Here is a 72,089-nt window from a genome sequence, read left to right as displayed (position 1 = left end):
TGGACAACACATGATAGATTGGCATTCTGTTTAATTTATGGGTAAAACCTGCAAAGATGACTGCAAGTGTCCAACAAAAGATGACTGCAAGTCTCCAACAAATGTAATGAGCTTCTGAAAATACTGTAATCCTGTCCTTTTATTACAAATACTGTCATATGCATTTCAGTACCCAAGGCTTATACATTATCTAGTTATGTAAATATTCTCTGCATGGCAACAACGAAAAGGCTTCCAATGCTGGTAATTCTTTAACAGTATGCTTATTAAAGCTTACTTGCATCTTACAATCTCCAACAAGCTTACCTGATGGTCATTAAGTCACTGCAACTTAAACAGAGCAACAGGACACTGTGACAGCATGCATTTCCTGAATAATAAGAAGCATAAATCAACAGTATAAAAATATGACAGAAAACCAGAACATTCTGCAAAATCAAGGTCAGATGAAAAGCAACGGTCATACTTGTGGTCTACCTTGGATGGGGGAATGCTCTGCACACTTACACTGCATAACTGCTCCTTGCCTTCGTTGGACACATCCAGAGCCACTACAATGGGGAGTGGGGTGCAACAAGTATGTCACAATTTGAAATGTCTCTGGCCAACGGTGATGGCTCTGACACTCATACCTCTCAAATTCAGAGTAAGAAATCTGGACAAAGCCATACATAGAACTAGAAGTGGGACACAGGCCCAAAAATAAGGACAATTTTTAAATATTGGCTCTTAGGTTCTTAGGTTAGTACTAAGCTAACTTCCCTTACGAGCCATTTTAAGCCTAGCCAATTATACCTTGTGAGACTCAAACCCTGCACCTTGTGTTTGTAAGGCAAACACCTTAACCATTAGGCCACCCTCCCAGCTATAACTTAGATAATAGAACAGTAGTAGGTCTTGCATTAGTACGAATTTTCTGAAGGGTATGAAATCTGAAACTCAAATGTCTGCCATTATTTTCTAACTTCAGTCTTTAATGACTTGCCATTAATCTGCCAGAAAACCACAATTTTATGAAAAACAGACCAAAAATGTGATGCAAAAATATAAAGTTGCCACACAATACAGCTGGGAACCTGTCAAAAAGGGACAACTTTTTAATATTAACACTGTTAACTTGAGCAGCTAACAAAATAAGAGCATCTACATGCATTTCTGAAATAAAAGTAATCTATAACTCTGATCATAACAGTTATATATAATTGTAAACCCTCCACGTTTTCTTCCAAAATTGCCATTTTGAGGAGGGATTATTAGGGGAGAGCAACATTTTGAGCCAAAATTGGGGACAATTGAGAGATTTGGATATTCCTAATTCTACAAAGCGATTTGCATGTACCTCTCAACCTCTTAATGCAGGAAATCTGGACAAGGCCATATATATTGGGGGACATACAAATATTACTAAAAATTTCTCTTGTATAAACTTAAGACAGTTGATAGAATAACAGGTCTTGCATTAGCAAGCATTTTTCTGAAGGTTATGACGTCTGAAACTCAATGTCTGTCATTTAGTAACTTCATTCCTAAATGGTTTACTAGAAAACCACAAATTTTATGAGGAACAAACCAAAAATAAGAAACCAATATCTATTCATTCTGCAAAATATGGACAACTGAGAGGTATAGTTCAACCGGGGCTGTCTGAGTTTGCTACCCTTCCCGTCCTCACAAAATCATGGTGGAATGGAACCTCCCCACTGCAGCCATTCCAATTTCCCATTCCTTGGTTATTTTGCCCCATTTACCATAAACATTGTAATGTGCATACTGCTTTACTTCTGCGATGATTTAGATTTCATTTGAAAGTTTTATTTTGCATTTTACAGCACAAACCCTAATAGATATCTGTTAAACAAAGCAATGCAGTCTCACAATGAAAATAGACTTAGCATTAAAACGTCTCTGCCCTTGAAACTCACATGCATTGAAACAGCATTGAAACCCACATTCAAAGAAAATACATTTTGCCAGTGGCAGATAAAGATTAACTTTGGGCTGTTTTCAAAATCATAGGCCCCTTGAGCATGAAACATACACATGCTCTTTGATACACCTTCCTGACTGTATTACATTATATTCCTTGTACAATACAGTTGTTAGATGGCATTTTAAATGTATTAAAGCCAGTTAAAATACGAAATTCAAAGAAGAGCAACAGCAAAGTAAACATATACACCAGTCTTTCCAGTTCTGTCTTATAAATCCCAAACTGTTTATTGTTGATAAGCGCTTTCGCTAACAGGTAGCTTCATCAGATCATACACATATTATAAAAAACGTATCACTTAAATAGTATACATCATTAAGCAATTCATTCAAAAGGACCGATCATGACAATGTATAAGACATTTAACTATTTAAAGTTAACTACTCTATAATAAATCTAACTATACTTAGATTTAAAACATATATATATATATATATATATATATATAACATTGCTACTGTTATTCATATAAACCTTTGAAATTTCATAGGTATATCTAAAAAACAGTCTAAATTTCTATATGTGTGAAAATCTATATGTATAAAAATGCATCTAGAAAGCAATCTAAAAATATATATAAAAAAAAATATATATATATATATATATATATATATATATATATATATATATATAAACAATCATAGAAATATATATTCATACACATATATGTATAAAAAAGAAGAGATAACATATGTAGATAGAAATATAAAAAATATAATAAAAGTATGTATATATATAAAAAAAATTTATTTTATTATGCATTAATATCATTTTATATATCTTTGTTGTTTTAATGTAGGCTTTATTGATATCTTGTCATTTAAGCCTAAGCCCTTATCTGCCCTTAATCTAATTATCCAGCCATTTTCCTTTTCTTCTGTTCTTAACATAACATTTCCATCTCTAATATTATGTGCAATCACTTCTAGAACGCTAAATTTAAATTTATGTTCAATACCCTTTAATTTTACATGTTTTGCTAAAGCGTTCTGCATGTTGTTTTTCTTAATGTTGTAAATGTGTTCCCTTATTCTATCACGTAAAGGGCGATTTGTCTTTCCCACATAGAATGAGGAACAGATTACACATACCGCTAAATAAACGACATTAGCAGTCATGCAGTCAGCATCTACTTCAAAGTGAAATATTTTTCCACTGTCTGGATGATAAAAGTCTGTATCACTGTCAATAAAGCTGCAAAACTTACAGTGTCCGCATTGTTTAGTACAACCAGAGTTGGTACAATTACTACCATTCATTTTAGGATAGCATAATAACCTCTTCAAATTACTTTTATTTCTATATAGAAATGAGGGTGTTTCACCAACTATCTGGTGAATTTGTTCATCTGCTTTCAATATATTCCAATGTCTACTAATAATTTTCTTAACTTCAAATAAATCTGTTGTATAATGTGTTGAAAACTTCACATTTGAGTGTGCTGATGTATCTTTTATCTTAATTTTATCAGAAGGAGGGCCAAAATAGGGTGAACCTTTTGTCTCATGTAGATCGTGTATATCTGTAAAATGTTGGTTAACTTCAGTTGTCCCATAACCCCTATCTAAGAATCGAGTTTTTAAACTAGATAAATCATTTTCTAAACCGCTTTCCAGTGGATTTAGCCTCGAGCATCTCAATGTTTGCCCTTTTATAATATTTCTAAAAACATGAGGAGGGTGCATACTCGATCTATGTAGTAGCATGTTGCAGTGACAGGGCTTTCGAAAGACACCGGTATTAATAATGCCATTGTGTAGTCTTTCTACGTAAACATCCAAGAAATTTACTTTTTCAAAAGAAAAGTTCATTGTGAACTTCAAACATCTAGTTAAACTATTCATTGTTTCATAAAAAGCTTCTAGTTCATTCACAGTACCATTCCATATAATAAAAAGATCATCTACGAATATGCGATATAAAATGACATGTTTCTTATACTGGGGTTCACAAAACAATACTGACTCCTCCCAAAATGCTAAAAACATGTTGGCGTAACTATTCGCACATGGAGTGCCCATAGCCACGCCTTCATGTTGTCTATAAAATTGATCACTGAATATAAAAATATTATTATATAGTACCAACTCCAAAAAATGGACAATCAAATCAACTAGTACTTCAGAATAATCACTGTGTTGTTTAAGATAAGCTGAAACATAGGATAAACCTAACTCATTAGGTATCACTGTAAAAAGAGATTGTATATCTAAAGTGACGAAAAGACTTGCATCAATAGATTCATTTTGTGTAACACATTCATAAAGATCAATCAAAAAGTGCTTAGAGTCACGTAATACATATTTATTGTTGTTCAAAATGCATCTTAGATGTTTTTCTATGAATACTGAGAGATGCTCAGTAACCTAGCCCCTTCCAGATACAGTTGGCCTCATAGGCGGATCATTTGGATTTTTATGTATCTTGGGGAGCCCATATATTATGGGTACAGATGGTTTATCAATAAATAGATATTCAAATAAATTTTTCTCAATCAGCTTACTCATAAAAATATCTGACAAAGTGCAATGCACATAATTACATGTATCAAAAACTTCTTGTTTGTTAATAGAAATGTAATATTTATCTTCCAACATAGACAGCATAGCTTTTACGTAGTGTGTATTGTCCATTACAACGACCCCAGAGCCTTTATCTGCTGGTCTAATAATAATACTAGTGTTTGCTTGTAATTTATTCATGCTTGCCCGTTCATTATACGTGAGATTATCTAATTTCCTATATTTCCTATTTTTCCTTGTATCATAGTATTTATGTAAGTCTTCTTCAGTTACTTTCATAAACGCCTCAACTAAAGGGTGATTAGTTGGGATAAAGTCACTAAGATTTTTGAAAATAAATTCTGTTTTAGCTTCATTGGTATTAGTGTTATCTTTATAAATATATTTAAGCATAACGGATCTGCAAAAAATCTTTAAGTCAGTTACAGTATCAACTAAACAGCCAACTCTCTTTGGAATAAAGTTTAGACCTTTACATAATAGAGAAATATCATATTGAGTTAACTCTGTACTAGATAGATTGTGTACTAGTTTCTCTTTGTCCACATTTTTTTTAGGGTAGCGTGTTGATAAGTTTCCCCTGAGAATTTTCTTTTTTGTCTTCCCCTGCTCATAGAACGTGATCTCTTCGGACCTTTGTCTATGCGTACAGGTAGGGGAAAAGACAAATTAGCATCAAGTGCAGGTTCATTAATGTCTTTTCTTACTTTCGGTCTAACTATAGGTTCATCATTATTAGTTGTTGGTTTATTTTTAATGATACTAACTTCAGGATACAAACAACTATCTGTCTGCATACTTGGATGTACTATTCTAATCACATCTGTTGAATCATTACATGGAGCATCATTTAATACATTATTTGTGCTTTGTTCAACTATAATATCGGATACATTCTCAACACTACAATTGTGTATTGAAATGACATTGTTATTTGTAGTGTTAAACTTAGTACTAGTTACATCACTAGGAACATTCAAACCATGTATTGAGGTAACTTTGTTATTGGATTTGGTACTAGTTATATCACTAGGTAAACTCAAAACAGGCAGCACATCAATATCAACACTTTTAATTTTTAGTAGTTCTTCATTATTGACGGTGCCAACATGTAAAGTATTTCAAATAGTAGCTCTAGCTACTTGTTCTTCATTAACAGTAACTCCGAGGCTATTTTGGTTATGCCTCGGCCAAGTGAAGACGTTACCAGTTTTAAAATCTTTCAAATCACGTAGAACTTTACTTTTCTTTTGCTGTAACAATTTACAGTCATATGCTGACACACAATCAAGTAGACTCTCAAATAATGAGTATGTCACAGAGTCAGGAAAGTCATTGAATAACTGTTTTTGTTTTAGATTAATTGAATTGACAAGTTCCATTTCTTTAGGAATAAAAAAGTCAATTAAGAGATTAAGGTACTTACGACTGGTTTCAAGATTTATGCGCTGCCAACGCGCAAGCAGTTCTGGAAATTCCTGCCCTTGACTAGGTATTGAAAATACCCTTAATTCACGCGGTATAATGTTATGGTCCAAGCAGTATTGAAAATGCACGCGTTGTGCTTGTAAGCGTTTCAGCTTACAAAAATCCCTTTCGATCTCATCCAGTGTTTGCTGCAAACTCTGCTTGTTGATAGTCGCTCCGTTGACATCATTCAGAGTGGTTTCCTCAAGCAAAAACCAGGAAGGATTTGAGACCTCATTAAGATATTTACGAAATCTCACTTCTAACGCTTCTTTGCCCCGGTGTTCACTTCTGGGCATGTAGTCAAGTTCTATGTTGGACATCTTAAATCGCTCTGTTATTTAAACACTTTGCTTCCGTTAAGCAGCTGGATATTGGAAAATAATCAGAAATAAATTGTAGGGGCTGCTTACACTGGTTAATGCTCCTGTTTTTAAAGTTTTTTTAAAACTTTGATAGAAACTAAATTATTCACCCGTAAATTAAATTTATCTATCATGTTTCAGAACAACAAGAAATACAAACCCAGTTTAGAGGGGGATAGTTATTTGTTAAAACCTAAAAGCACTTTTGTCCCACACATGAACACTGTTGTCGAACTTTTTGAAAAACAGGTACAAAGAGATATTTATAAGTTAACGGATACAGTGAAAAATATTAAAGTGAGAGACAATTTGTCTAAAGAAGAGAGAAAGGAGTTATACAATTTGAGGGAAAACAAAAATATACGTATCATGAAGCCTGACAAGGGGGGTGGGATAGTTATATACGATCAATTGGAATATTTGTCCAAAATTCATGCCATTTTGACGGAAACAGGCAACTATACTACGATTTCTTTGAATGAAATAAATATTGCCTACCAGAGGATTAGTTCATATTTGGAAGAGTTCTGGATTGATAATCGAATTAACAATGATTTATATAACTTTTTAAAGGTGTCATACCCAATTACTGCGACCTTGGTAGGCATACCCAAAATACATAAAGACCACATCAACCCTCCATTTAGACCTATTGTGTCAGGCACAAAATCTAAAACATTTCCATTAGGCAAACTTGTAGATGTATGGTTAAAAGACATATACAAAAGTATCCCCCATTTATTGAAAGATTCCTGGGACTTTTTAAGAAAATACCCAATAGACAATATTACAAGTGATTTGATTTATGTGACTATAGACGTCATTGATTTGTTTTCGTGTATACCCAGTGAGGACGGTTTGCAAATGTTTTGTGAAAGTATTAGAAAATACACTAAATTTGATTGGGACAAAATTTGCCTTATTATGGATTGCATGTCCTTAGTTTTGGAAAACAATTTTATATCGTTTGAGGGAGAGTATTACAAACAAAGCAAGGGAGTGGCAATGGGGTCGGCCAGTGCCCCGATTTATGCAAACCTAGTTATGTTGTATTGGGAAGAAGAAATTTTATTCAAGAGTAAATATTTCACCCACATTTCCCATTACACAAGATTTTTGGACGACATCTATATCTTGTGGAAAGGAAACAGGGATGAACTAAACGACTTCTTCACTTTCATTAACAACAGTAGTGAATTTTTGAAATTTACCTACGAATTCAACAAGGAAGGTTTGCCATATTTAGACACAATTGTTTCGAAAGATGCTAAAGGTTTTAAATCAAAAATACATAGGAAGAATACATTCTCAAACGATTATTTACAATATGATAGCAATCACCCTAAAAAGATGTTGAGAAATATTTTCAAGGGGCAACTCATTAGAGCAGCCAGAATGACATCCAGACAAGAGGACATGATTTTGGAGTTTGAGTACATTACTAGAATGTTTACAGACAGGAAATATAGCAAAATCATGTTACAGGATGTTAGACAATATGTGACATCCCAGAGGGAGACTAAATATTTTCCGATATTAGGAACAATACTGCAAGCAACTAATGAGACAGAAGGTAACCATACAGACAGATACAAAATGGCTTACATTTTACCATACACACCATATGCTAGTATGGTGAAAGAAATTTTGTATAAACATTGGGGTATTTTCACAACAAATCTTGAGATTTCACGAATATTAGGGGACAAACCACTGTTTGTTCACAGAATGTCACACAATTTGAAAAGAATTCTTGAAAGTGGGAATACTTCAAACAATAAGGGTTGGAATGTCGATGGCAAAAAAGGAATAAATACATCTAATGTAAAAGATATATTCACTGGTAAATGTGGCAATTGCAATCAGTGTAGATACATTATGAGTCACACTGAAGTCACTCTAGATAATATTAATAAGACAACAATCAGGTGTGAGAAGGGGAATTGTAACACTACGTTTGTGGTCTATATTGCTAGATGTGAAATGTGCCCTGCATATTACGTTGGGAAGACCGAGAGGGCCTTCAAAAAAAGAATATACGATCACTTATACTGTATTCGAAAAAAAGATCGCAACAACGCTTTATATAGACACATCGAGAGTGAAGGAGACCTACACAATTTCAAATTTGCCATCATTGAACACATTAAATCTGATTGGAAGGGGGGTAATATAAAAGGACGATTAAGTTACAGAGAAATTTGGTGGCAATTATATACAGATGCTGCGACAATACCAGGATTAAATGATACTATTGCCATCAAACCTTTATTGGGTTAGTGTGTATGCGTAACTTCAAAATTTACACAAATATTGGCACTAATTTTCTAAATATATTACAACCCATTAATAATTTTTATACACAAATCAAATAAATTTTGTATATACAAACAAAAAATACTTTTTTGTGTATAAACACATATTATTGTATACATAAATAAATATTTATGACAACACATACCAATAAATAAGAAATAAAAAATATTTTTTAAAAATAATAAGATCAAATAATATTTAAAACATTTATTAACACATTTTAAAACAGCAGTTTAAAATATTTTTAAAATATTATTAATATATTTATTATAATTTTAATACAATTTATTTATATGGCAGCATACAATTTTGCACATTTAATAACAGAAAATTAACAGTAAGTTATGAACTTAATATATTTTGAGTTTTACAAAGAGTTCTTTACCAATAGAGTCCAATTAGTTTTTAATTTTTAATATATAAAAGCATTGAATTGTTAGATCACTAATATTATTTCAAACAAGCATTCACTAATATTATATGAAAACATTATCATTCATTAGTAAAATGTGTATAGTACATTAGTCTTTTTACATCATTTTCTATTATTATTAGGCAGACGGTGTGCTTTTGTTAGTACTGTTAACATCAGGAGAATGTATTATGATACACTTTGGAAAGGAAGGGCAATTATAAAGTATTAATTATAAGGAATATCAAGCATTTATTTATGTTTACATTTGTAGAACAGTGTATTTTTTATGGAGGTATAGCTGTAAGAATTTGTTCAGTAGTTCACTGAAAATGAACTAAAAGGACAGAGGCACTTTAAATTTGAATGCACTCAGTCAAATTGGCGCCAAAAAGTCTATTTATAATGGCGCATTTCAATGTGTGATTGAGTTCTGAAGAAGCCTATGATGTATTAGGTGAAAGCGCTTAACTCAATATTTTAAACATTTCATGTATATTTTCATTTCTAGCACTTTTGTTTTTAATTAAAGTTCTGGTGGTCGCACAATACTGTGTTTCCTTATCTTAAACAACACAGTGATTATTCTGAAGTACTAGTAGATTTGATTGTCCATTTTTTGGAGTTGGTACTACATAATAATATTTTATATTCAGTGACCAATTTTATAAACAACATGAAGGCGTGGCTATGGGCACTCCATGTGCGAATAGTTACGCCAACATGTTTTTAGCATTTTGGGAGGAGTCAGTATTGTTTTGTGAACCCCAGTATAAGAAACATGTCATTTTATATCGCATATTCGTAGATGATCTTTTTATTATATGGAATGGTACTGTGAATGAACTAGAAGCTTTTTATGAAACAATGAATAGTTTAACTAGTTGTTTGAAGTTCACGATGAACTTTTCTTTTGAAAAAGTAAATTTCTTGGATGTTTACGTAGAAAGACTAAACAATGGCATTATTAATACCGGTGTCTTTCGAAAGCCCTGTCACTGTAACATGCTACTACATAGATCGAGTATGCACCCTCCTCATGTTTTTAGAAATATTATAAAAGGGCAAACATTGAGATGCTCAAGGCTATATCCACTGGAAAGTGGTTTAGAAAATGATTTATCTAGTTTAAAAACTCGATTCTTAGATAGGGGTTATGGGACAACTGAAGTTAACCAACATTTTACAGATATACACGATCTACGTGAGACAAAAGGTTCACCCTATTTTGGCCCTCCTTCTGATAAAATTAAGATAAAAGATACATCAGCACACTCAAATGTGAAGTTTTCAACACATTATACAACAGATTTATTTGAAGTTAAGAAAATTATTAGTAGACATTGGAATATATTGAAAGCAGATGAACAAATTCACCAGATAGTTGGTGAAACACCCTCATTTCTATATAGAAATAAAAGTAATTTGAAGAGGTTATTATGCTATCCTAAAATGAATGGTAGTAATTGTACCAACTCTGGTTGTACTAAACAATGCGGACACTGTAATTTTTGCAGCTTTATTGACAGTGATACAGACTTTTATCATCCAGACAGTGGAAAAATATTTCACTTTGAAGTAGATGCTGACTGCATGACTGCTAATGTTGTTTATTTAGCGGTATGTGTAATCTGTTCCTCATTCTATGTGGGAAAGACAAACCGCCCTTTACGTGATAGAATAAGGGAACACATTTACAACATTAAGAAAAACAACATGCAGAACGCTTTAGCAAAACCTGTAAAATTAAAGGGTATTGAACATAAATTTAAATTTAGAGTTCTAGAAGTGATTGCACATAATATTAGAGGTGGAAATGTTATGTTACGAACAAAAGAAAAGGAAAATGGCTGGATAATTAGATTAAGGGCAGATAAGGGCTTAGGCTTAAATGACAAGATATCAATAAAGCCTACATTAAAACAACGAAGATATATAAAATGATATTAATGCATAATAAAATAAAATGTTTTTACATATATACATACTTTTATTATATTTTTTATATTTCTATCTACATATGTTATCTCTTCTTTTTTATACATATATGTGTATAAATATATATTTCTATGATTGTTTCTATATATATATATATATATATATATATATATATTTTTTTTTTTTTTATATATATATTTTTAGATTGTTTTCTAGATGCATTTTTATACATATAGATTTTCACACATATAGAAATTTAGACTGTTTTTTAGATATACCTATGAAATTTCAAAGGTTTATATGAATAACAGTAGCAATGTTATATATATATATATATATATATATATATATGTTTTAAATCTAAGTATAGTTAGATTTATTATAGAGTAGTTAACTTTAAATAGTTAAATGTCTTATACATTGTCATGATTGGTCCTTTTGAATGAATTGCTTAATGATGTATACTATTTAAGTGATACGTTTTTTATAATATGTGTATGATCTGATGAAGCTACCTGTTAGCGAAAGCGCTTATCAACAATAAACAGTTTGGGATTTATAAGACAGAACTGGAAAGACTGGTGTATATGTTTACTTTGCTGTTGCTCTTGTTTGAATTTCGTACTTTAACTGGCTTTAAACTTTAAAAACAGGAGCATTAACCAGTGTAAGCAGCCCCTACAATTTATTTCTGATTATTTTAAATGTATTGTTTTGAACATTTTTCCAGTAAACCATGAAACAAAATGCATGCATCAATGACAAAACTGCCCAATTCAGAACATTTCCATCATAAAAAGTCTACTCAACCTTCTATAGTCCACCAGTATCAGTAAATATGCACAATGTCTGAAGTAGTAAAATCCACATTAAAGAAATCTGTAGCTAATAAAGAGGTTGATGCTAGCAAACAACTTTATATGTCATTGTTTCATCTACAAATAAAGTGCCTGTTGCCCTTGAAGAATAAATTGCCTATGTTGCATGCGTTAAAAAATGATAAGCTAGTAATACCGCAACAGGGAATGGATGGCAAACTGATAACAGGTTCATAGTTACTAGGTATCTTTGCCAAAAAGGACTGCAGCATCCACCCCCTTTACAACACAGTACAGTATCAACAATGCATCTACCTATTGTGGGAGTAGAACCCACAGCCTTCTGCATCAAAAGCAAGTACACTACCTGTTGTGCTATTAACAATGCAAGCAGACTTAGCATAAGCAGCACCAAACTTTTGTTCCCCTGCAGCTCTCAGCCCCTTGTAAAATCTACTCGACACTCAGCTGTATCTCTGAACTTTGCAGCACAAGAAATCTGGAAAAATCCAAAACTTATTGGGGGGGGGACAAAAGGCCAAACACCGGGGACACATTTTAAACATTGCTTGTATAATGTTGGAAAGTTGCTAGAATAAAATGCTGTGTTACCACCATACATTTCACTGCCATGTCTTGAACCCAGGGGACCTTGTGCAAAACAGTCAGAGAAACATACCACTATGCCACAGAGGAAGACAAACTTAAATGGCTACCATTTAGTGAATTCAGTTCTCACCATAGCTGTCAACCTCTTAGAAAAAAACACCTGAAAAAAGCCAATAATGTGGAAATCCAAACATATTCAGGGAATTCAGTTCTCACCATAGCTCTCAACCTCTTAGCAAAAAACATGTGGACAAAGCCAGTAATGGGGGTAATACAGCCCAAGTAGACGAAAATTGCCAGCACCAAGTTAAGTGTAAAGCATCAAAAAACCATCCAAAGGCTGATATGTAAAGTATATAAACTTTAATAATTAGTAAAAAACACCAAGACCGGTTTGAGCCAGTAGGCTTTCCTCAGTGGGATAAAAATGCATTAGCTGTAAAGTGACACACATATATATAGAATAAGTCATCCAATAGGATTCTTCCCAATGTGTTCTTCCCACATTCAAATTGTTTCCTATATGGGAGATAACGAGACAATGAAAAGTTATACAATAAAATGAATCGAAATAACACATGGTCATTAAAGTAAAACACATAATTTTATAAATGATCATTCAAACCTGGTGAGAACAAATCTCCTGGTTTAATGATCCAATACTTCTCTTTTTTTAGTGAGAATAGAATGCCATCCCTGTTTATTGGATCTGTCCCCAAGGATTCTGTCAATGATGGTAAACTGGAACCTGGCTGAATTATGTTGTGTACTGTGTCGAAATAAGGCGTTGGTCTCCCTCCTACTTTGTATGTCACTACGATTTTCAGACATACGTAGTTAAAGTGGTCATGAAGTCTGTCCAACATAGAATAAACCACATGTACATGTAGCAAGGTATACCACCCAATCACTGTTACAATTGCCCAAAAATTTGATATCAAAAATTCTGTTGGTATTTTTGCTGGTAAAATGTTTTGATCTGAAAATGAAAGGACATGATGAGCAATGACTACAATGGTGTGTACCCCATAGTTTGTCACCTGTCATGGTTAATTGGTGGTGTATGGCTCCGGCCAAACTGACCCTTTTGTAATGTGAAAAAAATGATCCCAATGTCCTACCTCTTCTATATCCATACCTGCATACATCACCAATCCACGGTTTGATCTCCTCATTGGCAGTGAGAATATTCAAGTGCTTGGATATAACATTCCTCATAAGGTTAATGTTACGTCCAAATGTGGTGATGAACTGGATAGGGTCATCCTGTTCAGTATGAATTTTATCAGACTATTGGAGAAGAGAGGTTCTGTGTTGAGCACCCCGGATATCAAGCTCCTGGTAGCCCCTGGCTCTAAATCTGTTAGCTAAATCCTGTTCAGATATATCATAGTCATTATCTGAGGAACAGATTCTATGAATCCTGAGAAACTTGGGTATGTTTTGGATAATGTGGTTGGGATGCATACTAGTTGCATGTAATAGACTGTTATACTGAGGGTATTTTCGAAATGTTTTACTACGTAAAGTGTCATCAGAATTCCTGGTTATAGTTGCATCCAGGAAATTGATCTCATTTTTATCACAAGTAGATGAAAACTCAATACCCCATTTGTTATGATTAAGATATTGGACAAATTCTGCTAAATATTGTTCATCAGAACGCTAAACCAACCAAGTTTATATACTTTACATATCAGCCTTTGGATGTTTTTTTGATGCTTTACACTGAACTTGGTGCTGGCAATTTTTGTCTACTTGGATTGTATTCTGCCTTGCATTTGGGTCTTACTTGCAGAGTATCTCTTCTTGGTAATACAGCCCCCCAAACATTCAGTGAATTCAGTTCTCACCATACCTCTCAACCTTAGCACAAAATACGTGGACGAGGCCATTAATGGGGGAATACAGTCCCAACAATATGGGCAAATTTCAAATGTCCATGTTATAAACTTAAGACAATTGCTAGAATAAAAGGTTGTTTTACCATGTACTTTCTGAAGAATATGAAGTCTGAAATTCAAATGCCTGTTATTTTTAAACAGTTGTTAACCAGGAAACTAGTCTGACTTGGAACAAAACAAAGCCTGTTTTCAGCAGAGCAGGGAGAAGCACTCCAGAAAAATCTTTGTAAGGGATGGGAGCACATGCAGACTCCACACAGAAGGCACCCCAGCCAAGAATCAAACCAGAGAACCTGTAGCTGTTAGGCAACAATGCTACCAGTGCACCACTGCACTACAAACCTTTGCAAGGAAAACTGAAGATGCAGAAACCACATATTTTATGAGGAACAGAACTAATATGAGGCAAAAATCTGCAATATTTTACAAATAGTGGTGGGCAGGGAATTCAGGTCCTTGCCACCTGCATCCAAGGTACAGGGTTCAAGCCAGAGTATCCCTACCCACCTCTATGTGTTAACAGGGGCATTTCACACACACACACACACACACACACACACACACACACACACACACACACACACACACACACACACACACACACACACACACACACACACCACCCTTATCTCTCTCCTGATTGAAGCAGCAAAAACACCCTTACCTCTCTCCTGATTGAAGCAGCAAAGCTCCATTGTCCGGAACACGCTTGACCGACTTCAACGCTTCTATGCAAGCCACTCCACCATTGTCTGGAAACCTGTGCTCGACTGCAATGCTTCAAAGTCAACTTACCTGTCCCCTGATTGGTCCCGCGCTCCCTGCGAGAGCTTCGATTGGTCCTGTCTGCGGATAAAGCAGTCCGGAGCTCCTCTGTTCTGTGCGGTCATCTACCGCACAGATTCCTGGTCATCTGCGGGGCAGAAAATACCTTCCCTGTATCTGGACTGCTGACTCAGGCAGTCAGAGTTCGCACAGATTCCTGGGAATCTGTGGGGCAGTCTGTGTGTGTCTGCGCATGCGTGGAAGTCTGGTACTCGTAAAAAAATATATATATTTTTTAATTTTATGTTTCACAATTTATATTTTATTTGTTTCTAGGTGGGAGGGCTGCAGTCCGATAGCACGAGCCGCCCCTGTATAGTTATAGTATGAAATTCTACCTAGAGCAGTATCGGGGAAATTTCATGGGTAATTAGAAAGTATACAAATATGATATGGGATGACTTGCAAGTCTTCATTCTTTTTTGGAATGAGTCAAGTGAGGACAAGTAAGCTGCTGTCAAGTTAGATTTAGATCACTAAATTTCAGAGAGGGTCTTTTTCTTTAGAGAATCATACTTTAGCATGTTGAGTGACAGAATCTGCAACAGAACATTTAGTCTTGAAATTATAGGTAAGCTGAATTTTAGTTTTAGATAGTCATTAGCATGTCTATACCAGATTTTTAATGGTAATATATTGACTTGTTTATAGGCTAAGTGAACTGGTCATCATAGATCTTTTCAGCCACAGCCTAGGACAGAAGGGCAGGGAATAAATGTAATATACATGAGCACTTTATAATAGCCAGTTATCAGTCATGTTTTTAGGAGCTGGGAGAAAACAGGAGCACATAGAGAAAACCAGCTCAGACAGTTGAAGTGTATGCAGACTCAGTAAACTCCACTCAACTGGTGTTCTGAAGCAGTGATCTTAACTAGTGAGCCAAGATGCTGCCATTCAGTAGTAGAAATTATTCTATCTAAACACAGAATGTGTTTCAAATGAGAAAGCAAGTATGTAGGTCAGTTATCCAGATATTACATACTACAGTCCCTGGGAGATTTCAGGTTGATCAGATGGTTGTCCAGGTTCAGGTTCAGGTGGTGCTTTTTTACAGTGCATTTTATGTACAAACATGGAGAACCTTTCTACTGACTCACAACTCAAGTATCAAACTCAGAAAACATTTTTGCAACAAGTATTTTATAAATGCATATAATTTACTAAATAGCAGAGTTAAATTTCTGGATGTGATGTGGCTACCAATTGTGTCATTAAATGCAATTTACATGTTATACAAATTACAGTTTTCTAAACATAATTGTTTAGTACATGTTTTTGCTTTGTTTTTCCCCCACTACTTTTAACTTTTTTTTTTTTGCGTGCCTTGCAGCTGAGCATTGGCTGCCTCCAGGAATTCTCTGCATTAAGTGGGCTACCCTTTCTTATCAAGACTAACTTTGACCCATGCTTGGGGCTGCTGAGGAGCATGAGGCACCTATGACAGCAACATATTGCTGCAAAGGATTGTATTTGCAGTGTCCTACTTTCTACTTTCCTTTGCATGCACTGATACATCCATGGCTATCTGTGCAATGTACTGTGTATCACCTTGCCTTTGCAGTGAATCAGATAATATCACTAGCCCCTTATCGACAACTCCATCAGCAGGTCCCCAGCCTCCACTAGGGGTCAATTGCAAGGTATATGTAAGTGAACAGCCTCTCCCTAGAAAGGGCACCCCCCCCTTCTTTGCCAGTGTCCCAGATCCCAAAAGCTGCTAATTGAAATTGGGTTCCCTGAGCCATAGTTTGGGTTTTGTTCCCCTGTGCCACAGTGCAGGCTAATATTTTAGTGAGATGTGTTTCAAATAATGCCTTTGCTTGTTACGCTGTCTAAACCTGGAACAATATTCCGTGAAATTGTTATGGAGTGTGCCTTTATAAAGACATATTGGTTGAATCAAGGAATTGCAACAAAACACAGAGCAGAATGTTTGTTCTGCAATTCCATATTGTGTTTAACATAGACCACATATCCTGAAGGTCTGAATTAGAAAGGTGTGATTACTTCAGAATATTGAGGACTCATGGATGTACTTCTTGGACCAGGTTAATGAATTAAAAGGAAGTTATTTTCTTTGATATGTGGTATGTTGTTGGGAAAATGCATAAACTAATTATTTCCTTGTTCACAGAGTACCATAAGGATATGATACTGCATCTGAGATTTACTAAGCAGTAGTAACTTCTGTGACATAGTTATTGTCTAGTGTTTTGAGAGCTCTGAAGTTAACATCATTCAGTATTCTATTGCATGTAATACAAGATCAACCACCTGACATATGGGCCTGATTTTACTATTTCAAAGGTTCCTAGCAAGTCTAGAAAAATCACTTCTCTCACATCTCATGATTTTCCTCCACTATGACCACTGAAATTATTAAATCATTTTCCTTTACTGATTAATTGATTTCTACTTGCTGACTTCAGACCATTTTTCTTTTAGTTTTATACACACCCACACATTTATATATATATATATATATATATATATATATATATATATATATATATATATGTGTATATATATATATATATATATATATATATATGTATATATATATATATATATATATATATATATTTATAAATATGTTTTTCTTTTAGTATGTTGAAAGGTAATTAATGGACAACTATGTCCTAGGCACAATAATTCTTTTCCACCATAGGTTAATAGGTTCATAGGTGTGTACAAGGCTAATGGCCCTGGAGCCTTTACAAGCCTAGCCCATAGGATTACCCTGGCATAGTGCCACCCAACCTTAGTTCCCAGTGCCTGTGTCAAGTAGAGCCACTGGAGTGATTCCCGGGGTGAATTTTCCATTTCCCATCCACTCATCAAGATTTCTCTTGAAGAGGGCCAGTGAGGTGCTTTGTTTGACATGTATGAGACGTCTATTCCATAGCATGGGCAATCTCTGGGTTATGAACCTGTCCCTCCAGCAGTTTCTGTTGACTGTGGTAATGAGGTTGAGGTCTCTGGAGCATGTGGTGTGGAAGTATTGGGATTTCTTTAGATGAAGCATTTCTAACAGTGCTGGGTCAGACATGGCTTTGTAACTCAAGCAGAGATCACCTCCAAGTAGGCGATATGAGACAGATAATAGTTGGAGTTTTTTTAATCTGTCCATATATGACAAATGTTTAAGGCCTAGGATCCTCTTTGTGAGGTACTTTTATGGCCTCTCCAGTTGTTGCAGGTATCTAGTGAGGTACATGCCAAATGGGGCATTGTACACAATGATTGGCCTAATGACGGAAGAGTAGAAGGAGACAATGACCTCTTTTTTTCTGGATGCAAAACCCTTAGTAATGAGATGTCCCACATAGAAGGACTTTCTGACCGCAGCGGCAATGTGGTGGTCAAAAGAGAGGCTGCTGTCAACCTGTGTTCCCAGATCTCTTATAATGCCTTCTGTGTTCAGTGGACTACCATTGATGTGGTAATTCATGGGAACTGAGTTTTTTCCAAAGGGGATGATGGCACATTTTTTGGCATTGAGCTTAAGGCCATGGTCGTTGGTCTCAGTGAGGCCTTTCTGTAGGATGTCAACGTCACTTGGGCAGTTAATAATGGCTCCCAACTTGCAATCCTCTGCAAACTTTGTCAGTCAGAGTCCCTTCGTGTTGGCCTGGACTTCTGAGAAGTAGATACCAAACAGGAGAGGACCCAGGACCAATCCCTGTGAGACTCCACTCATGACTGGTCGGCAGTCTGACTTGGAGTCAGCTACTTTCACACTGTGAGTTCTATCTGCGAGCCAGTTTGCAACCCACCTAGTGATATAAGGGTTGATGCCTAGCTTAGTGAGTTTTTCTATGATTCCTGAGTGGGGAATGGTATTAAAGGCCTTGGCCAGATCAAGGTAGGCTGTATGAACCAACTTGGCTTCATCCACAGCTCTGGTGAATGACTCAAAGAAGTTAACCAAGTTGAGCAGGCATGATCTACCCTTCACAAAACCAAACTGTGTGGAATCCAGAGTTTGGAGATTCCCTGTATCCTTGTTTATTAGGTCCATGATGATGCATTCCATAGCTTTGCATATCAGACTTGTCATGGTAATGGGGCGATAGTTCCCAGGGTCTGTAGTCATTCCTCCTTTGTGAAGAGGGATGACTATAGCAGTGCACCTTTCAGTAGGGACAAAGCCTGAGGCGAGGCTGTGATTGAACAGAGCAAACAGGAGAAGTCCCAGTTTACTCTGTAGTTCATGTAGAACACAGTCAGGGATATTGACAGCTTCCATAGAAGCTGTATTCATAGCCTTGGACAGTGCTGTTTTAACCTGTGCAGCAGTAATACTGGGTGCCTGGCAATCTACTGGTATTGTGATTTGTCCTTTGGGGGGGGGTAAAGTTGGCACTGAATATGTCGGTCAGTATATTAGCAATATCTGTTGGCTTAGTATAGGAGGTACCATTGTGTAGTAGCCAGAGCAAATCTGGGTATTGCCGTGGAGATTCTTTACATGACTATAGAAGGCCTTCTGGTTGTCTTTACTATCTGCTGCAATTCTGTTTTCATATCTAGCTTTAGAGGATTTGATGAGGGATCTCAACTTTTTGTGAAGGCTGATAAAGGAGTTTTTCCGGTCTTGGGACTTCACCTTATTTTGCATCAGTTTTCTCCTTCTGTTGTAGAGTTTGTTTATGGTAGGGGACCACCATATTGTCTTCTTTTTTTCGTAGGAGAGCATCTTGGTTCTGTTGGGTTTGGTGAGATCCATGCATTTGTGTACGTGTTTGTACAGTGCATTGGTTTATGATTTGGCAGTCATGCACCTATTCTACATTTGCATGGGTGCTGTGAAGTTAGCCACCTCTGTTTTAGGAGCCCAGAGTTAGCTTTGGAGAAGTTTTTCATGGTGGCTACCTTTGCGGGAGTGGGGGGGGTGGGAGGGATGTGGATTTCCCAAGTGATTAGTTTGTGGTCGGATCTAACCAGGGAGGAGTTGGCTATTGGTGTACAGCAATGGTCGCCCATGTTAGTAATGACCAGGTCAAGGATGTTGCTGCCTATAGTGGGGGGTAAGAACGAGCTGGTCCAGGGCATTGGAATTAAGGAATTCCAGGAAACGTTGGGCAAGTGTATCGATACATGAGTAGTTTTCCCAGTTAATGGAGGGGTAGTTGAAGTCGCCCAGTATAAGAGTATTAGGTTGGACCCTAATATTCTCCAGGGTGCTTAGGAGTGTGGAGTGTAAGTCTTGAGGCATGGTTGGGGACCTATAACAGGCTATGACCTGAACTACCCTTTGATTATCAGGATTTTCCTTTACCTCGACGCTCCAAAAGGATAGTGAGTCGCAAGCAGGTGACTTACAACAAGGCAGTGCAGAAATATACGGATGCCCTAAGGTGGTAGTGACCTCTGGTTTGAATGAAAAACTTTCCAACAAGCCTATACAATACACTTTGAATGGTTTTAATATTTACAACTATACAGATAGAGAAATTTTGCCAGAATATTTTTCCCTTTTTTCAAAAGGTTTCAAGTATGTACCTACTAAAATCCCAGATATTGCTGACACTTTAATTGATATTCAACTTTATATGAGAAAATTGAACTTACAATTATTGCATTCTAAGGTTATGAAAGTTGATACAGACTCACCCAAAGAAGTGTGTAAAAAAAGAAGTATGTTCAATCCCCCTTTAGATCCATTAATTAACACTTTTGAGAAGGTTGTTAAGGATGATATTTACAAAATTTGGGGTAAACACAAGAAAACGTTCTATAATCTTAGTAATATAGAGAGAACACTGTTGCAGAATTTAAGAAATGACAAGAGTATACGAATAATGGCGCCAGATAAAGGGGGTGGTATTGTTCTATTTAACAGCACTGATTATACTGTTATTATGCAGGGAATTTTATTTAATGTCAACAACTATTCAATATGCTCCAGAAACCAAATCCATATAGCATATCAGAGAATTGATAGTTTTCTATATGAATACCTTATGGATCAGAGAATTACAGAAGCAGTATATGATTTTTTATCCAATATCCATCCAAGAATTCCTGGCATATTTGGTATACCCAAGGTACACAAAAATTTAGAGCATCCACCCTTTAGACCAATTGTAGCAGCAACTGGGTCTAAGACTCATAATTTATCTGTATATGTGGACAGGAAAGTTAAACATGTTGTGGACAAGTGTCCACATTTAGTCAAGGACTTATGGGAGTTTCTTGGCCAACTTAAGAGCCATTTATGGAGTGCTGAAGGTTATCTTGTTACTATTGATGTTATGGACTTATTTATTTGCATTCCCAAATAAGAAGGTCTAAGATATTTTGAGGAGACCTTATATAATTTGTCTACTATGGATTGTGATGAAATAAAGTTAATTTGTGAAATGATGGAACTAATTTTAGACAATAACTACATCTTTTTTGAGGGAGAATATTTCCAGCAAGTTAGAGGTGTGGCAATGTGTGCCGCCTGCGCCCCTACCTATGCAAACATTGTATTATTAGGATGGGAGAGAGAACATGTGTTTGGAAGTGAATATTATGATTATATAAATTATTATTGTAGGTTTTTGGATGACATTTTTATTTTTTGGAAAGGAACTACTGAATCCATTCCTTTGTTCATCCAATACCTCAACAGTACAACTATTTTTTTAAATTCACTTTTCAGTATGATGCTTATGAAATTAGTTACCTAGATACACTTATTAATAAGGATAAGGACCAATTTACATCTAAAATATATTGTAAGAAAACCTTTTGCAACAATTATTTACATTTTAACAGTCATCACCCTTTTTGGCAAAAGAAAAGTATCATAAAGGGTCAAGCAATTAGAGTAGCTAGAATTACTTCCTCGGTGGAAGACCTTCTACCTGAGTTTAAATTTTTAAAAAACATGTTTTTGGAAAGGGGTTACCCTATAGGTTTGGTGGAAAAAACTCTTAATGAAGTATACAAAGAATGGGGAAAGAAATACACCCCATTATTAGGTAAGGGATTAAACAAAAATCAATATTTTGGTGAGATTGACAAAAAATCTAATGAAACCAACTTTGAACATAATTGTATTGTACAGTATAGCTCCCTATATCAACAAGTTAAAGATGTTTTGCATAAGAACTGGAGCATATTCAGAGTTGATCATGAAAAATACCAAGTTTTGGGTGAAAAACCAGTGTTTACTACAAAAATTGGGTTTAATTTGAAAAGGATTTTGGAAAGTAGACCAAAATGCCTTGTAAAAGATGAAACCAATAATAATGGCACTAGACGTTGTGGGAGGTGCAAATACTGTCCTTATGTTTCCCAGGAAACCAAGATTTGTTTGAAAAATCAGAACAACAGTACAGTGTACCCTAGGAGAGGCAATTGTTTCTCTAGCAAGTTAGTCTATATTGCCATGTGTAACACCTGCAGTTCTTATTATATTGGGAAGACTGAGAGGCTTCTCAAGACAAGAATTTATGAGCATTTGTACGATATAAAAAATAAAAAAATTACAAATGCACTGTACAAACATAGTATAACATGCAACAATTATACAGGTTTTCATTTTGCTATCCTAGATTTTGTACATTTTGAAGCTAGAGGTGGGGACTGGCAAAACATATTATTGAAAAAGGAATTGATGTGGCAACTCAGGCTTGCAGCAAATTTTCCCCCTGGCTTGAATGAACACCTAAACTTGGCACCAATTTTGAAAGAAAGGGCTGAACATGTTTAACTAAACAAAGAAGGAAAAAACATGTACATACCTTATATGTATTTATTTTTGAAATTCATGTCTTTTCTTTCTATACATTTTATATGGCATTCATTGTTTCCAAGAAACATAAAATTTTAATTTAAATTTTAACTTTTGTTATGGTGCAAATACTAATTCCTGACATTTTAAATTACAATTGGTTTATTTGACTTGTTAATTGTGAAAACATTGAACCAATCATTGAACAGTACTGTGTATATTTAAACAGTATTTTTCAGTTTTCTAGTGAATTCTGATGAAGTCAAGTTTTAACTGATGAAAGCGCTCAATTTTGATATTATAATAAAGAAGGTTTGGACTCACAACAAATAGTGCTTTTAATTGGTTTAACTGAATTGCTGTTCTACCCAATGTTAGCTGCACCTGAAGTATCTCTGATGCGTTATTTTGGGCTATCAATCTGGAGGTGTGTGCATCCTTTATGAATATGGAAACACCACCGCCTTTGGAGCTTCGGTCCAAGTTCTGGGGCCGAAAGGTGTGGAATGAGTTATAGCCTGGTAGTGCAGGAATGTTTTCTGCTGCCTTGAACCAGGTCTCTCTTACAGCACAAATGTCGATGTTCTCCATTTTAAGGAGTGCTTCAAGCTAGTGCATTTTGAGATTTAGACTTCTAGCATTGAGCAGCATGACCCTCAGATTGCAATTGTTTTTAGCTGTTATGTTGGTAATTTGGTCTTTGGAACACTGCCTAAAAAGGCACTATAGGGGTGGCAAGAGCCTTGGCCAGTATCCGGAAGCCCAGGGGTGACAGTGCAGGCCATCTCTGGCAAAGCATCGAGGTCTGTCAGTCATGTCATCCTAGGCAGACAGGTACTGAATCCCCTTAGAATGACACCAGAAACTTAGCCAGTTGTTGAAATCAATCATTTTCTGCTTGTACTGTGGTATCATTCCGGTTGATGGTAGGATGATGCTCAGGGCTAGGGTTGTACCCACCTGGGCTACATAATCCGAGAGCTCCTCCATGTCTCTTTTCATGTAGTCAAGGGAGGTATGTCTCAGGTCATTCACACCCACATGTGCAATGACAGAGCCATATTTGTACCTGTTGTTGAGGGACCTGAGTGCATATGTTATGTGGTGGATCCTGGCACCTGACAGGCAGCTGACTGTTACTTTCTCCTTATTCAACCTAGTGAGAGTGGGACATCAGTGTGCCTCACTATCGAGTCACCTATGACTAGTGTGCTGGGTATGCAGTTTTGCCTTAGGGGCTTTGGTTGAGTGGCACACTGTTTAGGAGAGTTATGTGTCTCGTGATTAGTGTTGTGTTATGGTGGTCAAGTGCATTTCTGCCTTGAAGGTCTCTGCTGTTCGGGTAGATTTTTATTGAGAGCCTCCGCGAAGGTGGGTGTGTGGTTTGTCTTTTTATGTGAAGGCAGTGCTGGTGTGTGTTCTGGAGCGCTATGTGTTCCATGTGGTGTGGAGCAAGTGTTGACCTTCTCCTCTTGACCAACTATTCCGGACTTGGCTGGAGAGTGCGTGGCTTCCAATTTGGATATATAAGTGCATCTCTCAAAGGCTAAGATTTGGGAGGTAAGAGGAGAGGGTTGTCGGTGTACATGAGGCAGTTGCTACATTGCCTCAGGATGCCCAAGTTCACCATGTTAATAGGAGAAAGCACAGGGAACTGACCTTTAGCCATGCCTGGAGGAGTGGGCATTAATAGTGAGTACTGGAACTGTTTCCTTGTAGAATGCTTAGTGCTGGTAGCACTTTTGTGTGCTACAATAATTGCTACAAGAAGGCTGGTATGGTAAAGTGCTAGACTAATAAGCTAGTAAAAGTACAGGAGAGGAGAGAACTAGCAGATATAAGGGAAAATTTGAAGAACAGACTTTGGCACCTCTCAGAAGCTTACAAACAGTCCTGGATACAGCAAATCTGTATCTGGACTAGACTAGTTACAGGAAAGGTGGGAAACAAGCGCAAAAGCAGGTTTTTAGACCAGAAAGTTGAAAGAGATGGAAAAAGCTGCCCAAACAGCCAATAAACTACAATTTCTAGGCCAGAAGCCACTCCTCTTGTGGTAGATAGGCTACCTAGTGCTTAATACTCCCACTGATAAGCTAGAAGGCTTCCCTCCTACACAGAAAGGCTTGTGGGGCTCAGAAGCTTACAAACAGTTCTGGATACAGCAAATCTGTATCTGGACTAGACTAGTTACAGGAAAGGCAGGAAACAGGCTTAGAATTTTTTTTTACAAAAAAGCAGCTAAAACAGCACTAAAAACAATTCAAGTGCAGTGCAAGCTAGCAAGCCATAATGCATTTCCTGCCTACATAATTATCCCCATACTTCCACATATAAATATATGACTTGGTAGTTTCTTCCCTTCTGTGACATTCCCATCATAGTTTCCTCACTGTACACTTGGGGCTGAATGAAATCTTAGGATACTTTCTTTACAAATTTGCCTCCCTTGCTATTATGCTATTTTTCCTGTCACATCTGAAAGGTCCTTGCTAGGGAAAAACACAAGACAGTAAGGGTAGGTGCAGTTCTCTTTTTGGTATTTGCAATCACTGGAGTCAAAAAGCTACCAGATTCTAATGATTCATTGCTCCATTATCATTTATAGGTGCATTATTTCCAGGGCTGTAAACCTAGTGAGCCTGTACTTAGCTACAAATATTATGTGTTAGCCCAACATAGTGTAAACATTTGGGAATAGGTAAATGAAAAGCAATGGTTAAGTAGTAGATAAAAGCTTTTATAATGTACAATTCTACATGAAATTTATTTATTTATTTATTTATTAATTTTACAATTGTTTACCGGGGATGTCTGACTGCACCAGTAACCCTTTTTCAGTGGATGCCCGGGGAGAAAAGCTCCATTACAAAAACACATTACAAACAATACAAGAAATCAATAGCAATCAAGAATACATAACTTTGGTAAATATACGTTGTTAGTAAATAGTTTATGTATAAACGATAAAAACAGAAAGAATAATATAAAGTGTGGAAAAAAGAAAGCTAACAAATAAACTAGCATGAAATAGGTTGTGCCATCATAGAGAAATGACCGATCAGTAGATCAATATCATGGTTTGGTAGTAAATAGTTATGAGATACAGGTATGCTCTATGAACAAGAATATGGCTCACTGTTGCTATGCTAGTGTTACTTATTCTAAACAGTGATAGCTAAGGCAATATTGAGATGAAGTACAAGAAGGAGAGACTATGATAAAACTGTAGGAAGCTTGAGATAGGTAGATAAAAATAGGAGCAGTAGTGAGCTTGAGATGGGTAGATAAAAATAGGAGCAGTACTGAGCTTGAGATGGCTAGAGAGAAATTGGAATTCCATGAGAGGAGGAATAGTTTGGATGTTAGACTTTAATAATTATGGAAGAGATATTTTGGTTGTAAGAACAAGGAAGGACAGAATGATCTGGATTAGTGCAGGAGCAAATAAGAGGAGAAATAAGACAGTCCTATATGAAATAAGACAGTCCACTTGATGCTATATGACTGATTGTGGCAAGATATTTGAGACAGTAGCAAGTATGTATTGCAAATTTTAGTATTTTACTGGACACATTCATAGGGATACTTTGATCTATGTATACTCAGGATTCTTATATGCATTGTCTAATTTGCAGTGAAACTGCTTCAAGAAAATGAGACTATGGATTATCAGTTTCACTGCCAGGACCAAGCACAATGATCTTTTTGATGTGTGTTGCCATTTACAGTTGGTTAATTATCTGAGGTTTTCTATGGCAGGAATAACCATGGCCAATTGAGAAATTTAAGGTCTAGGAGTGCTGAGACAGGACCTGAAACTCACTTTGCATTTTTTTACAAAAATTTGTTATTTCAGCTGTTTGCTGTCACCTCAACAATACCTTCTTAATGAAAGTGTACTACATACATAGGAAAATAAATCTGTACAAGTCATACAAGTCACAGGAAATCATTCACTGGCACTTCTACTCAGAATTATCAGACTCAGTAGTATTTCTCACTATTTCCATTCTAAAGGAATGGAAGTATTGTCTGACAGCAGTAACTAGGGTATTGTAAACACGTCAGCTCAAACAAATGCATGAAGTGCCCCCCCCACCCCTTCCTGCCCCAGCCATTTATGTCCCATTTCTGTGCCTTGCCCTGGTCATCCTTCCTCATTGCACATATAACTGTATTTATGGGGGGGGGGGAGTTGTTTTTAAACTGTACCACACTGCTTGCTACAAATATAGCAAACAGTTGCTACAGTTTATTCCATGCCCACACAGAGCACTATGGCACTCATGTATTAGTTTAAAAAATGTTTTCTTTTAAACTGTAGCAAACTGCTTGCTATAAATGTAGCAAACAGTTGCTACAGTTTATAGCCTGCCAGCACGGAGTGCTATGGCATTATGTCTTAGTTAAAAAAAAAAAAAATTCTGTGAAACTGTTGCAAACTGCTTGCTACAAATGTAGCCAACAGTTACTACAGTTTCGATCACACATGGAGAGCTGCAGAGCTCAGATTTCACCACAAATGCAATACCAGTTTTTAAAATCCAGTATTGCACTAAAGAGAGAGAACATTATGAAGAATGGCTGATTGTGCCCCTCAACCCTTTCCACCCTCTTACCCTGTCCTAGCTATGCTTTTGGTGTTGAAATTCATGATTTTCTTTTTGTTTTAAGTTTCTGTCTGTAGTGATCTTTTAAAGAAGGTGGAGTGGACATCTTGGCCTATTTTGAGCCATGAACTATTACTGAAAAATTGTAGTTCACAGCTATAAAAAAGATAAATATATAGTATTTACCCACAAAAGAGTCACTATAGTAGTAAAACAGTTTAAAGTGGAAAGAATATAACACAATAACAGAAGGACATGAGATAATTACAGTCAATGTAGGATGAAAACAATCAAGCACGAGAGGTTAGAGTGTCCATGTAGAGGATGAAATACAAATTATAGTTTTAACTTGAGATTTTAGTGGAATTTTTATGAGTTAAACTCCTCAACAGGTTTACCTTTTACTAGTGTTAAACATACTGTTAAGTTATGATACTTCAGAAATCATCAAGCAGGAAGATCCATGATTTTGGGCCAGCAATGGGAAAGGGTTTAGCATAACACTCCTGAGTACTACAGGGTAATAAGAAAGTGGGTAGCTGATGTGGGGCAGTAAAGGGGTTTAATGGAGACTTTAACATCTTTGGTTTGGGCTGTAAGGTAAAAGTGGTAATTGTGAATTAATTTCAACATTAATGTACAGGTCTGTATGAGAGCATTGTGGATGACTGAAGACATTCGGTGTTAGAGAAAAAGTAGTAGTGATACTTACTTCTGTGAAAGTAGGCCATGCATTTCTAATGTTTTTTTTTTTTTTTTTTTTGCTAATAATCCAAAATCTTTATTAAAACATCTAATAAACATTAAAAAAGCACAGTATGTTTTAGGAACACCAGTGATGATACCAAGGCTATGATAACAGCCTATGCTGCAGGAAGCCAGTGAAAGAGGAACATGCTACCACAAAGGTGTGAGTATTTTCGTCACAGTAACAGCATGTCAATGGGAGGTAGAGTTTAATAGAAAAGACCAATCATAGCCCTGATTTATCTGCTCCTTTGCCCTAGTCATAGGGGTGTTCCTAGCTTTATGGCTGTAATGTCTTCCTGTCTTGAGAGACAAGACCCATGCAACAATGGAACATGTCTATGGTACTCCTCAAGGTGCTGATTCCTAGATATCAAGCCTGTAGGTAGTGATTCATCCAGTTTCTGCTTACAGGTTCTGTAACAGTCAGCTAACCCATATGCCATATATTTTGGGCTTAGAAACTAGTGATCATAAAACTGAACAATGGGGTACTCCCTGGAGTTTTGAAACTCTGTTTGTGGTGTTGGTGGGCATCCAGTCTAGTAGAGTTCTTGAAAGTAAAGCATTCTGGCCTGGTGGAACATATATAATAGGAGTAAAGGAGTGCTTCATCAGCTAGTCATCAGGAGAGGAGGCTATAGTGATTGCCCAGTAAATACTTAAAAATCTAGTAACATAAGGAAATTTAGATGTCCCATGAAGGATGACATAGTTCCAAACATTGAAGTGAGTTTGGCACTTGCACATCAGTCAGTTTGGATCATGATCCATAAGATTTGGTGAGGCTGCGATAAGCTTACAAGAAATCTCCTTTGAGAATGATCATTAAACATATGTCTGGCATGATTAGGGAGCAACTTAATTATTGTGGTAAACAACACCCTTGTCTTTAAGCCAGGATTCCTTAAATGGGTAAAATGTCAGAGTTTTGAATTCTTAGTCAATATTCAATGATATAAATTTGTTATAGCTACTGTCTGCAGTGAGGGGTGCAATTTCAAGTCCCTTAATGTTTACAAAGGCAGCAGAAGGGTGGCTAGGATTTAATTCCACACCTCCTGCAAGTATTAGTAGGGGGTCTTCTAGAACAGTGATGAATTGTGACTTCAAAGTTTAATGCTGGCCATTGTGGTAAGTGAGGAAAGTTGCAGAGAAATGTAATATGCCTCTTAATGGTAAAATATGAACTCCATGTAGCATACATCTGTTGTGTATAGAGACATGAATGGAAAAAAATTGTGATGAATTGTATACCAATAAGGTACCTGCATCTTTTGGTGACTACAAGTAGTTGGGATATTTTATAAAATGTAGATAGCTGGGCTGTTTAATAAGGTACAAGTGGTATGAAGAGATGGCATTCATAGGTGTGCATTTAATAAAACTTGCCTACAGTGCAGGATGATGGATTGTGAAGTATGTTGCCATGTGATAAAATGAGGTAAGAAACACCTTTATTTAAATGTTTCAAACCTAGAGGTAGGCAGATGTGGGATGGACAGTGTTGACCCCACCCTTCAGTTCAGATGAAGTCATGCAACATTCTGTAGTAGCAGAGAAGCACAGCCTTATAACAACTGGATTAAGAGCCTACCTATAATGAGGAGACCAGAAAATGTTGTATGTCCTCCTTATCATACTGTTCAGACATTCACAGGGTTAATGTTTCAGATTCAGTCCTCAAACAGATGAATATACACATTCCAGCAGATAATTAAATGTATCACAGTAAAATGCAGTCACTTTGTTCAGTCTTTTTATAGTTCAAACACCAAACAGCTCACCACACAAAAACTATATACAAAAAGTACAATACCACTGTCAAATAGACAAATAAATGCATTTCCAATATGTAGTACAATACTTTGCCAGTCAGAATAGATATGCTCATATCAGTGGTAGGAGCACACATTGCAAGTACTAAAATCATTATATAGCCCTATAGTAGCTTCCATTCTTAAAGAAAATTAGTTTCCAAAGTATCCAGTACAAGTCCAGTGTAAACTGAATCTCAAGATGGTTGAGCAGTCTTTTAAAGTGTTTACCAAATGTAAGTAGTAAATAGTAAATGGGAACTGCTTTATGCAAGGGTGACACAGTGGCACAGCAGATAGCATTGTCGCCTCACAGCAAGAGGTTATCCAATTCGATTCTTGATGGGAGTGCCTTCCATGTGGAGTCTGCTTGTCTTCCCTGTGCTTGTGTGGATTTCCTCTGGGTGATCCAGTTTCTTCCCACATTCCAAAGGCATGCATTAGGTGGATTGGACTCTCTAAACTGGCTGTAGCTGTGAGCGTGCACATGAGTGTGTGGTGTGGAAGAACTACAGTGGCAGGGCTAGCCACACAGCAGTGTAAACCTTGCCTCTAGATGATTGTCACTGTTGAAGTGGCACCCAGACCCCCTGTGCAAAAATGGGAAAAAGGGGTTGTGTGGATGGATGGAAGCATTGAGGGATAATTAATAGCAGCCTATAATAGTCTAATTAAATTAATCTGAAACAGTGGTCTTAGATTCAAATGGTTCTAATTCAGATGAGTCTGAGTACACCAAGCCAAGACCCGGACAACTGGCAAGCAAAGTAAATTAAATAAATAAAGTTGGAGAAGTGGGCCAGATTGGAACAAATGTTCATGGGCCAGGGGGAGCATACCACTGGGACACATCTGTATGACAGGCTGAAAGTCAGAGACCCATGATCTAAAACAAAAAAATGCAGGTCTCCCTTGAAAAGAATCCACTAGCCTTGTGGGATTAACATAGTCAGCTAAGGATAAATAAATAAACAATGTGGTCTGGGAATGAAACAATACTGAAGGATTTTCAAGAATATATCAATAAGACCACCATTTTTATTTTCATTTTTGTTGGAACAAATATAGGTAATTGTTTCTTGACATTAAGTTACAAAAAAGTATGGACAGTGAAAGGATTTTTACTTCAGAGGCTAGAAAGGAGGTAGCAAACAATAGCTTTTTTGAATTTAGTAGTATGCACCCACTTATCTAGAGGAGAACATCATAAGGGGCAAATGATTAGAGCTAATAGATTGTGTTGTATACAGCATGATTTTGAACATGAAATATCCTTACTAGAAAGTAGATTTTTAGAAAGAGGATCCTCATTTCAAAATGATCAATGAGATAAATGAAGAAATAAAAATAGTAGAAAAACATTTACAGATTTTTAACAGATAATGTTAATTTTAAATGTGTTGATATGAAAAAGTACAGGTACACTTTGAGAATGGTTTTAAATTTTACTTTGGACACCCCTGATCAAAAATATAGTCAATTACAACTGGTATATATTTGAGAGTCATCCTAGAATCAAACAAATAGTTGGCGAGGAACCAGTTTTAATCAACAAGAGAAGGAGAAGTCTAAAGGATAGTTCTGAAAATACTAAAAAAGTCTGTTGAGGCCAATATAGGAGATGGAAGGGAGGCTATGCTTGTAATAAATGCACCCAGTGTAGATTTATAGCAAACTGTCTGTCTTTTTACTGCATTAACACAAAAAAGAAACTTATATGGCACCCAGTATTGTAATTAAAGAACTAATAACCTTATGTACATGTCCAAATGTTTGACATGTCAGTGTTTTTATATTGGGAGAACTACTCAGAAGCTAAATCCAAGAATTTACAAACACTGCCATCCCATTTAAAACAGAAATGTTAAGAATGCTTTATTTAGACATGTTTTAAGGTGCAAGGAATTTAAGGGATTTTTATTTTATTATTAATACCATAGAACCAGATACTAGAAGTGGAGACACTAAGACTTTGCTGGCTAAAAGAATATGAGTGCCAAGCAGAGCTAAATGCATTCCATGTAAGAAGTTTAATTCATCTATCCAGCCTCTGCCCCTTTTCACATTTATGCACATGGGGTTGGGGTGTCACTTCAACAGAGACAATCATCTCGGGCCAAGGTTTACACCGCCGGGTGGCTAGCCCTGCCAGTGTAGGAAGTTTAATTGATCATATTAATTTCAAATATATTCTGAAAAAAACAAAAGTTAAAGAAAAATGCAAGTAGTTTTTTTTTTTATGTATCGTATTTAATTATTCCTTTTGGTGAGATCTGATTGGTTGATTATGCATTTAAGTATGGTGGTTTTAATGTAGAGTTCAGAGTCTGATGAAGTCAATGAATTATGACTGATGAAAGCGCTTACTCTTGTGTTTTATTTTGTTTTAATAAATAAAGGGCCAGATTCTGTAAAGTTCATGGAATCTGGAGCATTCTGCTGATATCAGCACAAAAGTTGCAGATAAGCACGTGAAATGTAAATATGCCTCAGTGAACTTAGAATATCTTGGGGCATAACAAGAGTTTTTTGTTAGCAACAGCTCACCATATATGTGTCATAGCTACTCCAAAAGTTATGAAAGCTGTCTCAGAAAGTGTGATGTACATTAACAAATTTATAGAAATATATCACTGTCTAAGCTGCCTGACATTTTTAAATACATATCTACAAGAAAATCCCTCCAGTAAACTTAGAGACAGCTATGGAAGTCATTTATTACTAAAATAATTTTGCTCTCATAGATTCCGACGGAATACATAAAATTTGTAATAAAAAAAATTAATAAAGGTGAAGGGCAACCATGGCCATATAGTCACAGCTAACAGTAGCTAACAGTGAGTGTGGGACATGTGTTGGGAACATAGGTAACGCACACACCCAAGGAAATAGGGAAATAGAAAAGCAGATATGGGGTATAGGTGAAAAAGAGGGACACATGAGGTATGTTGGAAAAAGAAAATCTGAGGGACAGTCAGAAGGGCATGGGCATTTTTTTTTGCAGTAATAGGCCCCATTTTTTTAAGAATAAAATGAAGGGTGAAGACATGGAAAGAGGAGGAAAAGGCCATCCTAGCAGGTATACCTATATAACAAATATCGCAACATGACAGGCAAAGGTTAGAAATAAACAATAAGGAGAGGTAAGTTACACATACAGCACACTGCACAACATGGGCAATGGAAAGTTGACAGACAGGGTGGAGATGAGTGAAATGCAGAAGTACGTATGTACTATTACATTATAACATGTTGCAAACTGTGTGGCAGTCATACCTGGATGTGTATGACCAAAGGCAGTTGTGTGTTGTAGGGTGAAATGCAGAAATACGTATGTACTATTACATTATACTACATTATATTACATTATTTTTATTAATTATGTTTTGTCTATCTACCACACAGATCTTATTTATTTATTTATTTATTTAAAATCACCAAGTTCGCCACAGGGGCTTCCTACCGTAGTCACCACTGTCTCTCACTTGCTGAACTGGGCTGGCTTGAACTCCCTCACCTCCTTCAGTGGTATCAACTCTCACTCACCCACAAACTAGTAAACCATCCACTAAATGTCCCATCCCTCCAGAATCTACTCCAACCCTATCGCACCACCAGACCACTAAGATCCAGCAACAAAAATCACTTGCAGATCACTAAAGCCAATAACTCTGCTGGTGAAGCACTATTCCATTGCGCCATAGCCAAATTATGGAACTCACTCCCACCCACAATTACCTCCGTACCATCATGCACCAACTTCAAAACTTTATTAAAAGCATACCTAAAAACATGCTGGCTATGCCCTTGCAACTCCCACTCTAATATCATCCACCCCATCCAACTACTGCCTTTCTTTCACCTCCACTAACTACCTTGATGATAGCAAGCTCAGATGCTCATAAGCCTAGTACTTATTATACAGCAGGAACTTCTCATTGTTACATTTGTTAATGCCTGTTATGTACTTCACATATAAAGATTCTAGTTGTCTACTGATGTACTATGTTCTTCATATGTAAATATGTTGTAAGTAATTTCTATGTTAAATTGTTAATCGCTATGTAATCCATTGTAACTACTGTCTGTTTATTTTACTGTGGAACTTTTCTCCCCGGGCCTCCGCTGAAAATGGACCCACGTCCAGTCAAACACTCCCGGTCAACAAATTTAAATAAATAAATAAATAAATAAAATTATAACATGTTACAAACTGTGTGGCAGTCATACCTGGATGTGTATGACCAAAGGGAGTTGTGTGTTGTAGGGTACTAAATATGGATCACATTACATAGTGGATAAATAATCCAGTATCTAAGTAGTCTGTCAGCAGTGCAAGTGTAAGCAAAGCAACATCACAGATGAGTGAAGGTAGCCCCTGGAATCCCTGAGAATACCAGCAGAGAACAGAACAGAAGCTCTGACCATGCATGTGAACAGCAAATAACTCACCACAGCACCAAACAACATTACTGTAGCAAAGCAGCAAACTGGCTGCTACTTATACAAGAAGGTGTACACAACCCAAACTGACATGCACTGGAATGCATATGTCACACACATATGCCATGTCAAAGGTAACACTCAGGTGGAGGCATATCTGTATGACCTTTATTAGCCTGAGAAGAAATCATTTGAAAGTGAAAGTAAACTTTATCATCATTCAGAAATCACACAAATGCAAAAACTGAATGAAATTCCATATCTCCAGACTCAATGTGCAGACAACATATAGACTATTTTCACAGACATTTACACTTGTAATACCCAGCTATTATATCACAGACATGCAGGCAGATAGACTAATATTGCACATAATTAGAAACACATTTTAACACTTTTTGAACTGAACACTTACTTGCATGAGACTTTAGTATTGCACAGGTACTTGGTTAAGACATTGCATTGATCCTTGGACACATACATTTAAGTATTGCACTGTGAACATTAGAGGATTACACTATGGACCTTAGAGTATTGCACTGTGATTAATTTATGAATTTGCATGTATTGCACTGAAAGAAGAGATATTTTGTTGCATTGCTACTGCCCTAGATGGCCTATAAGTTACAGTCATGGTGAATATTGCACTAAGTATTAGGTGAGGGATATCATCAGAATTAATGACAGACTCATGGCAATCAGACTCCAGTGTAATGATAGGGCAGTATTCATAATATCAGCATATGCCCCACAGCAGGATTGTGATAGTGAGGAAAATAATGCATTCAGACAGCAGTTGCAGTACCTACTAGATAAAGCAGGACAATATGAATTGGTGTTGATAATGGGTGACTTGAATGCACACATCGGGACAGACAAAACAGTATATGAGGACTGCCTGGATCCACGTGGGTGAGTTAAAAGGAATAAAGAAGGAGAAGCCATGCTAGACTTCTCACTGGCAAATGGCTTGATAGTAGCCAACACATGGTTCAGAAAGAGAAACAGTCACAAGATCACATACAAGAGTAGCCAACATGCCACTCTGGTAGACTTCCTCCTAGTAAGGAAAAGGGACTGGGGTAGAATCCATGATTGCAAAGTCATCCCCAGTGAAACAGTTGGCCCACAGCATAAACTATCATTTGCCACAATCAGCTGCAAGCAGTGATCAGAGAAGGCTCTAAGGTCAACAGAGACCAGGCTGAAGACCTGGAAGTTGACTGGAGAGAAAGTACAGCAGTTCAAGGAATTACTCAGGGCTCTAGCACCCCAAGAAGAGGAGGAAATAGATGGAGTTGAAGAGAAGTGGCAGTGCCTAAAAACAGCATGTGTTAGGACTACAGAAAAGATATGTGGCCGAGCCAGGTATGGAAATAAGGTACATAAGGAAAGCTGGTGGCGGAATGCAGAAGTCCAGGAAGTCATCAAAAGAAAGAAGGAGTGCAGGAAGAAATGGGAGATAGAAAAGACTGACCAGGCTAGAAAGGACTACTGGTTGCCTAACAAATAAGCTAAGAAAGAAGTTGCAATAGCAAAGAATAGGGCATCAGAGGCACTCTACCAACTTCTAGAAAGTGACTGGGGCACAAAGAATCTATATCAGGTTGCAGGGCAAAGACAGAAAGATAAAGAAGATAGTCAGACACCCTTCATAAGGGATGCCAGCAACAACCTGCTTACCAGTCCACGGGACATCAAAGGCAGATGGAAGGAGTATTCCCAGCAGCTTCTGAATGAAGAAAACCCCACAGAAGCTGTGCTGCCCCAGAAACAGCCTACAATGAGAGATGAAGAGGAGCCCATCTTAGAAGAAGTAAGAACAGCACTAAAGAAGATGAAGTCAGGGAAAGCAGCAGACTCAGATGAGGTGACATCAGATATGAACAAGATGCTGGGTGAGATCGGGGAGAAATGGCTGATGAGGGTACTAATAGCAGTGTGGAGAGAGAGGCGCATCCCAGATGACTGGAGAATAAGCACACTTGTGCCAGTGTACAAAAACAAAGGGGACATCCACAACTCTGGGCAGTACAGAGGGATCAAACTCCTACCACACTGCATGAAAGATCTGGAGAGAGTGATTGATAAACGGATACGCAGAGTAGTAGAATGTAAGATGGGAGATGAATAGTTTGGGTTCCGATCAGGATGCAGCACAACTGATCTGATGTTTGCATTCAGACAGATACTTGAAAAGGTAGAAATGAGGAGAGAGTCCAACTGGGCATTCCTAGACTTGGAGAAAGCATATGACAAGGTCCCAAGAAAGCTAATCTGGGCAGTACTGCGGTGGTTTGAAGTCCCGGAAACGTTGATAGAATTAGTGCAGGCTATGTACAAGGACCCAGTGACTCAAGTACAGACAGTGTTCGGCCTCACAGAGAGGATCCCAGTGGGAGTGGGTGTACATCAGGGTTCAGTTCTGAGCCTACTGTTGTTCATACTGGTGATGGACTACATTTGCAAACAGGTTGGAGGGGACAGATCAACAAAGCTGCTGTATGCAGACTATGTGGCAGTAAAGGAGACTTTGAGCTAGAACATCAGCAAAGGATAGGAGAATGGAATGCAAATCTGAAGGCACATGGGATGAACCAAGCACAGATAAGATGGTGGTAATGGCAGCAAATTGGGAAATCAGAAGAAGCTGAGAATAGAGATAGAAGGGAAGATAGTGGAACAGGTAAACAACTTCAAGTATCTGGGAGGGGTGGTTGAGGAGAAGGGTAGTCTGAATGAAGAGGTCAAAGCTAGAATCAGAGGGGCTGCAGCCAACTGGCATAGAGTATCAGGTGTAGTCTATGACAGAAGAATTCCAAAGAAGCTGAAAAGCAAGGTGTACAAGACAGTGGTGCAACCAGTACTACTGTATGGTACAGAAACCTGGGCAGTAAAGGCAGAACAGTTGAAGAAGCTAGAGGTGATGGAAATGAAGTGCCTGAGAAAGGTGGTAGGATGGACACTGTGGGACAGATGAAGAAATGAGGACATAAGAGCAGAAGCCAAAGTAGCTCCAATTGCAGAAAATATTAAAGGAACAGATTACGGTGGTTTGGGCACATGTGTAGAAAAGCAGAAGACGATATGGTGAGGAAGGTTTAGGACAGACAGAAAGAAGGTAAGAGGAAGCAAGGACGTCCAGCAAAGAGGTGGATGGATTGTGTGAAAGAAGATCTGCGACAGTCAGGCAGGAGTGTGGCACTAAATCGAGAGAGTTGGCAACACTTAACACGATACTCCGACCCCATGTGGAAAAAATGGGAAAAAGGGGGCTGATGATGATGATATTAGGTGAGACTGGTAACCAGGTTCTTGCACAAATTGAGACAGTTTCTACTGACCAGTTGGACATCATGGAGTGTAGTGGTTATTAGAGTTTAGCAGCCTGATGACATTAAGGAAGAAGCTGTTCTTGAATCCTGTAGTTTTGCAACGTATGCTTAGGAAGCACTTTCCAGATGATAGATGCAGTAACAGTTTGTAAGCAGGGTGAGTGCAGTCTTTAATTATTTCTCTGGACCTGCTGAGACATCTGGGTAAGTACAAGTCATGGATAGGTGGTAGGGTGATCTTAATGATCCTCTCAGCTGTCTTCACCACTCTCTGGAGGGATTTGCACTCGGAGGTAGAGCAGCTTCCATACCATACTACAAGGTTGTTCATCAGGATGCTTTCTATCATACTTCTGTAGAAGGTAGTGAGAACTGCTGATGGGAGATTCGCTGTCCTCAGCCTTCTTAAAAAGTGCAGCCTCTGGTGGATTTTCTTGACTATCACATTTGTATTTGTGTTCCAAGACAAGTCCTCATCGATGTGCCCTCCCAGAAACTTTGTGCTTCTCACTCTTTCAACTGTTTCCCCATTGATGGTGAGGGGAGAATGTTCCTTGCGATGAAAATCATGATTTCATAATGATGAAAGCAATGTTAATACACACACGTGACATATAATAATAATGGGTCTACTTCATAAGATCGACAGACCATTTGATCAGCATTCATTTGGTCGACAGCTCATTTGGTTGACAACCAGTATTCAAGGCACTTAACAGGGATTTTTCCCCCCTCCCCAATGTTGTGTGACCCTGGAGTTATATATAGGTAGGGTGTGTGGGGGGTGAAGCCCCCCACCTAATTTCATTTAAAATGTGTAGTTTTTCTTGTATTTTCATGCTTTTAAACGAAAATAGGTGGGGGGCTTCACCCCCCACACCCCCCTACCTATATATAACAACTTCAGAATCTCACAACATTGGGGAGGGGGGCAAATCTGTTAGGTGCCTTGAATACTGGTTGTCGACCAAATGAATATCGATCAAATGGTCTGTCGATCTTATGAAGTAGACCCAATAATAATATATGGGCACAAATCTATGATTAATGCTATATAGCCAATATCAGGTTGTGCACATAAATTTCAACAATGTACACTGGTTAATATGCAACACACAATTATAGTAATAGTAAGCAGTAGTCATCAACTTGTGTGTATATGTCCTGCATCTGTATAATGGCCAGATGGTTTTCACATGTTGACCTTGTAACAGAAAATCTACATAAAAATGGATGAGAATTCCAACAAAGGTGAACGTGTACCATGCATATCTGCAAGATAAATGACATAACTACAAAGGTGGAAGGGAGTGGAACAACATGGGCCCACATCAAGGAAGACTTGGCATCAAAGCTCCATAGGCATACAATAAAGCAGGACAACAATATGTAAGGTGACACATCCCTATTGTATGTGTACACCACACAGGGTAGTGTTGAAGTTAACCTAAATTACATTGAAGCAAATGGCCAATGTCTGTCACATGGGCAGACTGCATTGCTGGTGTCAACAGAAATGGGCATGGGTTGCCCTAAAGTCAGTTTTCCCCTTAATAACAAATAGACTGGGGAAAAAAACAGTAGTCATGAGTTGTACTGAAGTGGGTTTACCTGCTTATCAAATAGATTGAAGAAAAAAAGATGGAGCATAACTATTATGAAACTTTAATTACTGGCCTTATTAACTTTAATTCAAGTCCAAGTTTCTCTGATTAACAAATAGATTGAAGAAAAAAAGGACAGGGCAAAAATATCACGAAAGTCTATTGACAGGCCTTATTGGCTGACTGATTTACATTTAATCCATGTCCGAATTTATCTGATTAGAAAATAGACTGAAAGGGGAAAAGGTTAGGGCATAAATATTATGAAACTCTACTGACTAGCCTTATTGAGTGAGGTCTGACATGATGTTGTTTGCAATCTCTGCAATGGCTTTGCAAGTGGTCGATGTTTGAGTTAGAACTGCAATCCCTACAAGAGGTCGGTTTATGGATGGAGGTCCCAAGCGGTCCATTTAGGTCCCTCACATGCAGACACACACACACACTACTGTGCAATCCCATAACAGCAACATACATAGTTAAGAATGCTAAGAATTTGTATCACATCCATATCTACACTGCCATAGCAATGTAAAACAACATGTGGAAGAAAACACCTGCGGTTACATGTCACTGACTCTGGTTATAACTGAGCAAAGGACAGTCCTGTGAGCAACATTACAGCACATTAACATGAAGTCAGTGACTGCTCACAGTCCCAATGTACTATGGTGTTTCTTTTTCTATTAATCAGAATATGTACAGAGAAATGTGCATAAATCATGTGCCAAAATGTGTAAATTTATGTGAATAAAGACTGGATGTGGAAATATAACATAGGCCAAGGAAGGCATACTGTACTGTTACTGAATAAATTATCATTACCATGGTGTATACATGAACGCTACATTGGTGATATATGCATTCAGTAAAGGAGGGCTGCCCATATGTATCAGATACATACATATGGCACAACATGGCATCAGCATTGCTAACATATGCCACACAAGATGCCAGTATGACAGCATGACAAATGTCATCCAAAACACAGGGGCAAAGACTGTGAATGTTAAATGAACGTTTAATGTGGTAATATGTGTCATGCACCATTGAAACATAATTCTAAATATCACATGACATCTGCAGTGTACATTTGGCCATGTGTCATATAAGCATGGCAGTAAAATGCTATGCATGCACAAGTACAGTCCAATCACTTATATGGCAAACAGCATGGTAACAACATTACACAAGTGGGTCACACAGACAGTACTTATGTTGCTGAGGAACTGCCCTAATGGAGATGAACATCATGAATGATCTCCCAGGCTATTTCCTTGAATGAGTCTCACATAGCCTGTGCCATATCTTGAAGGAAATTCCTTATTATGACCCTCATCTGTGTCCAAAAGGCATCAGTCACCACCTCCTGGATCTGCTTCTGATAATCATCTTGTTGGTGCACCTGGCACTGTCTCTTCCAGGGTGCAACAGCAATCATGGCATGTGCATGTCCAGCTTCCTTGTCATCATCCTCATCTCTGCTGAGATCTTCTTCATCATCAGAAGACTTTGGGAGTCATCTGGTATGAGCTAATCTCTGATGTCTGATGGGTGAGCATCCAGAGGTCCCATGCTCTTCAAGGTGAATCACAACACAAGACAGAAAATGCATATGGATACCTGGTACTGCATGACTACATAACATATCCAATGTGACACAATGAACAGGCAGAAAACAGTCAGTATGAAACCTCGGAATACATTGTAGCCATAGTCAAATTTAGCACTATATGCAATATATGTCACTAATCAAAACCATAACACTGAAAAGTAGATGTCTATCAAGCCTCACATTGCTGTGAAAATAATAGCTAACATTAAACTGAAAATGATGTGTACATCTGCAAAGTAACAGATTCTGTTGACATATTATGTCTGCATATGACAATAAAAGTATATCAGCAAACATTACCATCGTCAATAAAAATGCATTCTGAAATGAAATGGCCTAAAATTGGTATGTAGGATAAGTATAATAAACAGATTTGCTGCTAGTGAATGGTTCTTCATGCACACAACACATTCTTTATATTTCAGTATCTATTAATTAAGGATGTTTTCAATAACTGAACATGTCAGAACTATTGTATCCATCACACAAAATGAGCAGATTACTCAAGGCCATGTCATGGCATGCATAACACAACATACCAGTAGAAATCCTGACATTACTTGAAAACTTGATCTGATGCTGTTAATCTTCTTTCCATTCATCAGTGATGGGTTCAGTTCTGAGCCCTCAGAATTGAGTCAGCCTTTTTACCAAGCTCGCTCCAGCCAAAAAAACTCTCGAGCTAAGTCTCTACACAGAATACCCTTCTCCTTGTTACCTCAGATCTCGTTTGCCGCATAGCCATAAAGCCGCATTTCAGCCGAGCTCTCAGCTAAGTGGAACTTTATTTGATATTTGTGTGGGAAATTGTTGATATCTTCATATTTTATTGAGTGAGTAGTATTTCTAGTGTGTTTTCTTCTGTCTGACCTTGTTTTTTTTTCTTCTCTACTCTATCCGTTGTTACCATTGGTAAACTTTCAAGTACCATTGTTGGTACGGCCTTTCCTCCCTTACCCTTGTGGTATTCCTTCAGTACCATAGCTGGTATTGTCTTTCTTGTTTAACCTATTAGCTTTGTTTTTTACTAAGGGTTCGCTTTCTTCTCTATATCACGGTATTGCTATAATTATGACTTCTTGAACAGTGTTTGACTAATTGGATTATACTGTTGGCCTGTGGTGTCTCTTTATCAAGATGTGTGATAAGAAGGGTACTTCAGGTTTTAACCATTGTGCCTCATGTAGTGGCAAGTTACGTAATAGTGGTTCTCACAATGACTGTGTATACTGTTTGGGAAAGCCCCACCTTTCAGTGCAGCCTCCGTGTAACATTTGTCAGAGTTTCAGTCAATGCACTCTTAATGAGCGCAAAAATAAACTGATTCTGAAAGGGTTACTCAAGTCTCCCTTTTCAGAGGCCATTTCTGTGATGGAGATCTCAACCCGTCCTACTAAAGATAAAAAGAGGTCCCACTCGATTCCCTCCTCACCATTGGGTGATCAGGGCAAGCCTGTGAAATCAAAGGTCCCAAAGTTGTCTTTGGAGCATAAATCTGCCTCTATGGCTCTGTCTTCCTCGGCTCCGAGCATCTCGAAACCTTCGATACCGACACCAGTTTCAGCACCAGTCCTGCCTCCAGCACCGATTATAGACCTTACTACACCTGTTTTGACTTTGGCACCTGTGGCCACTTCAGCTCAGGACACACCTTCGACTATTTCGTTAGGCTCCGTGTGCCACTTCAGCACCGAGCATTGTATGGACTTCACTGGATTTGACCCCTTTACTCCTGGTCTTGAAACTTGAGACTTCGGTGCTGGCAGACCTTGCACCATGGACCTGATACTCCCCTTCCGTAGATCTGTTTCCGGGCCAAGTGTATAGCCTCTTCATTGAACTTCCTGACTCTCCATCCAGAGTATCCACTAGCTCCACCAGGAGCCTGTCGGAACATGATGTGTTGCATCTTGTGGACCAGCTGTTGTTAGCCAGGGGGATACCCACACTTTCTAAGACCCATCCACCTGTAGGACTGGGGTTGACTTATCCACAAACTCCATCTTACACTCCTCCTTTGACAATCTCAGTTCCGAAGCCTTCTGCTCCAACATTTTTCTTGGAACCCATCACCTCAGCACCTACAGTGCATCTCACTCCGGCTTCGAGTTTGCCCCTTTGGTCTTCGGTTCCTGTGGAGCTGGTCCTTCTTCAATCTGGGGATTAGGGACAGGCAGTTCGGCCCGTGGCATGAAGCCGTCTTTCTCCTTGGTTCCATCCTTGGGGCCGATAGCTGCATCCGCACCGATCCTGCTTGAGGCTCCACCCATGGGGGCAAGTTTGTTGGAGCGGGGTGTCACTCCGGTTCTGAGGTTGTCTTTCTCGGTTCCGGGCTCCCATCCCTCTTTGGGCGGGCCTGCCTTCCGCGTGATGGAGAGGGCTCTTGTTTCTGGCAGCACTCCTTTGATGTTATAACCCCAGTTTTTGCCCCCCAGCTACAGCTGTCACAGACCACCTCCCTGCGACACTAGGCAGAGAAGCCACAGGACACCCCTGTTCAGGGTACCCACTCTTCCTCCTCCTCCTCCTCGGAGACTCTCACCGAGGAGCCCCCTCGAAAGAGGACATGCAAGAGGAAGCATGTGGATTCACCTGAGGAGTCCTTAACTGAAGACACGGACTACGATGATGGTGAAGGGTCCCCACGGTCACCTCTTGATGATGTCTCCTTCCTGGAAATGCTAAAGCAGAAAGGTGACTGGAAACTCTCCAACCCTTCATCTGAGGACACGAAACACAAAAATCCTTTACCAACTAATAAAACAGCTTGTGTAAAATAAATAGAGTTAAAGTGACAAAACAAACACCAACTGTACCATGGCTAGGAAGTTTATTGTGAAACACAGGTAAACGCTTTCAGGGATGTACCCCTTCATCAGACAATCTGATGAAGGGGTACATCCCTGAAAGCGCTTACCTGTGTTTCACAATAGACTTCCTTCATCTGAGGAGTCCGTGTTTCTGCAGGCTTTCTGTGCCCGGCCTTCTACCTCATGGGTGACCCCATCTGCCGATGAGCTCGTCCACCTCATCGTGCAGCGTGCTTGGAAAAACCCTGATTACATTGAGGTGATCCTTTGGAGACCAGACAAAATTCTTTCCCCTCTTGAGGAGAACCCACATTGGTCCAAAGGGTTACCAGTCAATGCTGTGGTGGTGGCGGTGGCCATGAAAAAGCACTTGGCTGAGGAAAGTACCTCTGTCCATCCACACAACAGGGAGTCAGACAGACTTTGGAAGCATGCTTTTGCATCAGGGACCTTTGCTATATGGTCCCTGCACTATTTGGCACATTTTACAAGGCTCCAGAGGGACTTGATCTCCAAACTCTCTGGGACGCTTGCAAGACAGTTGTGTGATGAGGTCAGGGACAAAGTGGCCTCGCAGCTCGCAACCTTGGAATTGATATGCAACTCGTCCATGAGGTTGCTTTCACGTGCGACTGAAGAGTCGGCTAGAGCAGCAGGTTCAGGCATTGTCATGAGTCGTCATGCCTGAATGCACATTTGTGACCTCGTGGACCCCTTCAAGTCTTCCTTTCTGAATGCTCCCATCGAAGCTTTGTCCCTTTTTAGGTCCAAAGTAAAGGACACGCTAGCCAGGTGCGAGCAAGATGGAAAGACCCTCTCTGCCATAGGCCTGCAGTTTTCCAATCCTCAACGTACCTTCTCCAGGAATCAGAGGAGTAGAAAAATGTGACGCAAAAATTCTCAGGGTGCTCTCCGTGTCACACATGGTGATGATACCCCCAGGGGCAGAGGGGGTAACAATTCTGGAAGGCGCCACTACAGAGGCAGTGGGAGTCCTGATAACCAAGGCTCCAGGGATTCCTTCTCTAGACAGCCTTACCAGCGCTCCTGTGGAGCAGCCTGATTGCTTACCTCTGGAAGAAGTCGGGGGTCATTTCTCTCTGCACCAAGCTGCCTGGCAATCCACTACCACTGATCGTTGGGTGCAGAGTATCATCACTAGAGGTTACACTACTCCCCTTTCTTGTCAGCCAAACCTACCATGAAAACTTCCCAATGTTCCACCCAGTCAAAGGGAAGAAGCAGCTTCACAGATTATAGAGCTGTCTCAAAAAAAAGTTATCCAACCAGTCTCACCAGACCAGCTTGGATCCGGATTTTACTCAAGATTCTTTTTGGTGCCAAAAAAGACAGGGGACTGGAGAACCATTTTGGATCTCAGCATCTTAAACAAGTCTGTTACCCAAACCAAATTCCAGATGGTCATGGTTCAGCCCATTCTTCCCTTTTTAAAAAAAGGTGATTAAATGTGCTCAATAGATCTCCAGGATGCGTATTACCACATCAAGATGGACAAATGCTGCAGGAGTCTGCTCCTCTTCTGGCTCTGACCAGTCATTATCAATTTCATGCCCTGCCGTTCGGTCTCTCTACAGCCCCCAGAGTGTTCACAAAATGCATGTTAGTAGTGACAGCTCACTTGAGACTACAAGGATTCTGGGTGTTTCCATAACTGGATGACTGGCTCCTCACAGCCCCCACCAAGCATCTTCTGGTAACAGCACTGCATTATACTCTCTCTCTCTCTCTCTCTCTCTGGCAAAATTGTTGGGAATAACGATACAGTGGGAGAAGTCAAACCTTACTCCTGCACAACAAATAGAGTTCATTGGAGCAGTGTTCAATACCCAGTCCTGTCTAGTATCACTCCTAATTCACAGACCCCACCGATTGAGGCTTCAGCTCCAAGTGATACTCTCTCAAACAAAAGTCTCAGCAAGGGAAGTTTTTCAGGCCCTAGGTTCTATGGCAGCTTCAATGCCAGTAGTGCCTCTAGCAAAGCTACATATGCGGATCCTGCAATGGCTCCTTCTTTGTCAATGGTTCCCAAACTATCGCCCCCCTCTAGTACCAGATTCGAAAAACCAACTTCTGCAAACAGGAACTCCTTTGTTGGATGAGGCCAGACGTAGAACTTTGGAGTCGCCCATCTCAATCCCCTCAGCCCAGAGCCATTGTGACCATGGATGCTTCCCTGATCGGGTGGGGGGGGGCATTTCCAGGGAAAGACAGTCTAAGGCACATGGTCCACCTCAGAGGCCTACCTGCATATCAGTGTTCTGGAACTGAGAGCTGTGCTATTAGCATTGCAGGCCTTTCATTCGGCTCTCCCTTCCAGGACAATTGCAATTCAGTCAGACAATATGTCAGTGGTCTGGTATATCAACAAGCAAGTCCTACCCCCTATGTCAAGAAGCCATGAGAATTTGGCAGTGGGCAATAGCTTCCAACTACTTTCTTATAGCAACGCATATCCCGGGGTGCTCCAACGTGATTGTGGACAAATTGAGCAGATGCATCCTCATGCCTCATGAGTGGTGTCTCAACCCAGAGGTGGTGACAGAAATCTTCAGCCACTGGGTCCAGCCTTGCTGCGACCTTTTCACCTCCCCATTGAACAACAAGTGCATCAGCTAGCTATTTCGCCCTACTTCCCCCAGAGGGGGAGTCACCGAGGGACACTCTAATCTACATTGGTCCACAGGACTTCTTTATGCTTATCCTGCCATCCCTCTGATTCCACAAATTCTAAAGAAAGCTCTTAAGTTGAGATGCAAGATGATCCTCATAGCTCCATTCTAGCCTCAACAAGTTTGATTCCCCTTCCTTCCCTCACCTAGTATACCCGCCATGGATTCTGGACCCTCTACCAGATCTGATTACTCACCCCCAAGAGTTGAGTTACCCAAATCTGTCCATTCTCAAGCTAACAGCTTGGTTTCTCCACTTCCATTAGTTGCCAGGCAAGCTAATCTTTCCTCACCTGTTCGAGACATAATTCTGGCCTCTCATAAACCATCCACCAGAAGACTATATCAGGATAAATGGAAAAGGTTCTCCATCTGGTCCAAGGATAACATGGTAGACCTATATTCGGCTCCAGTAACTGCAGTGCTTCAATACCTGGCTAAGTTTTTTGATAATGAAGCTCTGCCTCTACCGTAGGAGTACATCTAGCGGCAATTTCTAATTTCCACAATGGTATAGATGGCACCCCTCTTATTTCTTTATGCCTTTGCAAGGCCTTCCTCAAGGGGACCTCTCACATCAGGCCTCCTGTCAGCCAATGGAACCATGAAACGTCACTTTAGTCCTTCAGTCTTTGACTCAAAAACCTTTTGAACCTGCTGCGAAGTGTGACCTAAAGTTTTTGTCTTGGAAATCCTTGTTCTTGGTAGTCATTACTCTGCCAGATGGATCTCAGAGCTGCAGGCATTGTGTATCAAGAGGCCCTATCTGGTCTTTCATAAAGAGAGAGTATCACTTCAGATGAATCCATCTTTTCTTCCCAAAGTTGTTTCTGAATTCTCCATAAACCAGACCATTGATCTACCATTGTTTTTTCCAAAGTTTGCCAATAGAGGAGAGTACTGCTTTCACTCCTTAGACGTACATAGACAATTGAGATTTTACCTAGACAGGACCAAACCTATTCGTAAATCTGAACAGCTTTTCATCTCCTTTTCTGGCCCCATAATGGAAGAGGCAAGAGTGCCTCTTTGGACCTCTTCAAGAGGAACCTTGACGATTGGATGGGAGAAAGGAAATTCACCCCAGGGATCACGTCAGTCGCCCTGCTAGACAGGGGTCCAGGAAAGTAAATAATGTGGGAAGAAATAGCCAGGGAATTGTTATGGCTAGGCTTGTATAGGCCCTAGGGCTGATAGCCTAGTACCAACCTATGAACCTATGAACCTATGAGGCGGTTTCCAAGGTTACATTATCAAAATGGCTAAGGGACTGCATACACTTCATCTATTCCCTCAGTAATGAACCTATGCAAAAGTTAAAGCTCACTTCACTAAATCTATGGCAACATCTGTAGCTTTCCATTCCAGGGCTTCCATTGATGACATCTGCACAGCAGCTACTTGGGATAAGCCTCATACCTTTATCAATCATTTCAAATTGGACTTGGTCTCCAGAGGAAGAGCTGCCTTCGGCTCAATGGTACTCAGGAATGTTCTTCCATAAGGGTCACCCATGGACCTCAAGGTAGCTTGGGATTCTGTCCCATCAGTGATGAATGGAAAGAAGATTAACAACATCAGATAAAGAAGTTATGTCTTACCATAACATTCCATCTGTGTTGTTTATCTTCTTTCATTCATCACTTCCCACCCTCCTTCCCCCTCCAAAGGCTCCTGGGGGATGCTTTGGGTCTAAGTAGTATCATAGGGTATTTGCGCAGAAGTGGCCTCGGCTTTACTTCTCTTTCTCTAGGAAACTTGATCTGAGGTAACAGGGAAAAGGGCATTCTTTGTAGAGACTTAGCTCGAGAGTTTTTTTTAGGCTGGCACGAGCTTGATAAAAAGGCCGACTCGGTTCCAAACATATCAGTGATGAATGAAGGAAGATAAACAACACAGATGGAATGTTACGGTAAGACATAACTTCTTTTTTATCCACCATCATTATGCATGACAAGCATATGCAAAGCCAGGTCACTTCCATGTCTTGACATTTGAAGAGAAACATGCCATGACACTGTACCATGCAGCACTCACATGAATCTACCTTGCAAAACAACTCTGTGAAAATGACAACGTAACACTAGGAGTGTGACCTGCACTGTTTAATACTTGTAACAAATGCCTCAATATGTTTCTTCCCTTGCATATGTGCCCTGAATATTATTGTTGGTATGTGCATGTCAGCTGTATTCAAGGTGCCTGTACATGTAGTGAGTCATATGAACAGCCAACAATTAACATATCAGTATAATGAAGATACAGTGAAATGACAATCCAAGGAGAAATACAAAAGATATATGCAAAAGAGATGAGCAAGGCGACATTGTTATTTGTATCAGGTTTTGGAATACAACACAACACACTAGTAATAATGTGTAATCATAAACACAGTGACAGCCTGTGAGACATGAAAATATAGTAAATGTCATAGAAACAGTCTTGTCTGTCTACAAATGTATCAGTACCCTATATACATTTATTAGCAGTCACTACCCTGCAAAATGCAAGCAGCATGATGGTGCATGCTAATTATGTGATAGGTCAAAATGTTGAACAGGAATGTCTATGTGCCCAAGTATCCCCAAACATAGAATACAAGTATGTTCTAACAAAACCATTGAAGGTGTTATAGGTAGATGCGATACCCATATTGAACTGTAAGGCATGCCAGACAGTCTGCCAACAACAGTGTGAATGCTGATACAGCAGACAGCATTCATTATGTGAATTGGCAGGCTATGCACAATATATTGGTCACTAAGAACCACATCCACACATACTAGTGTGCCAACACATGCAATGCAAACAGCAGGCAAAACACTATTAACTTGTAAGAGAAACATCACAATCAAAATCACTGTGACAGTTACACATAAATGACTGTCATCTAGGTTATGACCTACACATCAAAACTCATCTTCAGCAAATACTGCTTGCTGCTAAATTATATGTAAACATAGTTTTAGGTAATTCATACTTGTAATCACAGGTATTGTCTGACTATTGCACTTACCTTAAAGATGCAGGATGGGTATTCCTGCAGTATAAGTAGTATACATGGTGATGGCAAAAATACGAGCCTGTAGCTATGGTCACATCTTTTTTTATTTTCAAAATCAGAAATAAGTAATCAACATACCTCTCTTCCTACAGTGCTCCTCCAGCCTATGCATCTGCTTGATGCACAGGGCACAATTACAAGTCCGCTCTTCATCACCTGCAAAAAGAAAAAAGCATGTTTGAATGATGTAAGTATAAATAACATTTATGTACATTGCTCAGCATGTGATTTCTACATTTTAAATAGAAGAATATTACGGAATCTCCATACACACTTTGAAATGTTTCACATATGGTCCTTTACATATTGATACAGAATTGAAGAACCTGATATTCAAACCTGCTACTCTAAGCTACTGGCACACACTAACCCTGGCACATACCTGCCTAGCTATTCCATCTTACCTGAGATTGTATGGCAGAAATGCAGTCCAAAGAATTGGAAGTATGAATGTGTGGGGATGCTGTAGTTATAGGGATCATGGCTTATGCTTTACAAGAAGCACAATGTGCTGTGCAGTTATGAAAATAAAATTGTAAGCATGAATGCATTTCAGCACAGTGTAACTTTCATACCTCTCGAGTGGAGCAATCTCATGTAACACTTAACTACTAACAGACAACTACAAATTGCTGTACATCAAATACACAGTAATGTATTTTAGGTGGGAGGACATAAAATATGTACATATACTTATTGTCAAAGTACAAATTATAACTCCAAATTATCCATGATATCAGGGGATATCCCTCTTTTACTGTCCAAAGTTATAGGTGACCATCTCATTCCCTCCAAATATAATTATGAGAAAGATGTTGAATTCAGCTTAATAAACAATGACACAGTTATATATTAAATTCAAGTTGTAAATGTTAGCATATTCCACATTTTTTGCATAAGTATACCAATATGTTCAAAGCTTTATTCATAAAAATTTAGTAAAAGAGGTGCTATTAGCAGACCATTATGGATTACAGAGATATTCGAAGAAATCCTAAGAATTAATGAGGTAGTCATAAGCATGTTCAAATCAATAAGGAGATATGTATAGCAGCATTTTTTTAAACTTTTAGATAGACACAATGAGGGCTCTCCCCTGCATGGATTTGAACCCACACCTAGCCAAGATATATGCACATAGGCCTGTTACTTCACAGGCTGAACTAACAGCCTTCACACTTTCCTTCTGAACAAACTACTATTGCGTGTGTGTATCTGTATTGAAACATCTGGCACATAAATGTTATAGGCCCTCTTACCCCACAAAAGTGCCAGATATCATTAGGTTTTCCAGTGTAGAAGATATGTTTAGACAGTCAGACATGCAGTGCTCTTGTGTTAAACAAATAGGACTTTAATAATAATGTTCACTTTGTAAAGAAGAACAGACTAACAAAGTTATTTATGAATTAGCATTCACACATAAACAGGTAGATAGGCAATACTGTCAAAGTATTATGGGTAATGGAGAAATGCATATTCATTAGCGGCCTAGGTGCTATAGGCATCAGTGATATACAACCATACTGAATGTGTGAAGTGATGTTCTTATAAACTGAAAAACAGCAAAATCTAAAATGTTCATATTATGTACATGATGAACATTAAACAAATACACCCCATGGAAATCAAACCCATAATTACAGATAGAGCAGGTACCTTGCCTTCTTAATTATCCAGATGAGCTAACTGTCATATCTCTACTTAATGATTTTAAAAGGCATGTATCTGACATATCTAAGACACAGGTATATCTCTGAATTTCTTAGGAATGTCCATATACATGTAAGATTGTGAAACTAACTGTAGGCATCCACTGGCTTTCCCTGCACCTCAGTGGCCTTCCAATGAAGCTGTTCTGTGTCCCTCTGATGCAGGTCATTGTAGAGGTGGCAAACCTGCACTGCTGTCCAATAGATTCCCATAAGTCATTGATGCTCTCTTGCAGTCCAGTTCCATTTATTGATCATCACAGAGTCCATGGTATCTTCTCATGGGATGAAGACAAACATTGTCTGGGTGGTGCCCTCCTTGGTCCAGTTAGGTGCCCAGAATACATTGTAGAAATCTCGATGATAACATAGATAATAGGTCTCAATTCAGTAAATTACTCACTGAGTTTGCAGGTAGTAATGGTCTGATCTATAAATGTATCAAAATCACTATTTAAAAATGGTGCTTATGACATGTTATCAGATCATTGGAAGAAAATGGGCACATGCTACATATGGTTCTGTTTAATGCGGCCTCCTGGAACTTTGCAGAGCACCTTCCAGTTACGCCAAGCTAATGGTTAATGCATCAGATTTTGAGAACTTACATGTATGTGCACAAATGGGATTCTAAAACCTTTGACTTTTAATGAACTTCATTAATTATGCATGGCACAAATGGGACTTAAAATATATATGCACATAGCTAGTCTTACTTTCAGTTATACCTGACTCATAGGTAGCTGCAAAGGTAATTTTGCACCTGCTAGCATTGCCGTGTTGTGAAATATTTCCTTCCTTATAGACCTATGTTATCATTACTCCTTCTCAACATATGTGTATATAGTTAAATTCATGCATTTATGGAAAACTGTGTACATTATGAAAAATGTTTGTGACTTACTGGAAGAGGAGTGTGGAACTGACCTGTATGCATACAAGTGGATACATCTGCATCACTAACAAGCGGCACTTTCCCATATGCAGTTGCGCAAACAATATTAAATAGATAACTGAACAGTACATAAAGACGTATTCATGGAGTTTCTGCATATATAGCACTTTCCTATATGCAGTTGTACAGACAAATTTAAATAGATAACTGAACAGTACATAAAGTCGTATTCATGGATTTTCTACATATATTGCTGGTAACTCGATACATCTGTGGTATATGTTTGGAAAACTATGGATTCCAACATTATCTTTATGTTACTTTGTTGTATGTATTCATATTGCTGTTATGGATATTTATTTATTGATGCTTCTTAAAACAAGTATTAGATCTATTGACTCAATACAAAATGGATCCGTGTTTATGTCTTCTTACCATGTACTGTCTGTGGCCTGCTTGCAGATACAGAGGGTTTCCAATGCTTTCTGTAAGTTGTTCAATTGATAATTTTCAGATACTCTCTGCTAATGTTGACAGCTTTCACTGCTCAGTAGTCATTGTGTTGATATAAGTCCCCAGATTCAGCAAGCCCTGCACGGTGTGCAGGACTAGTGCAGGAGCACCAGCAGGCAATATGTCTGCCATGTGATCCAGAAATAAGCTGTAGGGACGTGCACAAGCACTCCTGCACTAGTCCTGAACGGACTCAGCCCCTGTATGCAAATTACCCCATTTGCAAATGAGGTGAATTTGCGTACCAGGAAGCTGGAAGCTGGCCATGCAGGACTAGTGTAATCTGCAGAAATGGACTTGGCCAGTAACCGAGTACATTTCTGCAAACTACAAAACGGAGCCATGACACCTGAAAATAAAGGGTGGATATCGTTTAGAAAGCATGCCAATGGCCAAATATAATGCCATTGGCATGGGAAACAGTTGCAAAAATAAAAAAATCAACTTTTATTTTTTTTTGCCGATGTCGGCTGTTTAAGCGTAGGGCAGTATCGCGCAAACGGGATCGGGCGAAAAATAAAAAAAAAACTAAAATAAGCATTCTAACCAAAATCACTATTTTGCCATTATACTCAATGGCAGGCAGAAGACAACATGGCCAGGGAATAGTGGTTACTAAGAGGGGAGGCTCATTGTTGGACCTGTAACTATGCATCAGCAGACAATCCTATGCAAATGAGGGGAATGATACTAAATCCCAGATCTCCCCTGCATGCTAGTCAGCACCCAACAGTGTAAGAGCAGGAATAGCTTGGTGCAAGCCTAGGAGTTAGCTGACATCATTGGGGGTGTGCCAGGAATACTGTAAGTAGATTGGAGCCCTGTGGCTCGGGTTTGCTACGTGGATTGGAGCCCTGTGGCTCGGGTTTGCCCTTAGCTTAGGGGAGCTAAGCAAGGGTGTGTCTCTGAGGCTGCCTAGCACTCTTTACATTGCCTAAGTGGGTGTGCATGCCACGCACTGGGTTTTAAAGAAAAAAAAAAGTAAACCAGGAAATAGCAGCTCTGTGTACATTTGAGCACTGTGTTTGCGCTGCACGCCCCTGGGCTTAAACAGGGAAGCAATGGGAAGGGAAAACAGTAGTAGGAAGGTAATCAAGGAGAACTAGCATAGCTGGCAAGTAAAATGTATCAGAATCAACCAATTACACAGGCAGCAGCCCAACCCAGCCCAGAACACTATTATACACTATGCAAACACCTTTCCCTCTGGTTTTCCCACATACTCTACACCACCGGTGTATACAAACGGGGGAATGTTAACAAACAAAACCAACAAAATGATAGGGGCTGCAATAGCTATCATACAACAACATGTGGAAGAGGCTGAGGGTGGTGAGAATGAGAATGCTGTTGACCAACCCTTAGTGAGGAGATTGAGAAGAGTGTACAGACCCAGGGTAACCTACCAGGGGCTACATGAGCTGGAGATAGTGGAGCACTATAGGGTGGACAGGGACCTCCAACAGAAAATTGTTGAGCTGTGCCGGCCACGCCTCACACACAGAACTAACAGAGGAAAACCCATCCCAGTGGATACCAAGGTATGTGTAGGCCTAAGAATACTAGCTACAGGTACCTTCCAAAGGCCAACTGGGGATATGATGGTGATCTCACAAGCATCAGCATCCAGGGTATTCCACCAGTTCCTGGATGCCATGTCAGCACATGCCGGTGAGCACATATATTTCCCTAACACCCGTGAGGTGTTGGCCAGCAATATGCATCTCTTCCACCAAATAGCAGAATACCCTGAGGTAGTGGTTGCTATAGACTGCATGCACATACGCATCAAAGCACCACCCGGTGAGCGGGAAAGGGTCTACATCAACTGCAAGGGCTTCCCCTCCATCAACTGCCAGGTTGTGTGCGATGCCCAGAGCATTATAATGAATGTGTGTTCTGGCTGCCCTAGAAGCTATCGTGATTCCCACATCTGGCATCTGACACAGCTGTACCAGAGATTTATCACTGGGGACATCCCGTACGGTCACCTAGTGGGGGATTCTGGTTACGCATTGGAGCCGTGGCTGATGACACCCATCAGAAATGCACACACACCCGAACAAGAACTCCATAATGAGGCACACGCACAGACCAGAATTATAATAGAACATGTGTTTGGGATGCTCAAGTCACGGTTCCAGTGCCTGGACACATCTGGTGGAGCCTTGCAGTACTCACCAGCTATATGTACTCAAATTTTCATCGTATGTGCCATGCTACACAATATGATCCTGTGGAAACAGCTGCAGCAGGAACAGTACAGGGCAGGGCCACACAGCCCCTCACCATTGCCAAGGCTTGCCTAGGCACAGGGTGACTTGGAGGAGGAACAACCTGAGCCTGCCCTAGTAGGCAGAAGGAGGCTTGCCCAGTATGCCCTGGCCTTGGCAAAGAGGCAATGCATAGCACATACACTGACACAGGAGGGACCCAGAGAATGACACGTCTCTCTGACTCGCACATACAGTAAAAGGGATGCCAAACATGACACTACCTGTCCTCAACCATGTGTAGAGAGTGTACTGTGTGCATCCGACTTAGGCAGCCCACCAGCACCATCTTCAATACTGGCACACCCACAAGGTAAGTCACTCTCCTTACCAATTGCTGAATGGAGTAGTATGTGTCGTTATCTATATCTATGGTATGGATGTGAGCATGCAAGGGAATCGGGTGGCTGAATGGGATGTCAGCAGATAGTAGACATCTATAGTGGCACCATGAGATCTGTAACAAATACTGGTGTCACCATAGTAGCCAGTACTACACATGGTGACAAAACCCACTGCAGGAAATGTGCTGTGCCACATGTGTGTCCATATGACACACATGCCAGTCGGGGAGGTCACATACCCAACAACAGTCTCAGCCAGCAGGGCAGGTGTAGACAAATGCAAAGGCTGTGCTAAGGCCTTTGAATGATGCCTATGGGTAACCTTCCCCCCAGGCCTACACAAACAGACTACATCAGGTCAGGCAGTGGGATATTAGTTCTGATGGGTAGGAAGTCAGAAACTAACATGTAGGTCAATCAAACCTAAGACCTGTAGTACACTGATATGCCTCTAGTCAGCATGATAGGTTAGAAAACAGAATAAAATGGAGTACCTGACATACCAGTACAGTCATAGCAAATGTGTACAAGTGTCAGGTGTGCCCCCCAGTCCTGTGTAGCAATGTAGAAACAGTCAGGTGTGCCCCCCAAAATCCTATGCAGACATGTAGTAACAGTCAGGTGTGCCCTCCCAATCCTATGTAGACATGTAGTAACAGTCAGGTGGGCCCCCCAATCCTATGTAGAAATGTAATAACAGTCAGGTGTGCCCCCCCAATCCTATGTAAAAAAGTAGAAACAGCCTGTTGCCCCCCCAATCTGATGTACACATGTTGTAACAATCAGGTGTGCCCCCCCAAATCCTATGTAGAAATATAGTAACAGTCAGGTGTGCCCCCAATCCGATGTAGACATGTAGTAACATGTATGTGTAGGTATAATATCAGTGGAGCACAGATGCCCAGAGGTGGACAAGGTAGCAGGATAGATTGTAGCATTTGTACAATATGCAGGTATGTGTGTGTTAGGTTGGTGTGTGTTTCATATTGTGTGAGAGTGGTCAGTGTGTATGCATGTTGAGGTTTGACATAGTGACCATTGCCCACTACAGCAGATGACAGGGCCAAGTCCTCAAAACTGCAGTGCCAAAGACAATTCCCCCCAGTATAACACATGCTACCAGGAAGCCATTGTAAATGTATGGTGGTAATATGTGTCACCATCTGAAGGATGGGCATGGCATGGCTGTTGGGCTAGATATACAAGCAGTACACAGGGAAGAGTACTCCAGACATACAGTATATAATGTGTAACCGTGAAATGGACACATCCTTGGAATTGTACATACAGGTATGCATCACATTATCTGAGCCTGTAGTAGGGAATACCGATGTGTTCTGGCCGAACACTTGCAGATCACAAAGGTGATAGGACTGATGTATTGGGAAGCACCTGATGTACCTGCACAAGCCAGCATAACTGGAATGCCCCATGCGTATCTGTGAGTCATATGCAAGTAGTGTCCATAGCACACTTGCACCCAGCTCACCCAAAACCACCCACCGGTACCTGTCTTGTTGTATCCCTGCTGTTGGGAATGGGTACAATATGACCCCCACCTATGTATGGCAATAGCGAAAGAATGCAGCATGCAGTGCAAGAGTCCCATGCAGGTGTGTCCCTAGCTGTAAGTAGTACCCTGCCAGCATCTACACCACCTGATCAATACTGATAGAAAGTATTGGCATGAACACCTAGCACATCTACCCTGTCACCTCAGGAGAATATACTGTATGGTGGTCTGGAACTGTATTACTGACAGAAATCAGCAGCCTGCCACAGCTGGGCTGCATCACTACCAAATTGCCTACAGGCCTCCGCCAAAAGCCTGCGTCTCACACGTACTGCTAATGCCTGTTATGTCATGGACACCCAAATAACATAACACTCTCCACATAAGCCATATGCAAGGTCATGTGGACAAACCACAGTAACATGTCCACCATGTCCCACTGCATGAACTGTGGACCAACACCAAAACACAGCTGTGATGAGGTGATAACCTTAGGGAAAGTATCAGAGAATGTATGCATAATGTATGGAAGAGGATAGAATAATAGAGGGAACGGGGTAGGAGCATGAGCAGCATGGAATGCGCAAGTTCTGACACACAGCCATATGCACATACTATCCCTGACTGCAAGCACATACATGGGTGGCTACAAACCTGCCCGTGCACCACAGTAGGGGGTAATGTCCTGACGTATGAGCCCTGCCTCTGGGTAACCTGTGTGAATCTGTACAGCTGTGAGGTATTGCCACAGCAAGATAAGGCCATACTGTCATGTTGATGGATGTACAAGTATGGGATCCTCTACCAGATCTGTACCAAGTTGCTGACCTGGATACACAGACCCAGTAGCAAGTTTCTGCAGCTCCCCTTCCAGAATGGCATAACTCTCCATGAATGTGTAGGAGTTTGCCCACAATACTGGACACAGCTGCATTCACCCTTGTTCCCCAGGACATCCCTGTGAGCAAGAATGTCCACCCGACAGTACTTAACTTACATCACAGTGTATAACAGTACACATGTCTGAATATCTCTGCTAACACCAGTTCCATGTAGCAGAAGCAGCACAGACCCAATCACCTACAGTACACACTATCCCTTGCACAGTTTGACCCATATTGCCAACTGCTCTACAGATATCCTGCAGAAACAGTTTGCTACCTGTAGGTGTAGAACACAAAGGTCTGCACTGGAGTACAAACTACTTGGAATGGATCCACACATTCAGTACAGAAGGGCATATTGGACATGCTCACACACTTAAAGAAATGAAGGCAATGTCAGACAACAACATACTGAAAGGTCATACTGGGAAAGGACACTTAAATGAAGCCCATGTCTGCAAACAACAGTGGACCATACAGATCTGACAGTTGCAGATGTGAGTGGATACACTCCTCATTATGCACCAGTCATGCTTTGCACACACATTGGATAGGAATACAGACATATACCTAAGGACAACACACTATAATATACCAAAAGTAGACATACATAGATGTGTGGAAGAGAGTGACAGTGACAAAGAGCCGTCCATCATGAGGCCTGTCCCACCCAGCATACAGCCAAATGGCTACAACCACATGTGTAAATGTCAATCACTGTAGAAATTAGCCACTGGTATCCTTCAACAGTACAGACTCTGTGATGTAAGTGCTAGCTGTGCAACATGACTATACAAGGTAGTAGTCATCTAGAAGTTGTATACACATACCTGCAGAATATAAACCTGCATGTGGTGTGCCAACCTCTAGATGAATGCATTATGGCCCATGCACACACACTGCCCTCCCCATAGCCCTACTATGACAAGCCTGCTGATGTCATCCACTTTGAAATACACCTTTGGGAATGAAGTAGCCCAGTAATCTCTGCGGCATGTCCTAAAACTGCGTAATGCTGTAGTGTGATAAACTAGCTGGGTAGGAGTTCTAATCCCAGACATGGCAACTGTGTTTGTGTGTGTGCCTCTGTGTATGGAGCAATGCTTTTTAGGCTAGTCACACACACTGCAATTCCAATGGCCTGTTTTGGCAAGGCTGCTAATGTCATTCACTGTGAAATACACCTTTGGGAAAGGAGTAGCCCAGTAATCTTCGTGGCGCATCCTATAACTGTGTAATGCTGTAGTGTGATAAACTAGTTAGTTAGGTGTTCTAATCTCAGATATGACAACTGTTCGTTTGTGTGCATCTCTGTGTAGGGAGCAATGCTTTTTAGGCTAGTCACACTCACTACAATTCAAATGCCCTACTTTGGCAAGGCTGCTAATGTCATTCACTGTGAAATGCACCTTTGTGAAAGAAGTAGTCCAGTATTCTCAGTGGCACATCCTATAACTGTGTAATGTTGTAGTATAATATAATACTTTTGGTAGGAGTTCTTTTCTCACACATGGCAAGTGTGGATGTTTGTGTGTTTGTGTTTTTTTTTGTCTGTGTAGGCAGCAATGCTTTTTAGGCTAGTCACACTCACTACAATTCAAATGCCCTACTTTGGCAAGCCTGCTGATGTCATTCACTGTGAAATACACCTTTGGCAAAGAAGTAGCCCAGTAATCTCTGTGGTGTGTCCTATAACAGTGTAATGTTGTAGTGTGATTTAGTACTTTGGTAGGAGTTCTATTCCCACACATGGCAAGTGTGGATGTTTGTGTGTGTTTCTTTGTCTGTGTAGGGAGCAATGATTTTTAGGCTAGTCACACTCACTACGATTCAAATGTCCTTCTTTGGCAAGCCTGCTGTCATTCACTGTGAAATACACCTTTGGGAAAGGAGTAGCCTAGTAATCCCTTTGGTGCATCCTATAACTGTGTAATGCTGTAGTGTGACAAACTAGTTAGGTAGGAGTTCTAATCCCAGACATGGCAACTGTGTGTGTGTGTGTTTGTGTGTCTGTGTAGGGAGTAATGCATTTTAGGCTAGTCACACTCACTACAATTCAAATGCCCTACTTTGGCAAGCCTGCTGATGTCATTCACTGTGAAATATACCTTTGGGAAAGGAATAGCTTTGTAATCTCTGTGGCATGTCTTGTAACTGCGTAATACTGTAGTGTGACAAACTAGTTAGGTAGGAGTTCTAATCCCAGACATGGCACCTCTGTGTTTGTGTGTGTCTCTGTCTGTGTAGGGAGCAACGCTTTTTAGGCTAGTCACACTCACCACAATTCAAATGCCCCACTTTGGCAAGCCTGCTGATGTCATTCACTGTGAAATACACCTTTGAGAAAGAAGTAGCCCAGTAATCTCTGTGCTGTGTCCTATCACAGCGTAATGCTGTAGTGTGATATAGTACTTTGGTGGGGGTTCTATTCCCACACATGTCCCTATTATGATACTACATTATACGCCTCTTTTCAATGACATTTCTATTATTCATATTAAAAGCCTTTTGTGGCAAGTGGTGAACTGTACAAACATGGTATAAAGTATTTTAAATGTATACTACTTTGACATACAGCCCTAACGCTATTGGACTTACACAGTGTATATATATTGGCCATTATATGTATGCTGTTTTACCTTTTCATAGGCATTCTGTCCATATTTTTAGACTTTTCCATATCCTTGCTTCTGTGTAGACTTCTGTGTGAGGAAAATTTCTGTGTACACTACCAACATGGACACAGAGTCTACACAGTTTTGTTGAAGGCTGTTGGATTCCTCCAGTGTGTTGTTTCGCTTCATTAGCATACATTTCAGCTACTTGTGCTAAAATTTGCATTCCACAAAAGTTTCCATTTCTGCATGTGAATGCATGTGATTGCGCACAGCTACATGGAATTTACTGAATCTAAAACTCACTACACTCATGTTCACATCACACTGTGATGTGCACATGGAAAAAATAACTGTGTAAGCTTTACTGAATTTGCATTAAATTACTCTTTTTTCATATAGAATTTATAAGTTATTGCTTTCCAAAGTTTATTCCAAGGATGTTAATTTTTTCTTATTAATTTCAACTCCACCAATCTTTCCTTTAAAACCTAAGCCTTGACTTTTATCTTTATTTAATACTGACCCAAATACCTTAATATTTTCTTGTAACTGCTTTATTACTACATTTATGTTAACCTCATTTTTAATTGTAATGATAATGTCATCTGCATAATTTAACAATATGGCCATTTTATCCCTTCATTAACATCCAACTCCTTATTCATGCACATTGATATTACTTTAATTAGTAGTATGAATAATGTACCACTCAATGGGCATCCATGCCTGATACCCTTCTCTAACTTTATATAGTTACTCAACCATCTATTTATAATAATCTTTACTATATTATACTTGTATGCTGGCATACACATTTTAATCTTCTGACTTACTTTATACATATCAAATATATCCTATAATACTAAATTATATATCAAATCAAATGCTTTACTTAAGTCTTCTACCACCACTTTTGCCTGAGCATTTCTAACTACTATATCATCTACTAATTATTTAATTATTAATAATAAATTTTGAACTTTTTTCCCATTTATACCAAACACATAATCATTTACAACCCTGCCTACTTTTCCTTCCATCCTTTTGTGTAATATTTTCATAAAAAATATAATAATCCATATTATTTAATACAATTAGTCTCCAGTTTTGACTTTCTTCCTTCTCTCTCTTTTTTCCATATAAATCTGATGATACCTCCACACAACTCTTAATACAAAAAAAAACTTCCTCTAACCACTCATTTAATACTTTTATAAACCATTGGGAAAGTATATTTTGACAGAGGAATATTGCACTCCATTAGGTATGTATCCATTCTGTTGACTGAATAATGCATATTTTGGAATGTACTTAGGAATGATGTGAAAGAACTGCGGTGGTGGTGCTGTGGTAGCATTGTCACCTCACAGTAAGACGTCCTGTTCGATTCTCAGCTAGAGCGTCTTCTGTGTGGAGACATGCGTGAATGGGCGTACTTTCATTGAAGGTTGTGTGTCAGGGCCGGCAACTCGGCACGTAAAAATCTACTGCCAATCATTAGCGGACTGTGGCGACCCCTAACTGGGAAAAGCCGAAAGACACAACAGCAACAACTTAGGAATGATGTGAAGTAAATCAGTAAGCATTTGTTAGCATTGTACTCATGACATGGCCTTGTTTCCCATCCAGTTATGAGATACAGAACATGTAGAGTAGGCTGAATGTCTAATGCTGTGTGATAACTATGCACACATGTTTCATGGATTGCTTCCTAATTACTGATGGCATTGATTGAGTGTATCTGCTGTGTGTGCTTGGCAGTCAGACATAGATCCTATCTCTTCTTTCACTGTTTCTTCACTGCTGCCTGCGGTCTGTGCAAACTGCATAAGCTTTATCAAAAAGGTTTTAAACATGCTGCGCATCAGGCAAATGTCTAATTAAGACAATACAAAATTGATAACAGTATGGGACATCTCTACCTCTATCAGGATTCAAACCTTCAACAGCATTATAGATTCATCAGACAGGATGGCTCCCTTAGTCCTTTTGGCCACAGAAGCAGCTTGCCTGATCAGGGATCATTCATCATACAACCACCTGAATAACAGTGTTCATTGCTATAAATGAGTTACCAAACAAACCTACAGTATTCTCCTGGAAATGTGGGGATAATAATTGTGATAAACACCCATACACAATGGACACATACTAGTAAAATAGTGTCAGTAGTCATGTGTTACTTAATTTTCTGTACAAATACACCATTATTTACTTGCATACAGTACCAAATTCACAGATGCAAAGGATATGCCATAATACTCCACAAAACTACAGTGTAGGTTAAGGATCTATCTTGCAAATGCAGCAGTTGACACAACTGTAGTTCAGGGCTGACTCTGTCTGATGCAAGCAGTACACAGCCAATGCATGGATAGGTACAGGTCATATGAGTTGCCTGCCATCATTTTTAATGTACGTATGTATGTGAGTAGGAGAAAGGTATTAGTCCCTAGATCCCTAGCTGGTCAGTGAATGTGCTATGCATTGTCTCTTAGCCAAAGCAAGAGCATACTGACCATGTCTACATTAGCCCACTGGGACAGCTGGGGGTTCCTCTTCTGAGTCTTCCTGTGACTGTGGCTGTGGTGACCTATGCATTGGTAGGGGGATTTGTGTCCCTTCCCCTTGCTGATCCTGCTGCAGCTGTTTCTGCAGGATCAGATTGTGAACCATAGCATGTAATGTAAATATTTGTGTGAATGTGTCTGGAGTATACTGCAAGGCTCCTATGATATATCTAGGCATCGGAATCATGACTTCAGAAGCCCAAACTCATGCTGTATGATGTTACTAGTTTGTGCATGTGCCTCATTATGGTATTCTTCCATGGGTGTGTGTGCATTTCTGATGGGAGTTATCATCCATGATTCCAGGGTATAGCCAGCATTTCTCAGTAAATGGCCCTGTGGGATATCCCTCCCGTACCTCTCAACCCAGAAACATCAAAAATCTGGACAAATGCCCATGGAAAATAGGTACAAATCTGTACACTGATTAACATAAATTTCCATACATAATTATGTTACCCCATCCACTCCAATGGAATTGTGGGATACCAAGTTTCAAAAGCAAACTGAAGAACAGACAACCAAAATATGCCCCCAGAGTCCCCCTGCACTGCCTGCAGCCATTCCAATGTCCAATTACTTGGCTATTTTGCCCCATTAGGTAGGAGTTCTAATCCCAGACATGGCAAGTGTGTGTCTCTGTGTGTGTCTGTGTTTGTCATTCATATCCTGTGTGGAGGTGGCTGTCAGTATGTAACAGCTGGACTCATTGTGGAGCGGGTTTTGCAAATTTCTTATATGGTGGCCCTATTATATGTCACAATGTCCACCTTACAAGGATAACAGATGTGAAACATCTGAGAGGCTGGGGTGGCAATCCATACACCTACATGTGACATCAAGGCCTGGCGAACAAAGTTAGCAATCCCCTGTATTACACAGAGAACACTCTCAACCCAAGTCTCATACACAAACACACTTGCCTAGGCAACAACTACTATGTTGGTAATACCCTGCATATTGCCCACAGATAGTAACCATGATGTGATTGCAGTGGACTACAGAGGGCATGGTACCCTGTCCATCAGTACAATACACACGTACATGCAGACAGTGTACCTTCACTATGTTCCCCACTGGACACCTGCAACACCTGTGGTGCCATCAAATGTGACCCACAAAGGACATACCATGCTTTATACACATGCCTTGTATGGACAGATGCCACTGACACCAGGGAATACCTGTATCATGCTATCAATGTGGGTGCAGGGTCAACCTGCTGTCCATTACCTGTTCCTGGCACATGAGGCCAGGACAGGCACATCTGATGATAACAATCTGTGTACACAACATGGGCCAGACACCCCAGGTACAGTTCCATATGTCATTGTCCATGCATGTGGGATGTGTGCACATCCAAGACAGTGTCCATGTCATGGACTAAAGAACACATACATGGCAAGCATTGCACGGCAATGGCCACACACAATAGTTACCCAGGAGACTAGATGGTGAATACAGTACCCCCTGTATGGGCCAATCTAGACATTACACCCCTGAGCCACACTGCAGACCATTGTCATGTGGCCTGATGCCAAGGTATACCCTTCACCTAGCCTTGTATAGCCCTCTGGCACAGTCAACCTCTACACACTCATGAAGTAGTGCACGTATGCATGTCAGTACTGGCACTCTGTGTCTGGGTGTGTGGTGTATGATGCTTTCGACCACATTTACACTCACTACAACCCCCATTTGCATACTGAAGCATGCTGTCTGATGTCAGACACCTTTACATTCCCTTTGCCCATATAACCTCTGGATAACCCATGTGGTGCATGTGATACCTACACAGTACTGTATTTTGGCAAACTAACTAGTTAGGAAGTGTATTCCTGACCCTGACAAGTGTGTCAATGTGTGTGAGTCCCTGTGAGAGTGTGGCTGTGATGAGGTTGACACCTGTTCATGTGGACAGGCATGTGTATTACACCTACTGTATCGCTACCATATCAGTGTTGCAGATGTCACTCACCATCACGTATACATTTGGACAACTCCTCAACATGTAAGCTATGTGGCGCATGCAATAACTGCATAGACATGTGATAGCAATACATAGTCAGGGATCTAATACCCTGTACTGGTAGGTGTGTGACACAAACATGCTTAGGTTTTACTCTCCTGCCCCTCCCTGACTTACTTTGTCTCTGTGTGCCTCTCACACTCCCTCTCTGATGGATGTGGAGAACTACACCTGCTTTGCTTAGGCAGCAGCATGTGTTTTGTAAGTGATGCTCATGATCAGCTGATGGCCTCTGCACGAATTGCAGCCCTCCACTAGCTGATTACATGTGGAACAGCTGTGGTAACATTCCCATAGCCAATTGCAAGGAAACACACTGCAATATCTAAGAACAGCATGTTGGTGTTGGGCCTTTTCATTCACTGTGAATAGGACCTAGATGTGGTGTTTGGCAAACAGCATCACAGATGGATTGGGGATTTACCTGTAACAACATATACTGTGGAAACAGGCCAACACACAGGAGGGGGATGTGCCTGACATGACTACAGAATGTAAGTGTTGCTATTCTGCATTTGGAGTAATGTCGGTTTAACAGGGTGTGTGTGGATATGGCTGGGCCACATGTTTTAATACCTGTCATGACAGTGCTATGTTTTTGAGGAAACCCCCATCTGTAGGGTCATCTGCAGACTGGGCAGTGTGTGGTGCCTTTTGTTTCTTGTGTTACTCACAGAGCACCTATCTGAGAACTGCAGGAGCATAGTCTGAGGATAGCAGTTAGTACATGTGACAGCCATGAGAGTTACTGACTTCATATCCCTCATAGGACATATGTCACAACAAACCCTGTTACAACAGTAAATGTATGAGGTTATCACAGCAACATATCAATATTGACCCTGTGTTTGTGCCTCCAGCCACAACTATGTCAACATTTGTACGTATGTCATGCAGTGAGGTGCATATGTTCTGTACACCATTATTTATTCACATCATATCTGATAACAAGCCAGTGAGATATCAGACTGCTACACATGTTATGCATAGTAGGGGTTATATTTGAGGACATAACCTGGGCATTCTGTGGTTGTATGTACAGTACTGATGTCTGTGTACCTATGTTGATTGTCGACAGTGAATTGTGAAGATGTACCTTGGCCTGTGTACAGACTGTGGTAGATGTCATTGTTCTTGGTCCTGTTCTATCTGATGTTACATGCTGCTCCAGTGTATGTTACCCTATCAGCTTGCATGTTTGTAGGGCCAAACACACACACATGTCCCATACCACAGACAGGCATCGGACCACACTGTGTAGTGGCCCAGTATATGTAGGGTTAGTGTGCGAGTGGCACATGTAAGAAGGGTGTTGATCAGATAGTCCATATACCGTAATATTAAGCTTGCTTACCATATGTGTCTGTGGCTGTGTTCACATTGGTTGTGGTTATGCACTTTCACACAGGTGTATGTTACTCTGTGCTGTGACATCTCTGTAGAGCCTGCTACGTATGCAGGTACATGTGTATTCCCCGATAAGAAATGTAGGCCAGTGTTGTGGCAGTCTGCCTGTAGCCTGCACAGTGCTTTGTTACATGCCTCATAGCTTAGTGTGATGTTATGTCCAGATACTTGCCAGATGTACTGCTGCCAGGCCACCATAACAGTTGTGTATTTCTGACAAAGCAGTGAGATGCTGTACAGATGTATGTCACTAACTAGTGGGTAATATGTGGCCATGTCACCTCTGTACCAGCGGTTATTATGTGTCAGGACAGACAGGGGTGTGTGAATGCGCAACCTATGGGGTAAATGTATACCAGTATTTACGTGATATACCCATCTACATGGCTGTTAACATCCACATTGTCAGGCTTGGTCCACATGTTTTGCACTAAGGGGTTCTGTGTATACCTCTGGACTGATCAGAGTGTGTCAGACTGTCCACATTTATTGGCCATATCTGTGCTGTAGTCCATAGGATCATTACTGTGCTAGCAGTGGTACTGTACTATGATGTCCTTAGGATGTCTGTCCGTAGCCAATGGTGCACATGTTACAAGCAGATGTGACCTCCCACACACAACATGTCTGTTAGGTCAACCCCTGTTACAGTAGCAACAGTTTACATATATACCTGGAATACATACCTGACATCCCCTTGCACTAAGAGTTTGCGACTATTGGGGCTGAGGTAGGACTCCACTCCATGTTCTGGACATATGGTGAACATATATGTATATATATAATTATCCATATATCTATATAGATATATGCACATATACATATCAACATACATAGATGGATATGTATATGTACATATATATAGATATAAACACTCAGATATCTACATATACACAATATATGTCTACACATATACAGATAGAGATACATATGCACATATACTTATGGATATATATATATATATATATATATATATATATATATATATATTGACAGTAATAGGTATATCAGACTAGATATGTATGCACGTGTAGTTATAGATATCTACATATATATCTACATAAATAGGCATAAATAGGCATAGCTGTACACATAGGATGTGCACACATATATAGCTATATATACATATATCTGTATAACTATATATATATATATATATATATATATATATATATATATATATATATATATATATATATATATATATATATATATATATATATATATATATATATATATATATGTATATACAAAGAGTATATATGATGCACTATAGAGATGCGTATACAGACATATGTATTCATATACATACGTATGTACATATAGACATATATCAAGATATATGTATATATCCATATTCCTGTCATGTAAACCTCACGGTTGTGCATACTCTCCCAGATGTATCTCACCGTATGTATCTGATATGTGTACATTATGATAAATCAACATATGTGATGCAACAATCATATTAATAACAAGTACTACACAATTGTGGAAGTAAAGACAATTGTTCAATACTAATCAATATGTGTATTGACAAATATATTGGAAAAACAGCAACCGTCTTTACAGTGATCATGGCGTAGTGGTTAAGTGTTGTGAGTATAGTGTACAGGGTCCTGGGTTGAAGACCTGCAAGGGCTGTTCATTTTGTTGTTGGGCAAAACAAGGGCTGTCGGATACAGAGTGGTTAAGGCAGTTTTGTGCAGCTGTAAGTGCATTTGCATATTGGTAAGTGCTGCTAAGCAACAGGTAAACGTATGGGCGTTTACCCACTGTAGGCTTCTCTTACCAGTGCGTAAATCAGCTTAGCTGTTATATTGGAGCAATGTTAATAACTGTTAAGCATGGCTTAGCCCTGGTAACCAGTTCACACCACCCAATCTGAAAGCATAGCAGGGTAATGACATCTGTAATAAGTGTATGTAATGCCATGTACAATGCATGCGCCTATGTGCTGTCATTACAGTAGCAAGGGGTGTGAGTGTCATGTCTGGGACACAGATGTATATGAGGCCTGTACAGCACTGCTATCCATGTAAATGTGTTACATACAGGGGTAGTAGCCCAGGGTACATGCTGTCACACTGGCAGGTAGTGTATCATGGCGGTACTATTGTTGGCAGTGCTGTCCCAGGCAAGACTAGAGTGCTAAATGTAGTACTGACAACAGGCACACCTGCAGGCATAGCTGGACTCTGAGGCCTCCCTGTCGTATCCCTGGTGTGTGAGCTGTTTCACAGTATATATCCCATACTGGATAATGATCTGACATGTGGAATGTAACTGTAGACTACTGTCTGTACAGCACATGTTAGTGAGGGCTTCCCACATGTAGTTATGGCATACATATTGTTGTCAAACGTCTATCAACACATTCTCCCTACTGCATAGCTACTTGCCAAGTTGATGACTGTCAGTCTCTGTACAGATATGCACATGGCAGGTATCCAGCTGGGATATGTACAGGTAACATATGCTTGATTGACACATGTCTGCCCAGCTGTGCAAGAACTGACACATATAGGAGACAGCACCCTGTATGCACCACATGCCATGGGTACCTCCACTACACTACCACAGTCAACAGAACATGCTTGGGTACAGGTCTCCATCACAGACCCTAACCATGTGTTTTAATACATGTTGCATACATGTCAACTTGATCACCTCTGTGGCCATGTGTAGGAGGCACCCAGAGGATTGGCTGATGCATGTCACTCTCACCCTGAGGGTCACCACAGTGGTGTCTGTCGATAGATTGCCTGCTGCCACATGGCAGGTGGCAGGATACCACTGTACACATCCCCTACTCAACCCATCTCTCCATGGACAGTAGCTAGGTACACAGGTATGACCACCTGCAGCGATGCACCCCAGTACTGACACGTGTACGTGTTCATTACTGAGTATAGCAGTGTCTGTGTGTTAGCACACCTGTACTTGGGAATTCCATTGGGGCATTCACAACCACTGCAACACCCATTGCCATAGTCAGTTGTGGCTGCTGCTGTATGGGACATTACATGTACCCTGTTATGCTCCTCTCCATACCGGCTACATGAGCCTTGCAGTACCAGCACAACAGTGTTGTACAAATGGGTTGATAGGCAAGGGATACCCATTGTGTTTTGGCAAGTGTTCCTATGTGTGCATGTCCATATATCTGTAGGGTACAGCATTCCGAGGTCACATACTCCTATTACATTGCCCGTTGTCACACAGTAGTACAAATAGTGTTGTTATTGCCCATAGATGAGGCATGGCAATGCAACACCCTACTATGCCTGTCGCATGTGCATTAGATGCATATCCCTGTAGTACCACTGTTGGGATATACAATGGGTTGTATCGCAGTCGTAGGCAATGTGTGATGGTGGGTATGGCAGACTGTCATCATGGGTTTCTGGGAGTACAATATCCACTGGGGGATGTGGGTGCTGTGTACACTGTCATTACACCAAGGTACACTTGGTGTATGTCCCATGTACCACTTTATGGTTACCACTGTCACCATCAACCGTAGAGGTAACTGATACCACAATCCAGCCCAGTTATTCATGTGCTGTGTGCACTCTACCTGTAACACATTGGACACACGGTCAAGTTAGTTAGCAGCGATAGGCCCAGGTCTCTCTGACGTGTGTCTGCCTGTTATGTGTCTGTTAATGTGTATATGAAGGTATGTCACACTATGTATTGTCCATATACACTATTACATCCCCCATTAGCATACTGTACATGTCTGGAGATGTTCTGCATGTAACATGTAGCCTAACCTGGAACACACTTCACCCTAAATGCTGTGTGGTGTGTGCAATGAAAGTCACACACTTCAGTAACACTACATACCTAGGTAGGGGTCTAGTCCCAGTGTTGTCAATTAAGAGTGTGCGTGTATGTGGATGGGTCTACATCAGGTTGCACATTATACACGTCCCAGCGGATCACCTGTCCATGTGGCACAGGCAATAACTGTTATACAAACCTGTGACATGTGTTCAACTGTACCCCAGATATGTCACAGCCATGGTGTCACCACAGTGCTATTCCCTGTTGTGGAATATGACTGCAGACCATCCTTGTGCTGACACATGTACACCTACAACACAGATGGATAACATTATGGAGACCGTAGTCAACCAGTGTTACTAACAGCTTTAATGCATCATTGTTGGATGGCTACACTACCTGACATGTATGCATTAAACTTTACTCCTGACAACATGTTACACTGCAGTACTTTGGTACACTGTAGTACAGTCACTGTTTGCATCAGAACCATATTAGCCTGTCCCTGCATCGATGTTATGGATGATAGGGATGTGCACAGGTATCATCATATGCACAGGGTGTGTTGTTGGTTTTCCTGAGGCCCTGGGTGGGCCATACATTTGACACCATGTGTGTGAGTGAGGGGTGTAATGAGTTGAACTGGGCATAGTGATGTGGTGTGTGTAGGTATGGGGTTGCCCTAGGTGTGTTCGTAGAGTGTGTAGGTATGCATGCACACAGTTCTGCCATGTGTTTGCCCTACACAGGTGTTTATGGACAGCTGCAGACCATACCTGGCAAGGTGTGCAGTTCACTGCCTCCTGCCATGGACATATGGACTGTGTCTGCCAGGGGTTCCATGGGCATGTCCAGGTACAGGCCTCGATGTGCTACTCTCCCCTGATGATAACAGATGTCCGCTGGAACCAGGTCACTCCTGGGACAGGCCAAGACCACGTGCTTATGGCCTGCTGTGGTGTGGTGTGGACAGCACCCCCTTGCAGTGCTAGGGCTGGTACTGCCACTACGGGAGCCTCATGGTGTCCTAACATGTCCACGTTGACTGCCAGCTGTTGGCCTACATCCATGCGGCCATCGGCACACTCCCACCACATGTTCAAGCATGGACATACCACAATCGATGAGGGCCATCATCTCACCAGACTATCTATCCGTGAGCTCGGTATAAGCACAGATGGCACCAGACAGTTCACGGAAATTGTTGCTTGCAGATGTGAGACCAGCCCTGTGCAGCCTCGGGCTCTCTCTGGTGTAATGTTCCATACATGCCTGCGCCACCATGACAGCCTGAAACATGCGCCTGGTGGTACCAGTTGTGGCACGTTTGGTAGGGGCATGATGACCAGCAGCCCTACCATGAGAACCCATGGGACATCTGCCTATGTGGTGCCCTGCTGGACATCTGGCTATGCCTGCTGTGACCAGACACAGTAGGCATAGTTACCACACTCTCCTGTGCACTGCCACCAAATGCCAGCTGTCCCTCCGCTATGGCCAATGGATATGGGATATGTATAGGCACTGAAACTGTGTGCGGGGTTGAGGTGGCTAAAAGGGGGATGCCAAATGATGGTGCTGCTTTGGTCCCTGACAACCCCACCTATGTCTCAGCAGTACTATCATCATCTTCGGTGTCTGTGTGGACACCAACATCAGATTACATGCAGGAGGGACCCTGCCCCACCTCACAACCTGTGGGGGAAAACAATAAACGCACTGTAAGACCTGTACAGCATTGCATAACAGTACACACATACACACACACACACACACACACACACACACACACACACACACACACACACACACACACACACACACCACGTTAATACCTACCTGTCTGTGACTTTACAGACAATCCCACATATATTCCCATGCATTCTGCATCCTGTATCACACTTGG

This window comes from Protopterus annectens, chromosome 1.part1, assembly GCF_019279795.1.
Source record: "Protopterus annectens isolate FY-2018-M chromosome 1.part1, PAN1.0, whole genome shotgun sequence".
Lineage (NCBI taxonomy): Eukaryota > Metazoa > Chordata > Ceratodontiformes > Protopteridae > Protopterus > Protopterus annectens.
Note: the sequence above shows the minus strand (reverse complement) of the source record.